We start from the raw sequence: 72,089 nt of genomic DNA, 5'->3' as shown, positions 1-72,089 counted from the left end.
CTGTAAGATTCACTACGTGAACCACTGGTGTTTTGTGGAAAAGCACATGTACACTGTGTTCCAAATTATTATGCAAAAAGTGTTTAGGAGTGATAAGGGAAGAATTTGTTTGTTTGTCAGTTAAACTCATTGATGGTGATGTGTGTCAGGGCTCTTTATATCACTGTAAGCAATTGCAGACACCTGTGCTAATTAGTTTGGCAGGTGTGTCCAATGAAAGGCAAGACTACTTAAGAAGGCTGTCTCACATTATTAAGCAGCCTACATTTTCTGCCAAAATGGGAAAGAAAAAGGATGTGTCGGCTGCTGAGAAGCAACAAATTGTGGAGTGTTTAGGTCAAGGCATGACTACAATCAACATTGTGCGAAGATCAGAATGAAGTGTCTTGGCAATCAAGAAGTATGTAGCTGATTCAGAGTACACACGTGTGCGTGCTGATAAGGGCAAATTGAGGACTCTTTCCTACAGGCAATTACGTCAGGTTGAAAGAGCAGCGGCAAAAAAGCCTTGTCATAGCAGCAGACAAGTTTTTGAAGCTGCTGGTGCCTCCAACGTCCCCCGAACAACAAGATGCAGGGTCCTTCAGAGGTTTGCAGCTGTGCATACGCCATCCTGTCGACCTCCTCTATCCACTTCACACAAGCAGAAACGGCTCCAGTGGGCCAAACATTACATGAAGACTGATTTCAAAACTGTTTTGTTCACGGATGAGTGCCGTGCAGCGCTTGATGGTCCAGATGGATGGAGTGGAGGATGGCTGGTTGATGGACACCCCACGCAAACACGGCTACAGCGCCAACAAGGAGGAGGTGGAGTAATGTTTTGGGCTGGAATCATGGGGAGAGAGATTGTCGGCCCCTTTAGGATCCCTGAAGGCGCTAAAGATGAACTCCATAATGTATGTGGATTTTTTCAAACAGCACTTCCTGCCATGGTTCAAGAAGAAGAACCGTGTATTTCACAGCAAGATCATTTTTTTGCATGATAATGCACCATCTCATGCTGCACATAAAACATCTGCATCTCTGGCTGATATGGGCATAAAAGGTGACAAACTTATGGTGTGACCCCAATGCTCCCCTGACCTCTACCCCATTCAGAACCTTTGGAGCATCATTAAAAGGAGTGTCTATGATGGCGGGAGGCAGTTCACATCTAAGCAACAGCTCTGGGAGGGTATTCTGTCCTCAGGCAAAACAATTGAAGCAGAAACCATCCAAAACCTGACAAATTCAATGGACGAGAGAGTTCAGAAGCTCCTTTCGAACAAGGGGTCCTATGTGAAAATGTAACATCACCTAGAATAAATTTTTGAGTTGAAAACTGTTTGATTTCAGTTTCTAACAACCTGCTAATGCTTATAATTTCAACCATTTTTTTGGTCTTTATTAAAATGAAAAGGTTGATCGAAAAGTTTGGGGGATCTAAGAATGTGGCAACCCAGTAGTCATGATTACTTCGAATTCTGACAATATGAGGGTCATGCTGCAGGTAGTGCAGCAAGAAGGCACTTATGTGTCTTGCGCATCTCGGAGCCCCAAAATTATTTTCCGGGCTAGATGCAGCTAAAAATTATTATTAATTTTAAATCTGGTGAAGCTTTAGTATAGATGGCCTAATAGGATCAGTGCTGCACACTGTTACAAAGCCCAAATTATTTTCCAGTCAAGATACAGATAAACATGATTAGTAATTTTAAATCTGGTGGAGCTTATTATAGATGGCCTAATAGAATCAGTGCTGCACACTGCTACAAAGCCCAAATTATTTTCCAGCCAAGATACAGATAAACATGATTAGTAATTTGAAAGCTTAAAACGGTTGGTAGAGTGATTTTAACCAATCATCAAGCTTTTACTCTCCCCAGGATGACACAGGGGTAGAAAAGTCGTTTCGGATCCATGATTTGTTCATCTTTATGAACGTGAGTCTGTCTACATTATCAGTGGAGAGCCGCGTGCGCTTATCTGTCAGCACACCACCAGCAGCGCTGAACACACGTTCAGACAGACCGCTGGCTGCGGGGCATGACAAGATCTCCAAGGCGTAAGTGGCTAACTCCGGCCATTTATCCAGATTGGAAGCCCAAAAAGAGCAAGGGTCCAGTGACACAGTCATGGCTTCAATGTTTACTTGGAGATACTCCTGTACCATCGTCTCTAGGCGTTGACTATGTGTCAGACTTCTTGTCTCCTGTGGCCTTGCAAAGGATGGGCTAAAAAAGTGGTGAAATGATTCCGCAAAATTGATGTTACCAGCAGATACTGTGGTTCTGTTACGGTTTGAGTGCTGAACACTTGAAAGTCCCACGGTTGGCAAGTTGGAACTGTGAGATTCACTACGTGCACCACTGGTATTTTGTGGAAAAGCACATGTAAGATTCTGCAACAGTCTCTGCTGATACTCCTGCATGCGTGCATCCCTTTCTATGGCAGGAATAATTTCTGCAAATTTACTTTTGTACCGGGGATCTAAGAGTGTGGCAACCCAGTAGTCAGGATTATTTCTAATTCACACAATTCGAGGGTCATGTTGCAGGTAGTGCAGCAAGAAGGCACTCATGTGTGTTGCGCATCCAGGAGCACCAAGTCCCTGTTGTGTTGGTGGCGAGGTAACAATCATGCTTCCTTCCTCTGTCCTCTCCCCCCAACCTCGCACAACAGAAATGTGATCAAGGTCTCCCTCATCTGATGAGTCTTCCATCAGTTCGTCCTCCACTTCTTCCTGGGCTCCTGCACCTTCCTCACTAGTTTGGCTGCTACCATGCGCCCTGGTAAAACCATCTCCCCCACCCTCACATGCCTGCCGCCTTGGTGCTGCCGACCGTCTGGACCTTTCAGATGTTAGCCCTTCCGCATACAACTCCTCCTCCTCTACTTCCTCCACCTCCTCATGTGCCACCACCTGACTCCGAATTCTGTTTAACATGTGCTCCAGCATGTAAATCACCGGAATAGTCATGCTGATAATGGCATCGTCAGCACTAAACATCTTCGTCGCCATTTCAAAACTGTGCAGAAGGGTGCATAGGTCCCTGATCTGAGACCACTTCTCCAGCGTGATTTGCCCCACCTCTGGATCTCGTTGGCCCAGGCTATACATCAGAACGTATTGCACCAGGGCTTGTCGGTGCTGCCACAGTCGCTGCAACATGTGCAGAGTTGAATTCCACCGGGTAGGCACATCGCATTTTAGCCGGTGAAGTGGCAGGCCCAACGACTTCTGTAGAGATGTAAGTCGCTGAGCTGCGGGATGCGAACGGCGGAAGTGAGCACACAGCGACCGTGCCCTCTGCAGAAGGCCATCTAGTCTGGGATAGTGGGCTAAAAATTGCTGGACAACCAGGTTCAACACGTGAGCCATACAAGGCACGTGTGTGACATTGCCCCGGCGAAGGGCCGCACCCAGGTTTGCAGCATTGTCGCGCACGGCCTTCCCTGGTTTCAGGTCCAGTGGAGACAACCATTCATGAAAATGGTTCTCCAGAGCTGACCACAATTCCTCAGCTGTGTGACTCACATTTCCCAGACATTTCAATGTAAAAACCGCCTGATGACGTTGAGCCCTACTGCCAGCATAGTAAGGAGGTGTGCAGGATCCCTTCTGCGCAGTTAGAAAGCTTGTGGCATGACCAGACAGGCTTTGGGTGCAGGTGGAAGACCGAGAGGAGGTTGAGGAGGCAGAAGCAGTGGAGGAACTTTGACATAAAGAGGATTGACGCACAACTCGTGGGGACGGCAAGACTTGGACAGCAGCCCCTTGTCCTGCTGTCACCATAGTTACCCAGTGCCCAGTCAGCGACATGTAACGCCCCTGTCCATGCCTACTCGTCCAAGTGTCTGTGGTGAAATGCACCCTGTCACACACAGAGTTTCTCAAAGAAGCGGTGATGTTGTGTGCGACATGCTGGTGGAGCGCAGGCACACCTTTCTTTGAGAAGTAGTGCCGACTGGGCATCTGGTACTGGGGCACTGCGACGGACATAAGGTCTCGAAAATCCTCTGTGTCCACCAGGCGGAAAGGCAGCATTTCTGTAGCCAAGAGCTTGCAGATGGTGAAATTCAACCTCTTAGCTTTCTCATGGCTAGGAGGAAATGGTCTTTTACTTGTTCACATCTGAGGGACCGAGGGCTGGCTATTGTGCTTAGACGGGGTTGATAAGGGTGTCCCCGGCAAACTGCCGGTCTGTGAGGAAGATGCAGGCGGACATGTTAGGTTGCCTTGATCCAAAGGTGGTGCTATCGATGTCGGACAGCGCTCAACACCAGCTGGTGTTACCACCTCCAAAGAAAATGATGACCTGCCAATCACGCTGGCTGTTGCGGGTAAAGAGGTGGCAGGTCTGCGCCCCAAAACAGGTGTGACTGCTGTCCCCCCAGTCACAGAGGATGAAGAGGCCGCGGATGCACAAGATATGGCAGACGGTGGTTGGCCCGGCCGGCTAGGCCGCATTGTAGCACACTGAGCTTCCCACTGCAACTTATGCTTCATGTCCATGTGCCGGTTCATGCATGAAGTACTCAAACTATGTATTTTTTGGCCTCTACTTAGCTTTTGCTGACAAATGTTACAGATAACACGAGTTGGGTCATCTTTATCGATCTGAAAAAATGCCCAGGCTATGCAAGGCTTAGCACCCAAGCGACCTGAAGACCCACCACGACTTGTGGTGAGAGGCAGAGTTGTGTTTGAGGATGCAGTTGTTGACGTGCTTCCAGTACTACGTCTCTGTCCAGGAAGGCGCAACCTGACCTCGTCGTCACTAGCATCTTCCTCCACCTCCTCTGCTGACCTCATCTCTTGGCTGACTGTGGGTTGACAGTAAGTGGGATCTCCAACCTCATCATCATCACCCTGTGCGTTATCACACCCGTCGTCCTCAGAGCCAACCTGTTCCTGCCCTGACAAAAAACTAAAGTTGTCGCTCCAATCAGGTATTTGAGTCTTATCATCGTCTTCCTCATTGTCTCCACCAACAGGAGTTACAGTTTGGGAATGAGGGTCTACATTATGGACAGAACCTTCTGCGTCTGGTCCTGGATCCGACTCATAAAGATTCTGGGCATCAGTGCAGATCATTTCCTCGTCTGGATTCACAGAAGCGCTGGAGTCGACCTCTGATTCCCAGGCTATAGTATGAGTAAACAGCTCTGCAGACTCAACCATCTGTTCTACCTCATACTCAGACGGGCAGCTGGAGATTTGGGAGCTGTGAGGAAGCAAGTGCGATTGGGGTGACACCTTTGAGGAATGGAGTATTTGTGATGTTGAAGTTGATGTGGAGGAGAGCCCACTTAAAGGAGCACTTGATATCCGTTGAAGCACCTGCTGTTTTTGTGCCTCATCTGGAATTTGTAGCGATTGGCGTGGCCGTAAGAAAGGGATCTTATCACATTGTCCGCTAAAAGAAGTAGACATTTTAGTTTGGCTGGAAGATGGTCTTTCTTCTGCAGATGTTACTGTTGCTTTAACACCTACCCCACGGACACAACCTTTTTTCCCCTTCCCAACACGCCTATTCCCCTTTCCACCAGCAGCAGGCCTTTTTCCACTCATTTTTGTGGTTAACTAATTCACAACTCTGGAGTTGTTTGCACAAAAAAACAATGGATGGGAACCGAGCAGAGCTGAGTGGCCAAACTGTGGTATTAGGCCAAAACTATTGGCAGGGTTAGATGCAGAAAAAAATTATATTCAATTTGCAACCTGATGGAGGTCAGTATAGATGGACTAATAGAACAAGTCCCACACACAGCTAGAAGCCCAAATATTTTTTCAGAGGTAGATGCAGAAAAAAATTTTATTCAGTTTGCAACCTGATGGAGGTCTGTATAGATGGATTAATAGAACAAGTCCCACACACAGCTACAAGCCCAATATTTTTTCAGAGGTAGATGCAGAAAAAAAATATATTCAGTTTGCAACCTCATGGAGGTCAGTATAGGTGGACTAATACAACAAGTCCCACACACTGCTAGAAGGCCAAATATTTTTTCAGAGCTAGATGCAGACAAAAAATTATTTTGAATTTGCAACCTGATGGAGGTCAGTATAGGTGGACTAATAGAACAAGTCCCACACACTGCTAGAAGGCCAAATATTTTTTCAGAGCTAGATGCAGAAAAAAATTATATTCAGTTTGCAACCTGATGGAGGTCTGTATAGATGGACTAATAGAACAAGTCCCACACACTGCTAGAAGGCCAAATATTTTTTCAGAGCTAGATGCAGAAAAAAATTATATTCAGTTTGCAACCTGATGGAGGTCTGTATAGATGGATTAATAGAACAAGTCCCACACACAGCTAGAAGCCCAAATATTTTTTCAGAGGTAGATGCAGATAAAAATTCTTTTTAATTTGCAACCTGATGGAGGTCAGTATAGATGGACTAATAGAGAAAGTCCCACACACTGCTAGAAGGCCAAATATTTTTTCAGAGCTAGATGCAGAAAAAAATTATATTCAATTTGCAACCTGATGGAGGTCAGTATAGATGGACTAATAGAACAAGTCCCACACACAGCTAGAAGCCCAAATATTTTTTCAGAGCTAGATGCAGATAAAAATTATATTCAATTTGCAACCTGATGGAGGTCAGTATAGATGGACTAATAGAACAAGTCCCACACACTGCTAGAAGACCAAATATTTTTTCAGAGCTAGATGCAGATAAAAATTATTTTTAATTTGCAACCTGATGGAGGTCAGTATAGATGGACTAATAGAAAAAGTCCCACACACTGCTAGAAGGCCAAATATTTTTTCAGAGCTAGATGCAGATAAAAATTATATTCAATTTGCAACCTGATGGAGGTCAGTATAGATGGACTAATACAACAAGTCCCACACACAGCTAGAAGCCCAAATATTTTTTCAGAGGTACTGTAGATGCAGATAAAAATTATTTTTAATTTGCAACCTGATGGAGGTCAGTATAGATGGACTAATAGAGAAAGTTCCACACACTGCTAGAAGGCCAAATATTTTTTCAGAGCTAGATGCAGAAAAAAATTATATTCAGTTTGCAACCTGATGGAGGTCAGTATAGATGGACTAATAGAGAAAGTCCCACACACTGCTAGAAGGCCACATATTTTTTCAGAGGTAGATGCAGAAAAAAATAAATTCAGTTTGCAACCTGATGGAGGTCAGTATAGATGGATTAATAGAACAAGTCCCACACACAGCTAGAAGCCCAATATTTTTTCAGAGGTAGATTCAGAAAAAAATATATTCAGTTTGCAACCTGATGGAGGTCAGTATAGATGGACTAATACAACAAGTCCCACACACAGCTAGAAGCCCAATATTTTTTCAGAGCTAGATGCAGAAAAAAATTATATTCAATTTGCAACCTGATGGAGGTCAGTATAGATGGACTAATAGAATGATGCTATGCCCAAAAGATTTTACTTCACTAGGTGCAGTAAAAAAATTGGTATTCTATACACAGGTGTTATATCTTGCAACACAGATAGGCTACTCCACTGACTAACACACTCTGCAATAGGCCAAAAAGGATTAGCTTTGCTAGATTCAGCCAAATGCTGTGAAAAAAACTTGCACAGCACTGGCACAGACCTGCCTGGCAAAAACTGATAGGAACTGATGTAACCTAGTCCTGAAAAGGACTCCAATTACAATTAGTCTTTACTCCCACAACCTATCTATTTAAGAGCACAGACCTCCCTGATAAAAGTCATAGGAAATGCTGTAACCTAGTCCTTAAAAGGACTGCAATCACAACTATTCCCTACTCCCAAGCTATCTGTAGATTTGTGCGAAAATTGGCTTGAAATTAACAAGGTATAGCGCACACAGCAACAGCGGTGCCGTCTAACACGCAGCTGCAGCAGTGAGAAAATGGTGACGGCCGGGAAAATGGCTTGGTCTTATAGGGCAAGGACATGTGACATACACTGCCAATGACACATGCCCTTGCTTGTGTGAAAAAAAGCACTTCGCTCCGTGTGTGAGCTGCTGATAGGCTGACAGATTGCACCTCCCCACTGTAAATGCGGGAAAGAGAAAAAAAAATGGAGATCTTCATTGTTCCTGCAGAGATCTATCCCCTGCCCCTCCCCCCACCCCGCTGTACACTCAAACTGCGTATTAACATTAATTTTCATCATTACTGAGAAAAAATCCAGTTATGATTTTGGTGCACGAACAGTTATCGAACATAACCTCGAACAGCCAAATTTTTCTCAAATTGTTCGTGTTCGCCGAACGGCTCGAACACCGCCCAAAACAGCTCGAATTTGAGATTGGCGAACAGTTCGAGTAGAACAACGCTCATCTCTAGTGGTGTTCTCCCTCATTGAACTGTGAAACATCTGGTCCTGGCCAACCAGCAACATCAGTTATATGAGGCCTCACAGCACAACATCACAAGTCCACATACCCAGACAGAACTTCCACCTTGATGTAACATGCCAGGGCGTAAGAGACGAGTACCTTGCCCATGGCTACTGCGCTATGTTACCTTACAACAAAAATGACAGTTTTTCCAATGTTTTATGTCTTTCTCTCTATTTCTGTGGCTAAGCTGTGAGCTGTGATGTTATCTCACTATCCAGATTCACCACAAAATGGCTGCTTCATTCTTTGCCTTTACTTTCAGAAAGAATAAGATAGTTTGTCCTGGTTAACTTGCTGTACCATGTGATATGACAACTGCAAGGAATTATGGTGAAGCTCAGCAAGCTAAACCTGGGGTTGTGTAAGCCTCAAATTAAAGGGTTATTCTCAAGTTCTTTAATTGGTAACATTCCAAAATGCTTGAAAAACAATTTACTTTCTTAAGAAAGGAGGGGATTTTTACATATACTGTTCACCCTGCAGTCTGTCATCTGTGGCCAGTCTTCTAGGCACAGAGTCCAGAACCGTGCTGCCTCTGCTTGCAGCTTCGGAGAGTTCACAATGTGATCAGTGTGATAATGCAGCTGGAAATTCAATCAATATGTATCAGCCCCCTGCAGGCAGGAAGCCAGAAGTCTGGGCATAGTCCCCTGCTGACAACCTAGAATAAAACAACCCCTTTAAGAAAATCTAAAGTGGCAAAAATAAAGTGCAAACAGATAGAGTTGCATCATAGATCTAAGGTTCTTCCAGTCTAAAGTTGCTTTCCCTTCGCAGTTTTGATGAAGATAATACCTTAATGCAGTGCTACTGTATCTATGTTAATGCAGGACCAGCTGGAATGTCAGTTATTTTTTGTGTTTATATTTATTGTTTTTGTTTCAAATAAATGTAATATAAAGCCACAAAGCCAGGAAGCACTGAAAAAAAACACTATTGTTTAGCAAACGCCCAACACGCGATCCAACGTCTCCCAGACCCAAGACACGACCTGATGCCCCACAGTACGAGTACAAAACACTCAGTGTGCAAAGGATTTGGGAGTACTCTACACTTACTGAGATTTTCATCAATGAATTCATGTTTTGTTGGGGGGTTAAAATTACTGTACCCCGCCTGGTGTAAAAAATCAAGAGACCAAACTTCAGGGGAAGTTTATCACACAAACGCAAAAAAGTCACTACTGTGGCAAAGGACTAAGGCTGTGTGCCCACGTAGCGTTTTTCAAGCGTATATGCTGCGGAATTTCCGCAGCGTAAACGCTTGAAAAACGCATGTATATCCGCACCCCATGGTCCCCAATGGGATTCCGCAATGTCAATGCCCATGCTGCGGATTTTTCCGTAGCGTATATGCTGCGGTCAAAAATCCGCAGCATGTTCATTAATTTTGCGGAAGCGCTGCGGAATCAATGTGCGGATGGTACCCAAGTCTGGATGAGAGGAGACTCTCATCCAGACCTGGGTACCAAAGAACCTGTAAAAAAAAGAATAAAATAAAGTTTATACTTATCTTCTGATGTTTTCCCTCCGTCGCGCTGTTGTCTGAAGGACCTGCCACGTCATTGAGTCATGTGACCCACCACATGACTCAATGACGTCACAGCAGGTCCTGCACACAACAGCGTGAGCCGCTCAAGCCTCCGGACGGGGCAGAGAATGCATCAGAAGGTGAGTATAAAGTTTATTTTTTTATTTTTTACCATTCTGAACAAGTTGTCAAGCACTTTTCCAAGTGATGCTTGGAGAAGTGCTTGATAACCCGCATGCGGAAATGCATGCAAAGACGCCTCACAAACGCTTCTACCTGGCGGGAAAACCGCATGTAATATCCGCATGCGATTTTCCCGCCAGGGAGAAGCGTAAAAAATATGCTTCAGGTCCGCAACGTGGGCACATAGCCTAAGAGATGTGAGCTGTAAAGAATGCAGAATTCTAAGTGCAGCTCTGGGGTAAATGTTGTAACTTACAGTTCGTACAGGATAAGAAATATCAAGTGCAGCTCTGGAGGATAATACAGGACGTAACTTAGGATCAGTAAAGTAATGTATGTACACAGTGACTGCACCAGCAGAATAGTGAGTGCAGCTCTGGAGTATAATACAGGATGTAACGCAGGATCAGTACAGGATCAGTAATGTAATGTATGTACACAGTGACTGCACCCGCAGAATAGTGAGTTCAGCTCTGGAGTATAATACAGAATGTAACTCAGGATCAGTAATGCAATGTATGTACACAGTGACTGCACCAGCAGAATAGTGAGTGCAGCTCTGGAGGATAATACAGGACGTAACTTAGGATCAGTAAAGTAATGTATGTACACAGTGACTGCACCAGCAGAATAGTGAGAGCAGCTCTGGAGTATAATACAGGATGTAACTCAGGATCAGTAATGTATGTACACAGTGACTGCACCAGCAGAATAGTGAGTGCAGCTCTGGAGTATAATACAGGATGTAACTCAGGATCAGTAATGTAATGTATGTACACAGTGACTGCACCAGCAGAATAGTGAGTGCAGCTCTGGAGGATAATACAGGATGTAACTCAGGATCAGTAATGTAATGTATGTACACAGTGACTGCACCAGCAGAATAGTGAGTGCAGCTCTGGAGGATAATACAGGATGTAACTCAGGATCAGTAATGTAATGTATGTACACAGTGACTGCACCAGCAGAATAGTGAGAGCAGCTCTGGAGTATAATACAGGATGTAACTCAGGATCAGTAATGTATGTACACAGTGACTGCACCAGCAGAATAGTGAGTGCAGCTCTGGAGTATAATACAGGATGTAACTCAGGATCAGTACAGGATCAGTAATGTAATGTATGTACACAGTGACTGCACCAGCAGAATAGTGAGTGCAGCTCTGGAGTATAATACAGGATGTAACTCAGGATCAGTACAGGATCAGTAATGTAATGTATGTACACAGTGACTGCACCAGCAGAATAGTGAGTGCAGATCTGGAGTATAATACAAGATGTAACTCAGGATCAGTAATGTAATGTATGTACACAGTGACTGCACCAGCAGAATAGTGAGTGCAGCTCTGGAGTATAATACAGGAGGTAACTCAGGATCAGTAATGTAATGTATGTACACAGTGACTGCACCAGCAGAATAGTGAGTGCAGCTCTGGAGTATAATACAGGATGTAACTCAGGATCAGTAATGTAATGTATGTACACAGTGACTGCACCAGCAGAATAGTGAGTGCAGATCTGGAGTATAATACAGGATGTAACTCAGGATCAGTAATGTAATGTATGTACACAGTGACTGCACCAGCAGAATAGTGAGTGCAGCTCTGGAGGATAATACAGGATGTAACTCAGGATCAGTAATGTAATGTATGTACACAGTGACTGCACCAGCAGAATAGTGAGTGCAGCTCTGGAGGATAATACAGGATGTAACTTAGGATCAGTAATGTAATGTATGTACACAGTGACTGCACCAGCAGAATAGTGAGTGCAGCTCTGGTGTATAATACAGGATGTAACTCAGGATCAGTAATGTAATGTATGTGCACAGTGACTGCACCAGCAGAATAGTGAGTGCAGCTCTGGAGTATAATACAGGATGTAACTCAGGATCAGTAATGTAATGTATGTACACAGTGAGTGCACCAGAAGATTAGTAAGTGCAGCTCTGGAGTATAATACAGGATGTAACTCAGGATCAGTACAGGATTAGTAATGTAATGTATGTACACAGTGACTGCATCAGCAGAATAGTGAGTGCAGCTCTGGAGTATAATACAGGATGTAACTCAGGATCAGTACAGGATCAGTAATGTAATGTATTTACACAGTGACTGCACCAGCAGAATAGTGAGTGCAGCTCTGGAGTATGATACAGGAAGTAACTCAGGATCAGTAGAGGATCAGTAATGTAAAGTATGGCCCGGACTGCATCCCCCCATAGGGGGCTTAAGGGGAGGGCCGCATGACTCAGGAGGTCTGCTAGGCCGGAATTTTGTGTGGTAAGGGGTTAATGTAAGGAATAGAGTTTGGGTATATAACGTGAGGGGTGGTGGGGGTAGTCCCGCCCACCCGCCCTATTTGCTTAGCAATTTTGCGTATTGTTCCTTATTAAATTGTCACAGCGGTTGGCAGAAAAGGAGGGGGGTTTTGAAGGCGGTTGCTTACATCGAAGGAGGACGGGGGAGCCCACTGCAGGGATGGGTGACTCCCATCGGTGTTAAGCGGGTGTTAAAATTTAAAACAGGACTCTACTGAGCGAGGTCTCAGCGGGACATTTCTGGATGGGCAACAGTCAGCTGGGTCCCCTTGGGTCGGTTGTGGTGCGGCTGGGGGTGGCATGGTGGAGCTGTTTGTTGCAGTTTTTCTCCAAAAAATGGTGGAGCCTTCAATTCCCCTCCTCCTTTTTCAGAGGTAATTTAATGTTAATTAATGTTATTTATGTTTACATGCTGTTATATAATAAATGAGGCTGCTGTGGCCATTATATCCAATGTCACAGTGTGGTGGATTTTATTTATAGTAAGTGGGGGGTTTTCAGTGGGCTGCGTATAGTAGGCCGTGTAGCCATACATTACGAAGTCATGTATGTACGCAGTGACTGCACCAGCAAAATAGTGAGTGCAGCTCTGGGGTATAATACAGGATAAAACTCAGGATCAGTAGAGGATCAGTAATGTAATGTATGTATGCCGTGACTGCACCACCAGAATAGTGAGTGCAGCTCTAGGATATGATACAGGAGGTAACTCAGTATCAGTACAGGATCAGTAATTTAATTTATGTATGCAGTGACTGCACCAGCAGAATAGTGAGTGCAGCTCTCGAGAATAATACAGGAGGTAACTCAGTATCAGTACCGGATCAGTAATGTAATGTATGTACGCAGTGACTGCACGAGCAAAATAGTGAGTGCAGCTCTGGGGTATAATACAGGATGTAACAGAGGATCAGTAATGTAATGTATGTACGCAGTGACTGCACCAGCAGAATAGTGAATGCAGCTCTGGGGTATAATACAGGAGGTAACTGAGGATCAGTACAGGATCAGTAATGTAATGTATGTACACAGTGAGTGCACCAGCAGAATAGCGAGTGCAGCTCTGGAGTATACTAGAGGATGTAACTCAGGATCAGTAGAGGATCAGTAATGTAATGCATGTACACAGTGACAGCACCAGCAGAATAGTGAGTGCAGCTCTGGGGTATAATACAGAATGTAACTCAGGATCATTAGAGGATCAGTAATGTAATGTATGTACACAGTGACTGCACCAGCAGAATAGTGAGTGCAGCTCTGGAGTATAATACAGGATGTAACGCAGGATCAGTACAAGATCAGTAATGTAATGTATGTACACAGTGACTGCACCAGCAGAATAGTGAGTGCTGCTCTGGAGTATAAAACAGGATGTAACTCAGGATCAGTAATGTAATGTATGTACACAGTGACTGCACCAGCAGAATAGTGGGCGCAGCTCTAGAGTATAATTCAGAATTTAATTGTAAGGATCTGAACCACATACCTGTTCTGCCTGGTTTTGCCCTTTTCCAAGATGGAGTTGATAGCTTAACGGGGGCCATCTTATTTTGTGTCTGACATTTCCTGCTTCCTGTTTGCTGGATATATAAAGGGACTCTGTCCACTATACCTTAGCTTGTGTATCTCGTGCTTCACCTGTTGCCAAGTTGGTGGACTTATATTGTACTTGCTTGTTCTCATCGGGGTTCCCCGTCTGCTACTTATCTACCGTTCGTCTGAAGATTCAACTCATCCGGATCTGCCCTGCATCTATCTACATTGCGGCTTGCTCTCCGCTAGGAGCCCAGTCCAGGCTCCGGATCTTTGGACTTTGCATTTCTGGACCTTGAATACTTATTGGTTCGTACAAGACATCGGATCTGTTTCTAGACACTGTATTTGCTTATCATGTATTACTAAATCCTGATTGCTACAATATACTTATTGAAGACGTGATATACTATGTCTGTTTTCACTCTGACCCATGCCATCCATCTCCATACCCTCAGGAGTATATATTTGACAGTAATTCAGGATCAATACAGAATAAGTAATGTAATGTATGTACACAGTTACTGCACCAGCAGAATAGTGAGTGCAGCTCTGATCAGCTGTTGCTCACTGTGGTGATTGCGGGTGTGGTGGTTGCAGATCCTGCTGTGTGCTCCTGAGCTCTGAGAACCAACACTTCTCCACCTGGAGATCTGCTCTCTTTCCTACCCAGGGAGGGAGTGGGTTTCCTGGGATGAGTGATGGAGCCAAGTCCCAGGCTTCTGCTTCCCGAACCAGGCCAGCGGGGGGCAGAAGAAACCAGCAACCGGCCTGCACATTGGAGGACTCGGAGGTGAGACGCTCCACCAGGAGTCGCAGCAATGTGGCTCCTACTGCCCCCGGGTCTGTGGAGACCCTGAGAAGCCACAAGGATTCCAACATGGAGGAAAAACCTGACAGCATGCATGAAGACGCTCCTTCCAAAGGAAAGCTGAGTGCTCACGGAGCTGAGGCAGACCTCACTGAGGAAGGTTGGGGGCTGCAGAGACCCCGGGAGTCTGTGTCCTCCTTTGCCTCCCAGGACATGAGCCACCTCCATGAGTATGAAGATGCAAGTAAGCTCGTCAGGAAGCTCCGGGAGGAGCTGCGCTGCACAAGCGCCAAAGCTGCAGGTGCCTCCAAATCGAGAAAGACAAAACTCCAAGCAGAGGTAAAGCAACTCAAGCTTGATATTAATGAACTGGAAGTCAGAAAGGAGAGCAGAGTGGTCCATTCAAGAAATAACTAATTAATGAAAATCGATTCAGAGAAATGGCTGATAACAGAGAGCAAAGGCCGATGGGGCTGCAGCCTGAGAGCCAGGTGGATGATGAAGTGAATGATGAGAGTGATGATGACTAGTGTTGAGCGAACATGCTCGACACTGCTCGGTACTCGCCCGAGCATCACGCTACTCGGGATGTTCGGCGAGCACTGAGCATTTCCGGGTTACTCGGGCGGGAGCTCGGGTCTCCGCCCTGCATGTTTGGCGCTCTTTACAGAGCCAATGAACATGCAGGGATTGCCAGCCAGTCACTGTAATGCCGCAGCCATGTTGTTTGTGGGCATTACAGTGATTGGCTGGCCGCACAGCGTCACCTCGAGTATTTAAAACCGGGCGCCGCCATCTTGGACACAGTTGCTCCGGATGAGACAGTGTAGGGACAGCGCTGCTGATTAAGGGAGAGATATATCCTGCAAAATAGTTAGTATAGGGTCTGTAAAGGCTGCCAGATCAAACAAACAGTCCTTCTCAGGACTAATATCCATCCCAGGTATATCAGGCAGGCAGGCAGGCAGGCTATATAGGAGACGCAGTGGTTATACCAGCAAACGCTGCATTACAGTGCTGTGTGCTGCTTCTGTTGCTGAAATTGCTGGACTTAGCTCCAGGTCCCGGGGGCCAGGAAAAATCCTTTTTTTTATCCAAATCCTCTTTTTTTTTTCCTCCTTCACAATGTACAAATACCCATCTTATTAACCTTTTGGTGTCCCCTCCCCCCCCCCCCCCCAAAAAAAAAGTGTGCCTCTGATTTTTCAGACACAAATATATCTGTTGAAAATAGTCTGGTGTAGGCCAGAGAAATAGAAGTGTGGTTTTGTAGTTCTATGGGCCATTTGTATCTAAAAATAACAGTTTGAGTGTGTCGCTCACTGTTCAGCCGCAAATATATATATTTAAAAAAGTCTGGTATACACCAGTAAATTATTACTGTGGTTTTGATGTTCCACGGTAAAGCATCTCTATTATCCTGTTTTTGGCATTTTTTGCTGTACAAAAATAATAATAGTGTCTCCCTGATTTTTCAGACACAAATAGATCTGTTGAAAATAGTCTGGTGTAGGCCAGAGAGACAGAAGTGTGCTTTTGCTGTTCCACGGTAAAAAATCTCTATTATCCTGCTTTTTGCATTTTTTGCTGTAAAAAAAAAAAATAATAGTGTCTCCCTGATTTTTCACACACAAATATATCTGTTGAAAATAGTCTGGTGTAGGCCCGAGAAATACAAGTGTGACTGTGCAGTTTGACGGTTCAAACCTCTGTATTATCCACTTTTGGGCCATTTGTATCTAAAAAAAACAGTTTGAGTGTGTCGCTCACTGTTCAGCCGCAAATATATATATATTCAAAAAAGTCTGGTATACACCAGTAAATTATAACTGTGGTTTTGCTGTTCCACTGTAAAACATCTCTATTATCCTGCTTTTGGCATTTTTTGCCGTAAAAAATAAATAGTGTCTCCTGATTGTTCAGACACAAATATATCTGTTGAAAATAGTCTGGTGTAGGCCCGAGAAATACTAGTGTGGCTTTGCAGTTTCACGTTTCAAACCTCTGTATTATCCACTTTTGGGCCATTTGTATCTAAAAAAAACAGTTTGAGTGTGTCGCTCACTGTTCAGCCGCAAATATATATATATTTTAAAAAGCCTGGTATACACCAGTAAATTATAACTGTGGTTTTGCTGTTCCACAGTAAAAAATCTCTATTATCCTGCTTTTGGCATTTTTTGCCGTAAAAAATAAATAGTGTCTCCTGATTGTTCAGACACAAATATATCTGTTGAAAATAGTCTGGTGTAGGCCCGAGAAATACAAGTGTGGTTTTGCAGTTCCATGGTTCAAACCTCTGTATTATCCACTTTTGGGCCATTTGTATCTAAAAAAAACAGTTTGAGTGTGTCGCTCACTGTTCAGCCGCAAATATATATATATTCAAAAAAGTCTGGTATACACCAGTAAATTATAACTGTGGTTTTGCTGTTCCACGGTAAAACATCTCTATTATCCTGCTTTTGGCATTTTTTGCCGTAAAAAATAAATAGTGTCTGCTGATTGTTCAGACACAAATATATCTGTTGAAAATAGTCTGGTGTAGGCCCGAGAAATACAAGTGTGGTTTTGCAGTTCCACGGTTCAAACCTCTGTATTATCCACTTTTGGGCCATTTGTATCTAAAAAAAACAGTTTGAGTGTGTCGCTCACTGTTCAGCCGCAAATATATATATATTCAAAAAAGTCTGGTATACACCAGTAAATTATAACTGTGGTTTTGCTGTTCCACGGTAAAACATCTCTATTAACCTGCTTTTGGCATTTTTTGCCGTAAAAAATAAATAGTGTCTCCTGATTGTTCAGACACAAATATATCTGTTGAAAATAGTCTGGTGTAGGCCCGAGAAATACAAGTGTGGCTTTGCAGTTTCACGGTTCAAACCTCTGCATTATCCACTTTTGGGCCATTTGTATCTAAAAGAAAACAGTTTGAGTGTGTCGCTCACTGTTCAGCCGCAAATATATATATATTCAAAAAAGTCTGGTATACACCAGTAAATTATAACTGTGGTTTTGCTGTTCCACGGTAAAACATCTCTATTATCCTGCTTTTGGCATTTTTTGCCGTAAAAAATAAATAGTGTCTCCTGATTGTTCAGACACAAATATATCTGTTGAAAATAGTCTGGTGTAGGCCAGGGAGACAGAAGTGTGCTTTTGCTGTCCGATGGTAAAAAAAATCTCTATTATCCTGCTTTTTGCATTTTTTGCTGTAAAAAAAAAAATAATAGTGTCTCCTGATTGTTCAGACACAAATATATCTGTTGAAAATAGTCTGGTGTGGGCCCGAGAAATACAAGTGTGGCTTTGCAGTTTCACGGTTCAAACCTCTGTATTATCCACTTTTGGGCCATTTATATCTAAAAAAAACAGTTTGAGTGTGTCACTCACTGTTCAGTCGCAAATATATATATATTCAAAAAAGTCTGGTATACACCAGTAAATTATAACTGTGGTTTTGCTGTTCCACGGTAAAACATCTCTATTATCCTGCTTTTGGCATTTTTCGCCGTAAAAAATAAATAGTGTCTCCTGATTGTTCAGACACAAATATATCTGTTGAAAATAGTCTGGTGTAGGCCCGAGAAATACAAGTGTGGCTTTGCAGTTTCACGGTTCAAACCTCTGCATTATCCACTTTTGGGCCATTTGTATCTAAAAGAAAACAGTTTGAGTGTGTCGCTCACTGTTCAGCCGCAAATATATATATATTCAAAAAAGTCTGGTATACACCAGTAAATTATAACTGTGGTTTTGCTGTTCCACGGTAAAACATCTCTATTATCCTGCTTTTGGCATTTTTTGCCGTAAAAAATAAATAGTGTCTCCTGATTGTTCAGACACAAATATATCTGTTGAAAATAGTCTGGTGTAGGCCAGGGAGACAGAAGTGTGCTTTTGCTGTCCCATGGTAAAAAAAATCTCTATTATCCTGCTTTTTGCATTTTTTGCTGTAAAAAAAAAAATAATAGTGTCTCCCTGATTTTTCACACACAAATATATCTGTTGAAAATAGTCTGGTGTAGGCCCGAGAAATACAAGTGTGGCTGTGCAGTTTCACGGTTCAAACCTCTGTATTATCCACTTTTGGGCCATTTGTATCTAAAAAAAACAGTTTGAGTGTGTCGCTCACTGTTCAGCCGCAAATATATATATATTCAAAAAAGTCTGGTATACACCAGTAAATTGTAACTGTGGTTTTGCTGTTCCACGGTAAAACATCTCTATTATCCTGCTTTTGGCATTTTTTGCCGTAAAAAATAAATAGTGTCTCCTGATTGTTCAGACACAAATATATCTGTTGAAAATAGTCTGGTGTAGGCCCGAGAAATACAAGTGTGGCTTTGCAGTTTCACGTTTCAAACCTCTGTATTATCCACTTTTGGGCCATTTGTATCTAAAATAAACAGTTTGAGTGTGTCGCTCACTGTTCAGCCGCAAATATATATATATTTTAAAAAGCCTGGTATACACCAGTAAATTATAACTGTGGTTTTGCTGTTCCACAGTAAAAAAAATCTCTATTATCCTGTTTTTGGCATTTTTGGCCGTAAAAAATAAATAGTGTCTCCTGATTGTTCAGACACAAATATATCTGTCTAAAATAGTCTGGTGTAGGCCCGAGAAATACAAGTGTGGTTTTGCAGTTCCACGGTTCAAACCTCTGTATTATCCACTTTTGGGCCATTTGTATCTAAAAAAAACAGTTTGAGTGTGTCGCTCACTGTTCAGCCGCAAATATATATATATTCAAAAAAGTCTGGTATACACCAGTAAATTATAACTGTGGTTTTGCTGTTCCACGGTAAAACATCTCTATTATCCTACTTTTGGCATTTTTTGCCGTAAAAAATAAATAGTGTCTCCTGATTGTTCAGACACAAATATATCTGTTGAAAATAGTCTGGTGTAGCCCCGAGAAATACAAGTGTGGCTTTGCAGTTTCACGGTTCAAACCTCTGTATTATCCACTTTTGGGCCATTTGTATCTAAAAAAAACAGTTTGAGTGTGTCACTCACTGTTCAGTCGCAAATATATATATATTCAAAAAAGTCTGGTATACACCAGTAAATTATAACTGTGGTTTTGCTGTTCCACGGTAAAACATCTCTATTATCCTGCTTTTGGCATTTTTCGCCGTAAAAAATAAATAGTGTCTCCTGATTGTTCAGACACAAATATATCTGTTGAAAATAGTCTGGTGTAGGCCCGAGAAATGCAAGTGTGGCTTTGCAGTTTCACGGTTCAAACCTCTGAATTATCCACTTTTGGGCCATTTGTATCTAAAAAAAACAGTTTGAGTGTGTCGCTCACTGTTCAGCTGCAAATATCTCTATTTAAAAAAGTGTGGTATACCCCAGTAAACAATAACTGTGGTTTTGCCACCCTACGGTAAAAAATCTCTATTATTCAGGTTTTGGTAGTTTTTTCCGTAAAGAAAAACAGTAGTGTCTCCTGACTGTTGTGACACAAAAATATATCTGTTGAAAATAGTCTTGTGTAGGCCCGACATCCCAGTGTGGTTTCGCAGTTCCATGGGTCAAATCGCTGTAATATCTAGATTTGGGCCTTTGGTATCTAAAAAAAAAGCAGTTTGAGTGTGTAGCTCACTGTTCAGCTTCAAATATCTCTATTTAAAAAAGTGTGGTATACCCCAGTAAACAAAAACTGTGGTTTTCCTCTTCCACTGTTCTAATCTACTCTTTATTACCCTTTTTCCATTGATAGTGCAAGTGTAAGCTATTTTACTTCATTTACAATGGGCAAGGCGCGTGGCAAGGGACGTGGAAGTGGACGTTCTGGTGATGGTTCGTGCAGAGGATTGGGCCGTGGCCAAGGTGAAAATGTGCCACAACCAACAGCCACATCTTCTCCCTCCCACTTCTTGACCGAATTACTAGGGAAGCACAGAACAACACCAGTATTGAGAACTGATTAGTATGAACAGGTTATTAATTGGATAGCAGACAATACTTCCAGTTACCTGGGCACCACCACCTCCGGTCTGTCTTCCACACGGTCAACTCTTAGCAGCCGTGAGTCTCGACCGCATACTCCTCCTCACCCTGATGCTCCTTCCTCCCACCATGCCGAGTGTCGTCAGACAGCAAGTGATCCCACACTTGGACACTCTGAAGAGCTGTTCACTGGTCCATTTCCATATTTGGGCCCCTCGCCTGATTCGCTTGAAGTGGTGGAAGAGGAGATCCCATGTTGCGATGCCCAAATATTTGAACAGCCACGGCCACAGGAAGTCGACGTTGGTAAACTGTCACAAGAGGTGGACGATGACGAGACATAATTGCCAGGAAGTGAGGAGGAGGATTGTGGTGCGCAAGTGGAAGAGGAGGAGGTGGTGGATGATCTAGTAACTGACCCAACGTGGAAGGAGGAGATGCAGAGTGAGGCCAGCAGCACACAGGGGGAGGGAGGCAGAGTACCCCAACAGGCAGGAAGAAGCAGTGTGGTGGCCGCAGACAGAAGGCAGGCAACCGTTCCCCGTAACACCAACACGAGGGACGTTGCCAGTACAAGCGGTAGGTCTTCCAGAGTCTGGAATTTTTTTAAAGACTCTGCTGATAACCCCAAAAAGGCCATATGTTCCACCTGCCATGCCAGCATCAGCAGGGGTGAAAAAACTACCAGCCTGACCACCACCAGCATGATCAGGCACATGGCAGCAAAGCACCCGACTTTGTGGGGCGAAACCCAGGGTCCACGACCAGTGTCAGCGGGTGTCACCACTGCTTCTTCCACTGTTGTGCGTGCAATAGAGCCCACTGTTGTGTGTGCAAGGCAATCCCCTGTCCATACTGCATGTAAAGATGCCCCCTCCTCTCAGTCTTCACTTGTTATGGCAGTTTCTCAAGAAACAGCATCAACGTCCACGTCCCACCGCAGCGTTCAATTGTCCATATCCCAGACCTTTGAACGAAAGGGGAAATTTGCAGCTAACGCCCCACAGGCCACAGTCCTAAATTCGCACATTTCACGACTGCTTGCATTGGAAATGCTGCCTTTTAGGCTGGTGGAGACGGAATCCTTCCGCAATCTTATGGCGGTGGCAGTCCCTCGGTACTCGGTCCCCAGCCGACACTATTTTGCCCGGTGTGCCATCCCCGCACTACACAAGCACGTGTCCCAAAGCATCTGCCGTGCCCTCAACAACGCAGTTACTGGGAGAGTCCACCTGACAACGGACACGTGGACAAGTGCTTGTGGCCAGGGACGGTACATCTCTCTGACGGCACACTGGGTAAACATAGTGGAAGCCAGGACCCAGTCGGACCTTGGGACGGAACACATCCTCCCCACACCGAGGATTGCAGGCCCTATGTCAGTCAGAGTTGCCCCCACAGTGTACAGCTCCTGCGCATCCTCCTCCTCCTCCTCCTCCTCATGTTCAGCCTCCATCTCAGATATCACCACATCAGTTACAAGCTGGAAGCATTGCAGTACTGCCTCCGCCAAGCGGCAACAGGCTGTGCTGAAACTCATAAGCTTAGGTGATAAACCTTACACTGCTTGTGAGTTGTGGACAGCTGTGAAAGAGCAGGCAGATCTGTGGCTGAGACCGCTGAACCTACATCCCGGCATGGTCGTGTGAGACAATGGCCGTAACCTGGTGGCGGCTCTGAGGCGAGGTGAGATCACACACGTACCATGCCTGGCTCATGTGCTTAACCTCGTGGTTCAGCGGTTTCTTAAATCGTACCCCGAGTTGCCAGATCTGCTCGTGAAAGTACGCCGCCTGTCAGCTCATTTTCGCAAGTCGGCTACAGCTTCCGCCGCCCTTGCTGTGTTGCAGCAGCGTTTGCAGCTTCCGGCACACCGACTGGTGTGTGATGTCCCCACACATTGAAACTCTACCCTCCACATGTTGCAAAGGATTTGTGAGCAGAAGAGAGCAGTTGTGGAGTACCAGCTGCAACAAGGCCGTCGATATTCAGGTAAGACTCCACACATAATACCTCAGGAGTGGACCTGGATGTCTGACATATGTACCATCCTGACAAACTTTGAGGAGGCCACCAAGATGGTGAGTGGCGATGACGCCATCATTAGTGTCAGCATCCCACTTGTCTGTCTTTTGCAATGCTCTCTGCAGAGAATTAAAGAGGAGGCATTGCAGCCAGAGTATGATGAGATGGATCAAGAAGCCGTAGCGGGCGATTACACACAGCCCAGCCTCATCTCATCCCAACGTGCATTGGGGGACAATGAGGGAGAGGAGGAGGAGGAGGAAGAACAGGAGCTGCTATCATGAGTTGTAGACGGTAGTACCTGTACAAGTGTCATACCGTCGGTTCAGCGTGGGTGGCCTGAGGACAGGGGGGAGGAGGAAGAGGAGGAGGAGGAGAGCATGGTCAGTCGTCATCTTGGTGAGGACACGGAAATCTTGCCCGTTACCAGTCTGGCACGCATGGCTGACTTTATGTTACGCTGCCTTAACCGTGACCCTCGCGTTATCAAAATGTTGGGTGACAGTCATTACTGGTTGGTGACACTTGTAGACCCCCGCTACAAGGAGAACTTTCACTCTCTTATTCCTGAGGTGGAGAGGTCTACAAAAATGGGGCAATACCAGAAGGCCCTTGCTGCAGAACTCTTAAAAAAATTCCCATCTGAACACGCTAGCGGCAGAGGTCACAGTTCGTTGCCCAACCAAGGCGTACAGGCGAGAGAGATGCAACTACAATCCAGCAGAGGCAGGGGAACACTGTCAACGTTCTGGGACAGTTTTCTGACACCCGCCCAGCTTACAGGCCCTGAGGCGCGGGGTACTCTCACAAGGAGTGGAAAGTTTCAAAAGATGGAGAGGGAGTACCTTGCCGATCGTACCAGCATCCTCCGTGATTCCTCTGTGCCTTTTAATTATTGGGTATCCAAGCTGGACACTTGGAATGAACTCACTCTGTATGCCTTGGAGGTCCTGGCCTGCCCTGCCGCTAGCGTGTTATCGGAGCGTGTTTTTAGTGCCGCTGGGGGAATTATAACTGATAAGCGCACTCGCCTGTCAACTGACAATGCTGACAAGCTGACCCTTATCAAAATGAACAAGGGCTGGATTGGGCCAGACTTCTCATCACCACCAAATGACAACAGAGTAACATAAAGTCAAATCCACTGTGTTATTTCGGGAGGTGTATTCCCATGCATCGCTTCACACCCACACATGGGTATACTCTTCCTCATTTCGGCTGTTTTTTGCTCTTCTCCTTATCCTCACCTCCACGACCACTATACCACCAGGGTGACCGTGGTCCATGTTGCCAGCATTGCAAGTTCCTCTGTCCTAATTTTTGGCAGCTTTTGCTTGGAAGGCATAGGCAAAGACTATGGGAGACCCACTACCCCAATAATGGGAATAATGTTTTTAATATGCTGTACTGCATGGCTCTTGTAAGGGGCATTAAAATCGTCTTGTTAAGCTACTTTGACCTCCACGTCTCTTCCAAGGGTCGTTAATATTGTCTTTTTATTCCACTGCGACCTCCACCACTCTTCCAAGGGGCATTAAAAGCGTCTTGTTAAGCTACTGTGACCTCCACATCTCTTCCACAGGGCGTTGATATTGTCTTTTTATTCCACTGTAACCTCCACCACTCTTCCAAGGGGCATTGATATTGTCTTTTTATTCCACTACGACCTCCACCACTCTTCCAAGGGGCATTAAAACCGTCTTGTTAAGTTACTGCGACCTCCACATCTCTTCCAAGGGGCATTAAAACTGTCTTGTTAAACCACTCTGAACTCCACGTCTCTTCTAAGGGGCATTAAAACCGTCTTGTTAAACCACTCTGAACTCCACAGCTCTTCCAAGGGGTATTGACATGTTGTTTTTAATTACCTCTATCCTCCACGACTCTTGCAACGGGCATTGCATTTCCTCCTAATTTTTGTCAGCTTTTGCTTTTCAATGCATAGGCGAACACTAAGGGAGACCCACTCCCCAATAATGGGTAGAAGGTTTTTAATACGCTGTAATCCACGTCTGTTTCAAGGGGCATTGCAGTGCCTAATAATTTTTGGAAAGCCTTCCATTCCCTGCTTAGGCCAACAGTGTACAGGAGACCCAGTTGCTATAAATGGAAAAAATGGTTTAGTTAAGGCCCTCTGACCTCCATGTCACTTCCAAGGGGCATTGGAGTGCCTCGAAATTTTTGGTAGGCATTGCATTCACTGTATGCCTTATAACTGTGTAGCTGAACCGCTCCTTTTGGTACAGAAACATATCCTACAAGACATGTGTGGTTGGCTGGCCTGATGTTGATGTGAATGGTCCCTGTTCCTACTGCTCTTTCTCCTTTGCCACCACCTCATCCATCATTCATCACTTGAAGCTTTGTTTTAACGGGAGTCATAGAACTGGGATAGTAGCAGGAAAACATCCAGCAATCCTCGAAGGAGGTAGAATATGCGCCAAAACGCTGACCACCTCAGGCCTAGCTGCTACTACATACATGCGCTAGCATTCCTAGGAACAGAAAGCTAAGGAGGTGGATGGCCTCATGATCATGAATAATTTACTCGTTGTGTAGGAGGCCGACCACTGCTGCTGTCTACCTTCTGAACTTTGTGTTGAAGCCTGATTGACCCAGGACCCGCAATCCTCTATGTCTGGAGGACGTGTTGCATCCCAGTGTCCAACTGTGTCCCGGCTTCCACAATATTAACCCAGTGTGAAGGCGTCAGTGAGATGGACCATTCCTGGCCACATTCACTTGTCCACGTGTTTGTGGTTAGGCTGTCCTTCCCACTAAATGCACTGGGGAGGGCACAGGTAATGTTTTGGTATGCGCGCTTGTGTATATGGCGCACCGGGACAAATACGGGTGGCTGGGGACCATTTATGGACACCCGGCCACCCCCACGCGGCTGGGGATCAAGCGTGGACACCCGGCCGCCGGGCGGCTGGGGACTGAGTATGAATACCAGGCTACCGACGCAGCCATGACGTGGTGGCCAGATTCCACCTCCCCATGCCTAAAAGGCCCAATTTCAAGTGCAATCAAGCTAGCAGTATGGTATTGCAGCCTGGGGGTGGGTGGGTGGCAGGCTGCATACTTGCGCTTGTATTGCAAGTTATGGGGGAGGTACAATTGAACACTGCCCTGGGATAAGGACTTGCACGGGGATAGATGCAAGTCTGCATCTTCTGATGCGGCAAGGATCACTTCTGATGGGCACACTTTTAGGCAGTGACCTGGGTGTCAGAGATGCTTCCAGGGGTCTTCCCCATGCTGTTCCCATATCTTTTTAGCACTGTATGCATGTGTCACACAGCACATGGCCAGATAAGGTTGTAAAATGTTAAAATGACATTTCCCGGTGAATGCATTTGTCACGGTTGAAAGCAATACAAACGTGCAAAAACGCATAAAAAATGCTACTTGTGAACATAGCCCAAGGTGTGGAGGAGTATTTTTGTTTTTGGTTATTTATTTTACCTTATACACAAGTCTTTACCCTGGAAAGGATGTTCCTTAACCCCTTTCCGACCTGGTCAGTAATAGTACGCACCAGGTCGGGAAGGCCGGTTCAGCGGGGGCTCCGGCGGTGAGCCCGCACTGAAGCGAGCACATGAAAAAATAGGAGAAAAAGAAAAGCGACAACAAAGCCCCAGATAAGCATAGAACAAATATAATTTTATTGGAAACACATGTCAAGAGTACACAAAAATAGTACATTAAAGAGCTTAAAGGCACAGAGTGCCACATATGTAGTTAAAAAACCAAGGACACCAAAGAGCCCCCACAGTAACCCAATGTAGACAGTAATTCAAGGGTGTATAATAATAACACCACAAATATATGCATCAGTAATAGTGTTGAGCCACCCCCGTAGTGTTCGAGTTCGGTTCGGTTCGTCGAACACCCGTGTGTTCGCCGAACTGTTCGTCGAACTGTTCGTCGAACACCTTCGAACACCGTTAAAACCAATGGCAGGCAAACAAAAACACATAGAAACACATAGAAAACACCTTCAAAGGTGTCCAAAAGCTGACAAACTGCTCAGAAGACACAACTAACACATGGAAAAGTGACAAGTACATATAGTCATGCGAAAAGAAAAGAGGTGGAGGAGTAAAAGGAGGGGGAGACACAGATATAGGCATGTCATGCCCTTCTAAAATCCAAAAAGTGAGAAGCCGAGACGGCCAGTCCGCTCCTGCCCGTGCCACCTCCGTGTCGCCGGGTTTGTGCCAGAGCCGCGGTGAACCCTGACGGCCAGCCCCCCTCTCCCAATACTGGTGCCTGTCCGCTGGTGGGTCGAGAGAGCCCCCCTGTGGTGGAGGCAGCTCTAAGCTTTTTAATTTAAATTGTCCCTCTAATTTGAATGAATACACTTTAAATCCATTTACAAGGATCTATTGGAGGGCAAGTCTCATGCCAGCAGCCGCGTAATTCCAGCTCCAGTAGCGTCCACTAAAGCTGCTGCAGTTAAAAAGCTTTTATAAGGATCGAGCTCGGCTGTCCACCGCAAGGCATCCTAGTGCCAGTCCCAGCCCCTATGCCTTGGGGTGCTTCCTGATGCTCTTCACTAAGTATCCCGTGGTCCCGAAGCATTTCCTTTGAAAAAATTAAGTGTCCAAACTACAGGTGGTGTAGCTTGCTTAACAGCCGGGATAATCCGCTGACTAGCAGACACTGCTACTAGGCACAAAGTATTTCCTGGGCTAGATGCAGTTAAAAATTTGTAAGTAGATACTCTCGTTGGATGCTGAGAAAGCATTCCATAGAGTCTCCTGGCACGCCATATATGATTCTCTTAAAAAGCTTGGGGTAGGGGTCTAGGGGACCCTTTTATAGCCAAAATCACGGCCCTGTATCACAATACGTCACCTAGGCTGAAGATAAATGGAACTGTAGCACCGAGGGCTCGGTTGCTACAGACGTATTGCACCTCACCCAGAGGTGTGATATCTCACTCTCAGATAAGGATGGAGTGTGGATCAGGACCCGACACCTGCATGCATTACACCACATTGCCGTGGGGCAGGGCGACCAATATGCCCCTGAGATGGGCACGACAGTCCCTGTCCCTGGCTGGAGTGGGGGGAGGGAACACTGAGGAAGGGGAACCCTGCAGTGCAGGAGCAGGGAGGAAGCAGTTCCTGGGTGCATTGAGAAGGGAGTATAAAAGGTGGGCACCATCTTAGTTCAGTGCAGAGAAGTCTGAGCAGAAGTGGCAGGGAGCAGGGGCTCTGCATGAGCTCTGCTCCGGAGGCGGGCCTAGTAACAGAGGCCCAGGCCTGCAAGAGGGAGAAGGAAGGAAGAGGAGCGGAGAAGGCTCCAGGAACGAGGAATGAAGGGATCCCAGGGGTGCGGACGGGCGAGTCGCCACCGCACGCCCGAATCCACCTGCGTGGAGGGGTCAGGCCAAAGGGGGAGACCGGTCCCCGAACTAGTGGAGGCAGGAAACGACCCTCAGCTAGAAACCGGAGGCTCTGACATTTTATGTGGCGCAGCCCCTTGCTCCACCCGCTAGGAAGGCACCACATAGGGTCAGGGAAACTGGCGCCAACTTTACCAAGAGGAGGCCCGAGGCAGCCGGACAGAAGTGTTGGTAAGAAAGGCCAGACAAAGGACACACAAAGGGGGTCCTGTGAAGCGCTCCAAAGTTATCTGGGAGTTGTCTGAGCCCCTCACCTGGTGAGCACAGTACGACGTGGGCAGCCGTTACCTGCAGACGTGGTCTGGATAATAAGAACTGTGAGTAAAGGCCCTGAACTGCATCACTGACTCCGTGTCGTTACTGCTGCTGCCCTGCACCATCACCCCCATCCTCCGCATACACTGCCCTGAGGCTATACTCCTCCCGTGGGGAGTTATGCTACGCTCTGCTGCACCCACAACACCAGCCTTAGCGGTCTGCCCTGTAGCGGCGGTTCACTCTGACCGCAATCCACGGGTGGCGTAGTCGGACATTTAAACATCAAAACCACATAAATAGTTCCGACACTGGTTTGACCGCCCTGAGCCACGGAACCGGATCGCCGCCACGAAGACTACAACCTCCAGCATCCACCAAAAAGGGTCCGGCTCCAGGTGTCCCAAGGCCCAGGGGGTGCATCAGAACATTTTCATCACCTTTCACAATCACCAATGGGACAAGGCAGGGATGTTCTCTGTCCCCTCTCTTATACATCCTAGTGACGGAGCACCTGCTCTCATCAATTCGCCATAACCCCAATATTAGGTGGATTGAGGTGGGAGGCACCGAGTACAAGTGCTCTCTATTTGCTGATGATGTCCTAGTATATATCACTCAATCACATATATCCATCCATGCTGTTATGGCTGAAATAGATCACTTTGTTACATGGTCAAATTTTAAAATCAATGCAGCGAAGTCTGAGGCCCTCGATGTCTCCCTCCCCAAATCCATATAGGATTCCATCCAGTCCAACTTTCCCTTTGCCTGGCCCTCACAGGGTATCAAATACTTAGGAATTCCTATTCATAGAGACCTCTCCCATCTATGTTATCTTAATTTTGGGCCCTTTATTGAACAACTCCATACAGACCACGGTTGGCAAGTTAGAACTGTAAGATTCACTACGTGAACCACTGGTGTTTTGTGGAAAAGCACATGTACACTGTGTTCCAAATTATTATGCAAAAAGTGTTTAGGAGTGATAAGGGAAGAATTTGTTTGTTTGTCAGTTAAACTCATTGATGGTGATGTGTGTCAGGGCTCTTTATATCACTGTAAGCAATTGCAGACACCAGTGCTAATTAGTTTGTCAGGTGTGTCCAATGAAAGGCAAGACTACTTAAGAAGGCTCTCTCACATTATTCAGCAGCCTACATTTTCTGCCAAAATGGGAAAGAAAAAGGATGTGTCGGCTGCTGAGAAGCAACAAATTGTGGAGTGTTTAGGTCAAGGCATGACTACAATCAACATTGTGCGATGATCAGGATGAAGTGTCTTGGCAATCAAGAAGTATGTAGCTGATTCACAGTACACACGTGTGCGTGCTGATAAGGGCAAATTGAGGACTCTTTCCTACAGGCAATTACGTCAGGTTGAAAGAGCAGCGGCAAAAAAGCCTTGTCATAGCAGGAAACAAGTTTTTGAAGCTGCTTGTGCCTCCAACGTCCCCCGAACAACAAGATGCAGGGTCCTTCAGAGGTTTGCAGCTGTGCATACGCCATCCTGTCGACCTCCTCTATCCACTTCACACAAGCAGAAACGGCTCCAGTGGGCCAAACATTACATGAAGACTGATTTCAAAACTGTTTTGTTCACGGATGAGTGCCGTGCAGCGCTCGATGGTCCAGATGGATGGAGTGGAGGATGGCTGGTTGATGGACACCCCACGCAAACACGGCTACAGCGCCAACAAGGAGGAGGTGGAGTAATGTTTTGGGCTGGAATCATGGGGAGAGAGATTGTCGGCCCCTTTAGGATCCCTGAAGGCGCTAAAGATGAACTCCATAATGTATGTGGATTTTCTCAAACAGCACTTCCTGCCATGGTTCAAGAAGAAGAACCGTGTATTTCACAGCTAGATCATTTTTCTGCATGATAATGCACCATCTCATGTTGCACATAAAACATCTGCATCTCTGGCTGATATGGGCATAAAAGGGGACAAACTTATGGTGCGACCCCCATGCTCCCCTGACCTCTACCCCATTCAGAACCTTTGGAGCATCATTAAAAGGAGTGTCTATGATGGCGGGAGGCAGTTCACATCTAAGCAACAGCTCTGGGAGGGTATTCTGTCCTCATGCAAAACAATTGAAGCAGAAACCATCCAAAACCTGACAAATTCAATGGACGAGAGAGTTCAGAAGCTCCTTTCGAACAAGGGGTCCTATGTGAAAATGTAACATCACCTAGAATAAAGTTTTGAGTTGAAAACTGTTTGATTTCAGTTTCTAACAACCTGCTAATGCTTATAATTTCAAAAATGACCATTTTTTTGGTCTTTATTAAAATGAAAAGGTTGATCGAAAAGTTTGGGGGATCTAAGAGTGTGGCAACCCAGTAGTCATGATTACTTCGAATTCTGACAATATGAGGGTCATGCTGCAGGTAGTGCAGCAAGAAGGCACTTATGTGTCTTGCGCATCTCGGAGCCCCAAAATTATTTTCCGGGCTAGATGCAGCTAAAAATTATTTTTAATTTTAAATCTGGTGGAGCTTATTATAGATGGCCTAATAGGATCAGTGCTGCACACTGCTACAAAGCCCAAATTATTTTCCAGTCAAGATACAGATAAACATGATTAGTAATTTGAAAGCTTAAAATGGTTGGTAGGGTGATTTTAAACAATCATCAAGCTTTTACTCTCCCCAGGATGACACAGGGGTAGAAAAGTCGTTTCGGATCCATGATTTGTTCATCTTTATGAACGTGAGTCTGTCTACATTATCAGTGGAGAGCCGCGTGCGCTTATCTGTCAGCACACCACCAGCAGCGCTGAACACACGTTCAGACAGAACGCTGGCTGCGGGGCATGACAAGATCTCCAAGGCGTAAGTGGCTAGCTCCGGCCATTTATCCAGATTGGAAGCCCAAAAAGAGCAAGGGTCCAGTGACACAGTCGTGGCTTCAATGTTTACTTGGAGATACTCCTGTACCATCGTCTCTAGGCGTTGACTATGTGTCAGACTTCTTGTCTCCTGTGGCCTTGCAAAGGATGGGCTAAAAAAGTGGTGAAATGATTCCGCAAAATTGATGTTACCACCAGATACTGTGGTTCTGTTACGGTTTGAGTGCTGAACACTTGACGGTCCCACGGTTGGCAAGTTGGAACTGTGAGATTCACTACGTGCACCACTGGTATTTTGTGGAAAAGCACATGTAAGATTCTGCAACAGTCTCTGCTGATACTCCTGCATGCGTGCATCCCTTTCTATGGCAGGAATAATTTCTGCAAATTTACTTTTGTACCGGGGATCTAACAGTGTGGCAACCCAGTAGTCAGGATTATTTCTAATTCTCACAATTCGAGGGTCATGTTGCAGGTAGTGCAGCAAGAAGGCACTCATGTGTGTTGCGCATCCAGGAGCACCAAGTCCCTGTTGTGTTGGTGGCGAGGTAACAATCATGCTTCCTTCCTCTGTCCTCTCCCCCCAACCTCGCACAACAGAAATGTGATCAAGGTCTCCCTCATCTGATGAGTCTTCCATCAGTTCGTCCTCCACTTCTTCCTGGGCTCCTGCACCTTCCTCACTAGTTTGGCTGCTACCATGCGCCCTGGTAAAACCATCTCCCCCACCCTCACATGCTTGCCGCCTTGGTGCTGCCGACCGTCTGGACCTTGCAGATGTTAGCCCTTCCGCATACAACTCCTCCTCCTCTACTTCCTCCACCTCCTCTTGTGCCACCACCTGACTCCGAATTCTGTTTAACATGTGCTCCAGCATGTAAATCACCGGAATAGTCATGCTGACAATGGCATCGTCAGCACTAAACATCTTCGTCACCATTTCAAAACTGTGCAGAAGGGTGCATAGGTCCCTGATCTGAGACCACTCCTCCAGCGTGATTTGCCCCACCTCTGAATCTCGTTGGCCCAGGCTATACATCAGAACGTATTGCACCAGGGCTTGTCGGTGCTGCCACAGTCGCTGCAACATGTGCAGAGTTGAATTCCACCGGGTAGGCACATCGCATTTTAGCCGGTGAAGTGGCAGGCCCAACGACTTCTGTAGAGATGTAAGTCGCTGAGCTGCGGGATGCGAACGGCGGAAGTGAGCACACAGCGACCGTGCCCTCTGCAGAAGGCCATCTAGTCTGGGATAGTGGGCTAAAAATTGCTGGACAACCAGGTTCAACACGTGAGCCATACAAGGCACGTGTGTGACATTGCCCCGGCGAAGGGCCGCACCCAGGTTTGCAGCATTGTCGCACACGGCCTTCCCTGGTTTCAGGTCCAGTGGAGACAACCATTCATGAAATTGGTTCTCCAGAGCTGACCACAACTCCTCAGCTGTGTGACTCACATTTCCCAGACATTTCAATGTAAAAACCGCCTGATGACGTTGAGCCCTACTGCCAGCATAGTAAGGAGGTGTGCAGGATCCCTTCTGCGCAGTTAGAAAGCTTGTGGCATGACCAGACAGGCTTTGGGTGCAGGTGGAAGACCGAGAGGAGGTTGAGGAGGCAGAAGCAGTGGAGGAAAAATGACATAAAGAGGATTGACGCACAACTCGTGGGGACGGCAAGACTTGGACAGCAGCCCCTTGTCCTGCTGTCACCATAGTTACCCAGTGCCCAGTCAGCGACATGTAACGCCCCTGTCCATGCCTACTCGTCCAAGTGTCTGTGGTGAAATGCACCCTGTCACACACAGAGTTTCTCAAAGAAGCGGTGATGTTGTGTGCGACATGCTGGTGGAGCGCAGGCACACCTTTCTTTGAGAAGTAGTGCCGACTGGGCATCTGGTACTGGGGCACTGCGACGGACATAAGGTCTCGAAAATCCTCTGTGTCCACCAGGCGGAAAGGCAGCATTTCTGTAGCCAAGAGCTTGCAGATGGTGAAATTCAACCTCTTAGCTTTTTCATGGCTAGGAGGAAATGGTCTTTTACTTGTCCACATCTGAGGGACCGAGGGCTGGCTATTGTGCTTAGACGGGGTTGATAAGGGTGTCCCCGGCAAACTGCCGGTCTGTGAGGAAGATGCAGGCGGACATGTTAGGTTGCCTTGATCCAAAGGTGGTGCTATCGATGTCGGACAGCGCTCAAGACCAGCTGGTGTTACCACCTCCAAAGAAAATGATGACCTGCCAATCACGCTGGCTGTTGCGGGTAAAGAGGTGGCAGGTCTGCGCCCCAAAACAGGTGTGACTGCTGTCCCCCCAGTCACAGAGGATGAAGAGGCCGCGGATGCACAAGATATGGCAGACGGTGGTTGGCCCGGCCGGCTAGACCGCATTGTAGCACACTGAGCTTCCCACTGCAACTTATGCTTCATTTCCATGTGCCGGTTCATGCATGAAGTACTCAAACTATGTATTTTTTGGCCTCTACTTAGCTTTTGCTGACAAATGTTACAGATAACACGAGTTGGGTCATCTTTATCGATCTGAAAAAATGCCCAGGCTATGCAAGGCTTAGCACCCATGCGACCTGAAGAGCCACCACGACTTGTGGTGAGAGGCAGAGTTGTGTTTGAGGATGCAGTTGTTGACGTGCTTCCAGTACTACGTCTCTGTCCAGGAAGGCGCAACCTGACCTCGTCGTCACTAGCATCTTCCTCCACCTCCTCTGCTGACCTCATCTCTTGGCTGACTGTGGGTTGACAGTAAGTGGGATCTCCGACCTCATCATCATCACCCTGTGCGTTATCACACCCGTCGTCCTCAGAGCCAACCTGTTCCTGCCCTGACAAAAAACTAAAGTTGTCGCTCCAATCAGGTATTTGAGTCTTATCATCGTCTTCCTCATTGTCTCCACCAACAGGAGTTACAGTTTGGGAATGAGGGTCTACATTATGGTCAGAACCTTCTGCGTCTGGTCCTGGATCCGACTCATAAAGATTCTGGGCATCAGTGCAGATCATTTCCTCGTCTGGATTCACAGAAGCGCTGGAGTCGACCTCTGATTCCCAGGCTATAGTATGAGTAAACAGCTCTGCAGACTCAACCATCTGTTCTACCTCATACTCAGACGGGCAGCTGGAGATTTGGGAGCTGTGAGGAAGCAAGTGCGATTTGGGTGACACCTTTGAGGACTGGAGTATTTGTGATGTTGAAGTTGATGTGGAGGAGAGCCCACTTAAAGGAGCACTTGATATCCGTTGAAGCACCTGCTGTTTTTGTGCCTCATCTGGAATTTGTAGCGATTGGCGTGGCCATAAGAAAGGGATCTTATCACATTGTCCGCTAAAAGAAGTAGACATTTTAGTTTGGCTGGAAGATGGTCTTTCTTCTGCACCTACCCCACGGACACAACCTTTTTTCCCCTTCCCAACACGCCTATTCCCCTTTCCACCAGCAGCAGGCCTTTTTCCACTCATTTTGGTGGTTAACTAATTCACAACTCTGGAGTTGTTTGCACAAAAAAACAATGAATGGTAACCGAGCAGAGCTGAGTGGCCAAACTGTGGTATTAGGCCAAAACTATTGGCTGGGTTAGATGCAGAAAAAAATTATTTTTAATTTGCAACCTGATGGAGGTCAGTATAGATGGACTAATAGACCAAGTCCCACACACCGCTAGAAGCCCAAATATTTTTTCAGAGCTAGATGCAGAAATTTTTTTTATTCAATTTGCAACCTGATGGAGGTCAGTATAGATGGACTAATAGACCAAGTCCCACACACTGCTAGAAGCCCAAATATTTTTTCACAGCTAGATGCAGAAAAAAATTATTTTTAATTTGCAACCTGATGGAGGTCAGTATAGATGGACTAATAGACCAAGTCCCACACACCGCTAGAAGCCCAAATATTTTTTCAGAGCTAGATGCAGAAAAAAATTATTTTTAATATGCAACCTGATGGAGGTCAGTATAGATGGACTAATAGACCAAGTCCCACACACCGCTAGAAGCCCAAATATTTTTTCAGAGCTAGATGCAGAAAAAAATTATATTCAATTTGCAACCTGCTGGAGGTCAGTATAGAAGGACTAATAGAACAAGTCCCACACACTGCTAGAAGCCCAAATATTTTTTCAGAGCTAAATGAAGAAAAAAAATATTTTTAATTTGCAACCTGATGGAGGTCAGTATAGATGGACTAATAGACCAAGTCCCACACACCGCTAGAAGCCCAAATATTTTTTCAGAGCTAGATGCAGAAAAAAATTATATTCAATTTGCAACCTGCTGGAGGTCAGTATAGAAGGACTAATAGAACAAGTCCCACACACTGCTAGAAGCCCAAATATTTTTTCAGAGCTAAATGAAGAAAAAAATTATTTTTAATTTGCAACCTGATGGAGGTCAGTATAGATGGACTAATAGACCAAGTCCCACACACTGCTAGAAGCCCAAATATTTTTTCAGAGCTAGATGCAGAAAAAAATTATTTTTAATTTGCAACCTGATGGAGGTCAGTATAGATGGACTAATAGACCAAGTCCCACACACTGCTAGAAGCCCAAATATTTTTTCAGAGCTAGATGCAGAAAAAAAATATTTTTAATTTGCAACCTGATGGAGGTCAGTATAGATGGACTAATAGAACAAGTCCCACACGCTGCTAGAAGCCCAAATATTTTTTCAGAGATAAATGAAGAAAAAAATTATTTTTAATTTGCAACCTGATGGAGGTCAGTATAGATGGACTAATAGACCAAGTCCCACACACTGCTAGAAGCCCAAATATTTTTTCAGAGCTAGATGCAGAAAAAAATTATATTCAGTTTGCAACCTGATGGAGGTCAGTATAGATGGACTAATAGAATGATGCTATGCCCAAAAGATTTTACTTCACTAGGTGCAGTAAAAAAATTGGTATTCTATACACAGGTTGTATATCTTGCAACACAGATAGGCTACTCCACTGACTAACACACTCTGCAATAGGCCAAAAATGATTAGCTTTGCTAGATTCAGCCAAATGCTGTGAAAAAAACTTGCACAGCACTGGCACAGACCTGCCTGGCAAAAACTGATAGGAACTGATGTAACCTAGTCCTGAAAAGGACTCCAATTACAATTAGTCTTTACTCCCACAATCTATCTATTTAAGAGCACAGACCTGCCTGATAAAAGTCGTAGGAAATGCTGTAACCTAGTCCTTAAAAGGACTGCAATCACAACTATTCCCTACTCCCAAGCTATCTGTATATTTGTGCGAAAATTGGCTTGAAATTAACAAGGTATAGCGCACACAGCAACAGCGGTGCCGTCTAACACGCAGCTGCAGCAGTGAGAAAATGGTGGCGACGGGGAAAATGGCTTGGTCTTATAGGGCAAGGACATGTGACATACACTGCCAATCACACATGCCCTTGCTTGTGTGAAAAAAAGCATTTCGCTCCGTGTGTGCGCTGCTGATAGGCTGACAGATTGCACCTCCCCACTGCAAATGCGGGAAAGAGAAAAAAAAATGGAGATCTTCATTGTTCCTGCAGAGATCCATCCCCTGCCCCTCCCCCCACCCCGCTGTACACTCAAACTGCGTATTAACATTAATTTTCATCATTACTGAGAAAAAATCCAGTTATGATTTTGGTGCACGAACAGTTATCGAACATAACCTCGAACAGCCGAATTTTTCTCAAATTGTTCGTGTTCGCCGACCGGCTCGAACACCGCCCAAAACAGCTCGAATTTGAGATTGGCGAACAGTTCGAGTAGAACAACGCTCATCTCTAATCAGTAACAACACCAGAAGGGACAATTCCCAAATGTCTGATAGTATATCGAAAAGGGTAAATGGAGCCTATAGGGAATGAAAAGCAAAATGTATAAGTAAACAGCCAATAGTTACCCAAATTGCAAGTACCGATGATAAGTCAAATAGGGGGAAAGAGGGGGGGCTTTATGGTGTCACCCCTACGCGCGTTTCGGCAGGCCTTCGTCAGGGGGCATGAGGGTATACAGCACTGAGGCCTCCTAAATAGCCAGTCCAATGAGTAACAGATGGTGCACAGCTGCTGGGAACATGTATGTGTGCTCAAGGACCTCAGTGACGCTTCTCGCGTCATAGTGGGCGGGGCGAGCCGCGGCGTCCGCATCATGTGACACCCACTTGACAGTCAGCTGACTGGCCCGCAGGTCCTCACATAGAGATGCAGAGAGCCGCGGCGCGCGCCGCCAGCACGACGCGGAAGCGTTCACGGTCGCTAGGCAACCCAGCAAGGAATAAGTAAGTGTGTGAGATGGCAAAGCCTACACATGATAGGCCACATGTAGAACTAAGCCAATAGATATGCACATAAAATAAGGAACAAGGTAATGAACTAAGAAAGAAGGAGATCAGAAATATGTATAATATCAAGTTCATACCCATTAAATAAGCATGGCAAAAAAAAATTTATATAACAATCAGAAATATAGATATTGTAACAGTAGCCTAGGTATATTATCTCAAGAACCAATGTAAATAACATTATCCAGACAGAATTGTCATGGTTGGGGCAAAATGGCCCACAGAATTACCAAAGATAAATTTACATAGCAGCCATACATTTAATAGGATGATAAAGTCAACATATCCGTAATGTACAAAAACACAACAAAAGTTATGTAACAGCTAACATAGTTGACTAGAGGATGCATCCGCCTAGGAAACATGAATTGAGGAGCAGCAGGTGTAGAGTTTTGCACCAAATAAGGAGGCTAGAATGGAGACCACAGTGCGTTGAACACGTAAATAGATGAGATAAAAATATCTAAAAAATGAATAAAAATGTGGAACAGATTAGTAACACATAGCACATAGATAGCGACACAGGTGAAATTATGAGAGGATGACCACAACCAGGAGACAATCACAAAAAAGGAACAAAGCTAAGGGACTCGTTCAAGCCCTTTGGATGTACAGTATCTAATTGCCATATCCAACGGGCCTCCAATTGGGCCAGCCGTTGGCTCATTTTACCACCACGGATGGTGGAAGGAAGAAGGTCTATACCCCGAACTCTCAACCCAGAACTATCACAATTGTGATAGAGTTTGAAATGACGGGGGATGGTCCTGAGCGTGGAAGCATCCGCGTGACCTGCCGCAGACTGAATGCCCAGAACATGCTCACGAACTCGAATTTTAAGTTGGCGGGAGGTGAGTCCCACATATATAAGGCCACAAGGACAGGTGGCAAAGTAGATCACGTATCTTGACATGCAATTGATCGACTTACGTATGTCATATGTCCTTGTATGAGATGAATTAAAGAATTGGGTAGCATGTTCAATGTTAGGGCAAGCGATGCAGCGGCCACACGGCCTGCATCCAGGCGCAGGACCAGACCCGTCAATAAAAGCCCTCCCCCGAGTGGGTTGATAGTGGCTACGGACCAAAAGGTCTCGAAGATTTCTAGACCTCCTAATGGTAATGTTGGGAGAAGGGGGTATAAATCTGGAAATAATAGGGTCAGTTTGCAAAATGGGCCAGGCCTTAGTAAGGCAAGAACGCATACGGGCAAATTGAGAATGATATTGTGTAATAAATCTCACATGATTCTTCTGATTAGCCTTAGCTATATTTTTGTAAAGTAAATCATGTCGTTTAGATTAGACCATAATGCCCGGTTGAACGCCTTTTTAACAGAGCGCCTACTATAGCCTCTCTTGAGAAACCGTATCTTGAGATCATTAGCTTGTTTAATAAATTCCCGATCGTCGGAACAAATTCGGCGTAATCTGAGAAACTGACCCATAGGTACTGAACGAATCATGTACCTTGGGTGTGCTGAAGAGGCATGTAGTAGGCAGTTGGTAGCCGTGGTTTTCCTGAAGATACTTGTCTGCAGGAATTCACACTCATCTTTCTGAATGGTAACATCTAAGAACGTGATTTTATTTTTGTCGTATTGAAATGTAATAAGTATATTAAGATCATTTAGATTGAGGGACTGTATGAAAAATTGAAGTTGTTCCTCAGTTCCCTGCCAAACGAACAGTATGTCAACAATGTACCGCATCCAAAAGGGGATGCGGTCCATTGATGACAGCTGATCGTGTAGGACAAGGTCCCTCTCCCACAGCCCCAGGAATAAATTGGCGTAAGCCGGTGCAAAGGAGGCCCCCATGGCCGTTCCCTGGAGCTGGAGGTAGAAAGAACCTTTAAAAATAAAAAAATTATGTGTAAGTGAGAACTCGAGGAGCTCAAGAATAAATAGTACAATATCGGCCGGCAAATTGGAATTAGTAAGGAAGAAATGAGTGGCCTTGATACTATCTGTATGTTTAATACTCGTATATAGTGACTCGACGTCACCTGTCACCAACAGCATATCCTCACTAAGGCTAAGACCATCCACCTTTTTAAGCAGATCCCCAGTATCCAGCAGGAACGAGGGCAAAGTCTCCACTAATGGTTGAAGTTTGGATTCGATCCACAAGTTAACATTTTCAAGGAAACCACCCGTGCCAGATATGATAGGGCGTCCAGGTGGTGTCTCCATATTCTTATGTATCTTGGGGAGAAGGTAGAAGGTTGCTATCGAGGGCTCCACGACCTGTAGTGCCAAAGCCAGCTCTTTTGTTATGACCCCATTCTCCATCGCTATATTAATAATTTTAGATAATTTAACAACAAATGACTGTAGCGGATTAAATGTCAGACGTTTGTAACACGATTCGTTAGAAAGTTGACGGTAGGCCTCCTTCTCATAAAGAGTGGTAGGCCATATAACAACATTACCGCCTTTGTCGGCTGGCTTGAGCACCACATCGGGGAGCCCACGAAGCAACCTCAACCTCTCCCTTTCAGGATTAGATAGATTGTCATGTTCCACAAAATGAGGAAGCGAGCACATGTCAGCTGATTATTGGAATCGCAATCCACCCGCGGCTGTTAACATGTTAAATCTCTGACAGTGGCATTTAACTCGCGCTTCCGGGAGTCCTAAGCCCCGCCCATCAGTGACCCCGTCACGTGATCACGGGTCACCAATGGGTGGGCATGACAACTCAGGGTCTGCAGCAGACGCCTGTGGTTGTCATGTCTCAATTGCTATGAGCGCCACCTAGTGGTCAGCGCTCATAGCAAGTGAGCATTTCTCCTGCATACAAGCGATCTGCTCATCGCTTGTATGCAGTAGAAGCAATCAGACAACTGCTGCTTCTAGTCTCCTCTGGAGACTATAGAAGCAAGCAGAAAGTGTAAAAAAAAGTTTTTAAAAAAATAAAAAAAATAAAAAATATATAAAAGTTTAAGTCACCCCCCTTTCGCCCCATTCAAAATAAAATAAATATATATAAAAAAAAAAACACATACACATATTTGGTATCGCCGCGGTCAGAATCGCCCGATCTATCAATATAAAAGAAGAATTAATACAATCAGTAAACGGCGTAACGAGAAAAAAATTTTAAAGGCCAGAATTAAGTTTTTTTGGTCGCTACAACTTTGCAATAAAATGCAATAACGGACGATCAAAACATCAGATCTACCCCAAAATGGTATCAATAAAAACGTCAGCCCGGCACGCAAAAAATAAGCCCTCACCTGGCCCCAGATCCCGAAAAATAGAGAAGCTAAGGGTCTCGGAAAATGGCGTCATTTTTTTTGTTTTTTTTAGCAAGCTTTGGATTTTTTTTTCACCACTTAAATAAAAAAGAACCTATACATGTTTGGTGTCTATGAACTCGTAACGACCTGGAAAATAATGATGGCAGGTCAGTTTTAGCAATCTGTGAACGTGGTAAAAAAAAGGACCCCAAAAACAACTGTGGAATTGCATTTTTTTTGCAGTTTCACTGCACTTGGAATTTTTTTCCCATTTTACAGCACACGATATGGTAAAACCAGTGATGGTGTTTAAAAGTACAACTCGTCCCACAAAAAATAAGCCCTCACATGGCCATATTGAACGAAAATTAAAAAAGTTCTGGCTCTGGGAAAAAGCGGAGCAAAAAAGGAAAACACAAAAACAGAAAGACCCATGGTCGTTAAGGGGTTAACATATTTCACAGGAAAGCACTTTCACTTTCGTTTTTGAACGTTTTATTGTGAGCCTGTAAAAGTGGCTTAATACCTCTGACCATGTTGTTGACAGCAGTGACCTGGGGGTCAGAAATGCTTCCAGGGGCGATCCCCATGCTGTCCCCATGTCATTTGAGCGCTGTCACTATCGTTTTGGGCACTTGTTAGGCTTTCTACAGACTGCCAGGGGAGCCGCCGCAAAAATGTTCGGGTCTCCCATAGACTAAAATTGGGCTCGTTGCTCGGGTCGAGCACCCGAGTATCACAGTGAGCTCGGCCCGAGCTTCGAGCACCCGAGCATTTTAGTGCTCGCTCAACACTAATGATGACCAGCAGAAAGCCCCACCTGGCAGCCTGCAAAGGAACCCGCAGGCCACGTGCAGTGAGCTCCCTTCAGGACAGGCGACAATGACATCCGGTTGCAGTTCTGCCGGCTGTGGGGAGGACAGTGACAGCAGCGGCCAGGGAGGGGCGCTAATGGCAGAGATAAAGCTCCTGGAGTCCCCAGTGTGCCTCCAGAACTTCCATCTTGGTGACGATCTACCAGAAGAGGCACCTGGTGGCCAGATAAAGGCTAAGAAGACCAAGCCAAAGCTGCAGGAAGCGGTAAGCTATGTATATGCCCCCCTCCCTGCACCCCCTGAGTCAACTGCAGTGTCAGTTTGCTGTATAAGGCTATGTGCCCATGATGCAGAAATGCTCCAGATTTTTTCTGAGCGTTTCTGCATCTCCCCTGGCAGAAAAAACGCATGCGGATTGTACATGCGGATTGTACATGCGGATTGTACATGCGTTTTTCCTGCCAGAGACAAGCGGATGTGAAGCGTTCTTCACTTGCATTTCCACATGCGGGTTGACAAGCGCTTTCCAAGCGATTTTAGCATCACTTGGAAAGTGCTTGTCAACTTGGTCACACTATATAAATCCATGCAACCGGCATGGATTTATATAGTGTGACTGTAAAGAATGTTTAAAAATAAAAAAATAAATCTATATTTACCTTCTGATGGCCCCCGGTGTCTTGCTACGCTCCGTTCTCCCTTGCCGGCAGATCACGGTACACTGCAGGACCTGCCGACGTCAGCATCTCGTGACCCGTCACATGACTATGACGTCACCGCAGGTCCTCCAGTCCATTGTGAGCTGCCAGAAAGTAAAGACAAAGAGAGTGGAGGCCGTCAGAAGGTAAATATAACATTTATTTTTTATTTTATTCTTTTTTTCACAGTTTCTATGGTACCCGGGTCCGGAGGAGAGTCTCCTGTCCTCTAGACCCGGGTACAGCACAGCATATGCAGATTATCATTGGGGAACATGGCATGCCTTCTACCATGCGTTGTTTAAGCAATTTTGCCTCTGCAGAAACGCTTAAAAAACGCATCGTGGGCACACAGCCTAAGCCCCTTTGCCCAGCACAGCCCAGGTTCTGCTGTGGATCCGGTGCAAAGGCAGGGGAAGATTACAAAGCGTGGTAGTCATCTCTGCTTGTAGTAGCGGGGACGCAGCAGAAGGTGCATCAACCGAGAGGCTGGACAGTCAGGGCGGCCCGGCGGTGGGTGTTCGGTCAGGCCACGATACTGTGGTGCACTCCTCAGTGGGAGGGGGGTGCAGCCTGGTGTCGGGGGCAGCTCCGGTAGCCTCGGCGCCTCTGAATGATGTTGCCGCTGATCACTTAGTTGAGAAGCGACGGCAGTGTTAGGGGGCTGCTGGAGCTGAGAGTTCCAGCACTCCCACGAAAGTGCTATTTTGTGTTGGCGCCGCTGGTCTGGAAGATCCTGATGCTAGAGATCAGCGGCGCCTCACAGCGGCTAAAGATCAGCGGCGCATTATACCTAATGTCAAACAGAAATTACCGACTGATGACGTGGAGGGCACACATAAGACCAGGGGTGAGGTCGCCTCCAGTTCTATGGAGGTGACTGAGCCCCTTGTGCCTGATGATGCTGAGGTCAAAATGTCATAAACCATTGTTACTGGTCCAGCAGGAATGAATGTGATGGTGGGTGCGAATGAGGCCATTTCATTGTCTAGTGGTGTGGTTGCTGGTTTGGTGGAGGGTGAGATGGAGGTGGGTAATGGTGATGCTGTTGGGGCTGATGTAGTCACTGGTCCAGTTGCCCCCCCCCCCCAGGTGGTGGCAATGCCTGTCCAGAGTTATGCTAGTGTCACCTCCGGGGCAAATGGGGCATTCTCCTCCTCCTCCTCGTCTCCGCGCTTTGGGTATGGCATGTTGCAACGGCGCCTTCTGGAGGCTTCAAAAAAGGGGGAGAGATCACTAATGTTAGAGGGTCTAGAGGTTCACCTATCCTTCTGGATAGAGAGGCATAGCCTCGGGGCCTTCCGAGAGCAAAAAGTGGGGGATACAGTGTGGTCCCTCCCAACAGCCGGGCCAGGCAGTGTGCGTAGGAATGTGGTTCTTCTTCGGTGGAGGGGCAGTGATGCATGTCCTCCAAGGTCTAAAGTTGTGGAGCTCCTGCTGAGGATGGGCTTCAAGGCGATTGACATCTGCGCCTTGATACATTCCAAATCCACGCCTGAGTTTGATGTCAGCTTTGTTTGGTCGGAGGGGCTTGAGCTCTTCTGGACGAATTATGAGTTGGCAAAAAATGAGCCCGGCTGGCGAGACTTTGCCATTCAGGCAGTGTCTCGCCAAAACCAAATCAAGAAAGTGACCATGATGACTCGTAACGAGTCGCTTTCTTGTTATGAAATCATGACGTGGCTTGGACGGTATGGAGAGGTGGTGGAGATGCCAAAGAAAAACCGCAACGAGTTTGGTATCTGGTCAGGGGCCTGGATGTTTATGGTAAGACTTAAGTGTTCAGGTGGTACAGTTGCCCACATTCCATCATCTGCCTTCCTGTGTAGGGATCATATTCTGGTCTTCTACCAGGGGCAACCAAAGCTCTGTCACAGGTGCGGCGACCCCACACACTTCAGTGCAAACTTCACTGTGCATAAATGTGCGTTGTGTGGGGGTGTCGGCCATCTTGCTGCATCTTATGTGGAGATTAGGCGCCACCTGTGGGGAGCTAGGTCACCCATTCAGCCGTTGTCTTCGCTACTTCGCTAATGCAGTCGAGACCCCGGTGTGAGAAAGCCGAGAGGCCGATTCTGCTGGGCAGGGGACTAGCTGGGGTGGGGGAGCTGAGGGGCCAGGGAAGAAAAGCAATAAAAGATGCCTGCCCAGCTGAGTCGTCTAGACAAGCGCAGATAGGAGAGGGAGTGGGGCGAGCCCCAGGCTACTGAGGCAGTAACTGTCCTGGATGCCTGGCTTGCTGCTGAGGCCCCAAGGGATGATGAGTTGGATAAAGAGGTCAGGAGGATCCACAGGGAGTAAACCACCTCTGACATCCTCCCATTATGAAAGTATGGATCAGGATAATAAGCGGTGGCTAGAGGACAAGCGTAAGCTCGGCACCAAAAAGAAGAGAAAGAAGGGAGATAAAACATCTTCTCCCGCTCTGACCAAGGTACTTAAGGAAGGTAAAACTGACTCCCCTCTAGCTGGTCTTTTTAACCGGTTACCAGCCCTTGATAACATCTCTTCCCCTGAAGAGGAGGCTGAGAGTGAGGTTCTGGCTTTGGCGGAGCTTACAGGTGGCGCCGAGTCTCCTTCTCCTGGGGATGCAAGGTCCTTCGGGGGAGGGACTGGCCCAGAGTCCGGAGACAAGGATGAAAAAAGAAGGAAAAATGTGGGAATGGACACCTCTGTCATTAAAGAGGGAGAGGGATTCCTCGTCTGAGGCAGAGGATAAGATGAGTGGGAAGAAAAAAGCCACCCAACTTGATCACCAATGACGGCGGTACCCACTCCGTTGACGCTGGCGTCCATTAATGTCGCCAGCATTAATTCAAATATGGCTAGATTTGCGGCCTTTGATTTTCTCAGCCGGGCTGAAGCTGACATTTTCTTTATGCAAGAGACCAGGCTGTCAAATATGGCTGAGGTGTTTATCGCTAAGAGGGAGTGGAGACTTGGGCCCTCCTATTTGTCTCTTGCGGCCGAGCCGTATAACGGAGTGGCGGTCCTTTTTACTGCACCGGTAGAATGTCGACTGTTCATTGAGTTAGAAATGGGGAGGTGCTTGATATTAGATGTCCCCATGAAGGGACAAGAGCTCCGGCTCATTAACATCTATGGTCCCCAATCTAAGTGGGACCGGAAATGTCTCTCTATGAGGATCAAGCCCTACCTTTTTATAAGTCGGCAGGTCGTCTTTGGAGGGGACTTCACACTGTCACAAGAGCCCGGGATAGAGGAGGTTCCAGAGACAAGCTGACTTAAGATAGCATCGCCCTTAATAGTATAGCTAGTGAGGCTCGTCTGGTGGATGTCCACATCCGGCACACCCCAGGTCACGAGGGGTTGACCTATCATAAAGGTAACTGTAGGTCCAGGATAGACAGGTTTTATTTAAAGGAGGAAGCCGTCTCTTCAGCAGTATCTGTTGATAAGGTGGAGTTCTCCGATCACTGTTTGATTTTGTTTTCTCTGAATGTTACAGAGACCCCCCGGATGGGAAGAGGCTTTTGGAGTCTCAATTCGTCTATCTTGGAAGAAGCGGAGATAAGACAGTCCTTTGAGGATTTTCTTCAGAGACTAGTAACCTTACTGGATCTTTGTAGTAGTAAGTCAGAGTAGTGGGAGATATTCAAGAAAAGGGTGGCGAGATTATTTCACCAGCTCTCGAGCCTCAGGAGCCTGGACAGCTACTGCCTGTATCAGGGCCTGAGGAGGAAACTCGAGCATCTTGTCTCAACTGAAGGTAGCCGCGAGGAGATCTCCAGAGTGAAGTCTTTGCTAATGAGGTGTCAGTATGATAGACACGCATCTTTGGTTTTTGAGAGGGATTATGGGAAATATTGCTCGCCCGACCCTTACAGAAACTGCAAGATGTCAGTGAATAGTAAAGTTGTTACAGGACTGGTTCATACTGCGGGGTCCCGGAAAAGATCCAGATCAGGGATCCTGGAGGTCGTCATATCCTTCTACTCGCACCTCTTGGGGAAGAGGGATCTGGATTGGGATGAGATGTCGGCTTTTCTGGCTGAAGCCGTCCCCGAACAAGGGGTAGACCTCTCTCTTGGCATTTTGACAGAGATGATCAGGGAAGAGGAAGTTAAGTTGGCGATTGAAGGGCTTGCCATAAAGAAATCTCCCGGTCCAGATGGCTTAACATCTGAATTTTATAAGACCTTTAAGGACGATTTGGTTCCTCTCTTGACTGAGGTATTCAATGAGTGTCTTTCCTTGGGCACTCTGCGAAAGTCCATGAGGAGCTCTGCCCTGATCATCTTGTCAAAGAGTAAGAACCCATCTTGCATTGAGAATTGGCATCCCATAGCGCTTCTCGAATGCACAATTAGTGCTGTACTCTGTGTGCGAGAGGCTGTGGAGCAGGGTAGTGCTGGCCACTGGAAGGGATACAGTACATGCTGTCATTGGACTAGGCAAAAGCATTCAATCAGGTTAATCGTGAGTACCTCTGGTCTGTCCTTCTGAGGTATGGCCTGCTGGGGGGGTTTGTTGATTGGCTTAAGACCTTGTATGCTGGGGCAGAGAGTTTCCCGCTTGTGAGCGGTTGGATAGGCACTTCTTTTGGGGTTGGGTGTGGTGATCGCCAGGGATGTCCCTTGAGCCCGCTGCTGTACGTGTTTATGGTTGACCCGCTTCTTAGAAGGGTGGAGCATGGACCTTTGGCTGGGATTGGGATGGACCGGGCAGCACTGGAAGCCACTCTGAGAGTGGTGGCATATGCCGACAACATCACCATTTTTGTTTCCTCTGATGGGGAGGCAGAGTGGCTGATGTCAGAGGTAAATAGCTACTCGGAGGCATCCGGGTCTAAGATCAACCGGGATAAGTGTGAAAGTCTCTGGCTGGGAGGAGGAGATCCTGGTTTTGATCTCCTGGACACCCTTCCAGGACCCAAAGTCTCTGTAAAAGTTCTTGGCATCGAATTTGGCCAGGGGGATTACCTCAAACAAAATTGGGACAGCAGGCTAGAGATTGCCACTCAGAAAGTGAATGAATGGAAGGGTTGGTCCTTGACCCTAAGGGAAAGGGTAAACCTGATCAAAACTTACCTGCTCCCTTTGCTGATCTATCTGGGCAGTGTGCATCTTGCCAGAGCCTCCCTGGACTCGGGTCTACAGTTTGTTCTTCCAACTGTCATGGGGGAATAGACTGAACCTGGTCAAGAGGGAGGTTACTTACCGTACGAGGAGACTCAGAGGGTTGTGTATGGTCAACCCTGTGGTATTCCTTGTGAATACCTTCATTAAGATCAATATTGCAAACCTATGGAAAGAGAGGGCTCCTCCGTGGGTATTCTCCTGTAGGACATGGTTTCAGCTTTTCTTCCAGGAATGGGAGATAGGAGGGAAAGTGAAGGATCTACGCACACCGCATGGACATCTACCGGCTTACGCTACCCTGGTTCTGAAAGTAACTCGCCGGTGGGGTCTGGGAATGTGGGAGGTCAGGACTCTGCCAAGGAAGCTCCTTGAAAAAAGGGTTCTGTTGACCCATTTTCAGAGGCCTCTGGTGCTCAGAGATTGCCCAAGTCGGGATCTTGGGGTGGGTCTGCATCTTTTGAATTCTATCAGTATCTCCTCGACGTTTTGGAACTTGGCTTGGCGCTGCTTCCTTGGGAAACTGTGTGTGTGAGGGACAATCTGAAGTGTAGGAGCTCTGAGGACAGGAACTGTCCTCGGGAGCATTGTGGTACCATGCTTAAAAGCATGGACCACTTCCTGCTTCGCTGTCCCTTTAACACAGAGGTGTACAACAGGGTGGGCGCCTCCATTGTCTGGCCCCGGCTGGCTGGTCTCTCTTATACGGAATTGGCCTATGGAACATTCGGGGACCTGGGTTGTCGGGACCGCTGCACCTTATTTCTAGTTAGCGCAGTGGTTAGATATCACATGTGGAACGCATGGTGCTTAGTATCGACGCAATGGAAAATCCTACCAGTGGACGATGTGTTTAGGACCATACTCGGTGACCTGGTGAAGGTGCATTCTCTGGAGTATGGGAGACTGGGTACACGAAGGGCTGCTCTCCTCTGGAGGGGCTTTTCTTTTAGTGTGCCCTAGTCTGGTCATCTCCTTTCCTGGTGGTGGGCTGCGGCTGACACCATAGATTTTTGTTTTGTTTTGATCAGTAGACAGTGATGTAGGGCTGCAGGCACCGAACTTGGGCTTTGTTAGTTCTGGTTATTGTATTGTTTGTTATTGTATTGTTTGTTTCCGTATATATTGTATATAAGGATATGGATTTGGGTGTAGGTGTGAGGTTGGGTGGTGGGAAAAGGGGGGAGGTGGGTTCATCTTGTGGGACTTTGGGACACTCATTATTTGGGTGAAAAACAGGCACTGCCTGATCTGGCCTATGGACGTTGGACATGGACTGAGGCATGAGATGCAGGAACAGCTCTCAGGTCAGTGCCGGGGTTGGGAATGGTGGGCTTGAGTGTGGGATGTTTTGTTTAGTCTTGTATATATTTCTATAATTAGTATTTATTTTATATTAATTTAAAAAAAAAATAGTAATAAAAAAATATTTAGATGTATATATTAGTTTGTATATTTTTGACGGCTATTGTTTATTTTACTTATTGAATTGTCATTACTTTGTTTGGTAACCGGACCAGATGTCACAGTGTAAGTAGTTGTTACTCTGTATATACTGTAATGCAGCAGCTTGCTAGCATTACTGTAAATGGCCCAGGATGTGTTTTACCTGACCATGTACCTTCCCCTTTAACTGACTGGTCACATGACTGTGACATCACACAGGTCCTGTATGCACAGTAAAGGTCTGTACACATGACTGGGACAGCACACAGGACCTATACACAAAGCTGACTGATCACATGACTGTGACATCAGCAAGGTCCTGTCAGTATGTGGGTGTCTGTGCACAGGATATATAAACCCTGGTGATTTGAGACAGATGTGTTCGGTGTGAGGTGTGAGGCCTGTGCTCCGTGTGTGTGGGACACTGTTTGTGAGAGGTCTAGTGAGGCCGAGTGAAGCCTGGCAGCCTGAAAGGCAAAGACTGGATCCTGTGCGGATGCTAGTGGCCTTGGAAGGCAGCGGCTTTGGAGTGAAGCCTGGTACCTGAAAGGTCGAGCCTGGATCCTGTGTGGATGCTAGTGGCCTTGGAAGGCAGAGGCTTGAGGAAGAGTCCTGAAAGGCAGAGCCTGGATCCTGTGTGGATGTCAGTGGCCTTTGAGGGAACGACGGCTGGAGACCCCTACCTGGGAAGCCACAAAGCCACAGTGGTGGCGGATTAAATGGACTGCAGCAACTAAACCCGGCAAAGGTAATACACTTTGTTACATGGACTGTGTCATGGTCATTGATAATTTATTACCTTGCCGTAGGCTGTAACCTGGAGCAAGTGGGCCTGTGTGCCACTTGGCTCATGAATATTGTAGATATGTGTGTCGGCGTGCCACGGAGTTGGACCCGGTGAACTGTGGCTTATGATGTAATAAACTGCTGTATTGAGAAAAACGTAAAGACATTGCACGTGTGCATTGATTGACGCAGCGAAGCGAGTAACCCCCATTAGGATGACTAGCGCTGCCTTACAATATGTATAATATGTGTGTGAGGAGAGGGAGCGGCTGGACAAGTTTCATTATAGTGATTACTTTCTGGTTAATATTTTTGCTATTATTATTGTCATGTTTTTCATTTTGATAATAAAAAGATCTACAGGATGTAGCTCAGAATCAGTAATGTAATGTATGTACACAGTGACTGGACCAGCAGAATAGTGAGTGCAGCTCTGGAGTATAATACAGGATGTAGCTCAGGATCAGTAATGTAATGTATGTACACAGTGACTGGACCAGCAGAATAGTGAGTGCAGCTCAGGAGTATTGTACAGGATGTAACTCAAGATCAGAACAGGATCAGTAATGTAATGTATGTACACAGTGACTGCACCAGCAGAATAGTGAGTGCAGCTCTGGATTATAATACAGGATGTAACTCAGGATCAGTAATGTAATGTATGTACATAGTGAATGCCACTAGCAGAATAGTGAGCGCAGCTCTGGAGTATAATACAGGATGTAACTCAGGATCAGTAATCTAATGTATGTACACAGTGACTGCACCAGCAGAATAGTGAGTGCAGCTCTGGAGTATAATACAGGATGTAACTCAGTATCAGTACATGATCAGTAATGTATTGTATGTACACAGTGACTGCACCAGCAGAATAGTGAGTGCAGCTCTGGAGTGTAATACAGGATGTAACTCAGGATCAGTAATGTAATATATGTACTCAGTGACTGCACCAGCAGAATAGTGAGTGCAGCTCTGGAGTATAATACAGGATGTAACTCAGGATCAGTAATGTAATGTATGTACACAGTGACTGCACCACCAGAATAGTGAGTGCAGCTCTGTAGTATAATACAGGATGTAACTCAGGATCAGTAATGTAATGTATGTACACAGTGACTACACCAGCAGAATAGTGAGCGCAGCCTCGGAGTATAATACAGGGAATAATTCTATATTACCTTAGCCTGTTTAATGCAATATACATATGTAGATTCCTTCTGCGTATATACTATAACATTTACATTCATTTTAAAAATATTGTTCACTAAAAGCAACTTCAAATGCAGGATTATACTTTTAGCCAATGTACTGTATATGTTTTGTTCTTTATTGTAACATCTGCCTTTCATATTTAAACAAATGAAGCCAAGTATTAGCTGGTGAAGGTTAAATATTGTTGTCTCTTCTGTTTGTTACTTTGTTGCCGGTCATCCTGAGAACATAATTCTCATTTAGGCTAAAACAAAGTCCACTAATTCATATGACACATTGGTGCAATAGTCATCCGCTGTGCCCACCCTGGCAGTATGCCCTGCATCTACATGCCCAAATACCTCACCCTCAAAATCAAACACAGGTGCTGCTTATCTTCAAGTAATCTCGCTTATCTTACTTTCTCTTAGATAAAGCAATAGTGATTAAGGTGTTTGTCCAAGAAGCAAAAAGTAAACTGGCACAATGGGCATTTTTTCAGTGTAATCATGATCCAATACTTTGTTTCCATAAGCAAACTTCTTTATATTTAAAGATCATTGAGATATGGAGGTTGAAAGAAAGTGTCCAACCCAAGTGCCGATGTTCGCGGAGTCCAATGATCACCTGCTTGTCCAGCTTTCCAATAATGTTCAGGAAGTTCACAGAAAAAAAGAAGGAGCCTACAAATCACCAATCAGAGATTACAAGGAGGGATGAGCGGACCCAGGGAAGTTTGGATTCTGGTACCCCTCCCGAACTTTAGTCCAAAGTTTGGTTCAGGTAGCAGAGTTGTACCTGAAATGGAACTAGAACCCAAACCCCATTGAAAACAATGGAGAGCTGAACTTTGGATCTGAGAAAAAAATCTCTCTCTCGTCCCAAGACTTCACCCGGAACTCCAAACATTAACACAAACTTCCAGGAGAAACCGAGTTCGGGGTTTAGCACCAGGCACGAACCCCAAACTTTTAAGTTTGGGTTCGCTCATCTCTAAGAATGAGCGGAACTGTGGAAGTTCGGGTTCTTGTAAACTACCCAAACTTTGTTCTAAAGTTCCATTCTGGTACTAGAACTTTACTAAAACTTCAGCCAGAACCCGAACCTCATTGAAAGCAATGAGGACCCGAACTTTTGAGCCAGAAAATTCTCTCTCTCTCTCTTCCCCTGGAACTTCGAACATTGTAACAAATTTTCAGGAAAAGTCCATGCTTGGCGTTTACCACCAGACACTAACTGTTTGGTACAAACTCCAAACTTTAAAGTTCGGGTTTGCTCATCTCTAGGGATGAGCGGACCCATAAAAGTTCAGGTTTTTAGCACCGGACATTAACTGTTCAGTAGAATGCCAAACTTTTAAGCTTGGTTGGCTCATCTCTACTCATCTCCATTTACAAGTATATTTTTCTTGGCCGGCATCATGGGGAGATGGGATCAAGGTATTAATTGGATAGAAAATAGGCATAGGTTGGGTAGATAATGGCAATGGGGAGTGGCCAAGACCAAAACTTTCTGGTTGTACACTGTATGTGCCAGTAGACTAATTTTCTCCCACAAAAGTAGGAAAGTACAACATGGAAGTGTTAAAGTGGAATCCAGGAAGGACTTAGATATCAATGACCCATCCTTATGATAAGATCTTTGAGGTTCCAACACCTATCAATCAGCTGTTGGCTGTAGTTGTATGGAAGGTACAGAGTCGCAACACCACAGCTCCGTGCATTGTGTAGTGGCCATTCTTGGGTACTGCAGCTCAGCTTCCATTGAAGTGAATGCATCAGAACTGCAGTATCTGAGAAGGTCAACTACGCAGTGTATGAAGAGGCTCCTTAGAATCTCTGACTTATGGTTTTATGGTTTTAGAAAGGTAAATTACAGAATTCCCTTATTGAAGGGGTTTTACAGGAGTTATGCATATCTCTAGGATAGGCTGCCATTATTAGATTGGGGGGGGGGGGGGGTACGGCACCTGACAGCCCATCCAATCCACTAATTGTACAGTACGCCATGTAAACAGCTGATTGATGGGTGTATCACGTGCCAGACCTCTGACAGCCCATCTTGGAGATAGGTCATTTATTCCTTATTCTTGAAAATCTCTTTAATCAGCGAATTCTAAAATTAAACTTTTAGTGTCCGAAATGATAATTTACAAAGAGTCAAAGGAGACAGAGAGGAGCCACCAAGGAGCCACCGCGGAGCCCCTTCATCTCATATTATGCCAGTGGGTCCCATTATAATTATCAGACTCTGAACATTTAATCTGACGCTCAAAGACTTTCTTAAAAGTGTCTGCAGAATCCCGAGGTCTTTCTTCATGTGGTCTGGATGCACAAAACAGGAAATGGATCCACTAATTTCCAGATATTTATAACCGGGAAACAGCCTGTTCCGGATGGAAAGTTCCTCCAAAGTTTCTGTCCAAACCGAAAAAACAACATTTTCTATGCTGGTGAAAGCTCTGCTGGCAAACAAAGTGAAAGTCTGGAGGAGCCTGAGGAACTGAAAGCCAAGCCTTATGTGTGGTACTGTCTGCTGAGCCATATATCTAATCTCATTATGTGTGATCATATCTACATAGCTGTGTATCTAAACCTATCATGCAGCACGGTGGCTCAGTGGTTAGCACTGCAGCCTTTGCAGCTTTGTGGTCCTGGGTTCAAATCCCACCAAGGACAATATTTGCAAGGAGTTTGTATGTTCTCCCTCTGTTTGTGTGGGTTTCCTCCCACACTCCAAAGACATACTGATAGGAAATGTCGATTTTGAGCCTTGTAGTGTTCTACATCGTAAAAGGACATATGTGTTGACCCCCCTCATTATGTAGTAATGTCCCCCATCCAAGGCACCTTCCAGGTATATATGTCCTCCATCCTGGTCTTCTTCCCCCTAAATATGTTCCCCATCCTGGGCCCATCCCTGTATATATGTCCCCTACTTGTATATATGTCTTCCATTCTGGGCCCCTTCATGGTAAAATGTTCCCCATCCAGGTATTTACGTCCCCCATCCTGGGTGCCTTCCTTGTATTTATGTCCCCCTTCCTGGACCTATGCTGGCATGTATGTCGCCCATCATGGTGTAAGGGTGTGACAGGGTCCACTCTTGCGCTTCATTCCTCCTTAATAAAATGAGTATGTTTTCCATTAGTAATGTGTGTATTGATATAGACTGTGTATATTTTTATGTAGGGTTTTCTGATCAGTAACGCTATAAATGATTTAAATGTATAGTGTATAAGGAAAGCATGGGATAAAGTTTTGGTTTACTTAATGATAGATAGAAACTTTAGGGCTGATAGGCAGGGGTCAACCTATTAGAGTATACAATTTAAGGCATTGTCTAGGGCATAGGAGGTTCAGTGCATGCGGTTAGAGGGTAGTGACTGCAGTTAAGTGGTGATGGGTGAAGTTTTCCCAGTAACCAAAGGAGACAGTTGGTGATTGGTCCATTTAAAAAAATCTGAGTGGTTTGGGCGAGAGAAGAGCAACGTTTTTCCTGTCAGTCAGTCAGAGATGTAGAGAGATTAGGAAGATAGATAAGTATGCTATAATGTTTAAGATTGTGCAGGAGGAACAACTGAGAGGAAAGGCAGATTAGGCCAGAGGGCCAAAAACGTACGGAAAGCATGAGATAGCGAGATACAACATGCAGGCGGTCACCACTTCATTCAGCCGTATCTCTTTGAAAATCCAGGGCCTATGGCCTGAATTAGGTACAAAAGGGGTACATCTTTCATCTCCCATAAAACGGGAGCCGGATGGGAGACCGACACAGAAGAGTGGGCCAGGAGGCATGAGAGCTCTGGAGCCAGAAAGGGCATCTCGGGAGCCAGTAGGCCAGAAACGAAAGGGAGAGCTCAGGCTGACAAAATGGATACGTGCCATACTGTAACTGCCATGGAAATGGTGAACTTGTTGAGTAAAGTTAATATGTTAAAAATGGACAAGGAGACTGTCGTTCAATGTGTGGAGGCATCTGGACCGGGATCATTGCACTCGTCGAGACTTCCAGCGCGACAGTGAGTGTGATGCATTTCACCCACACCACACGACAGATAAGACTTGTTCATTTATTTGTGGGGTGCCACGGTGTGGGAGGAGAAAAGCAGCCCCTCGCCACGACTACCATCCTGCGCCTCTCACAATGGTATATAGGTTTCCTATTCTGGGACCATTCTGGTATGTCTCTCATCCTGGGCCTATCCTGGTATATATGTCTTTCATCCTGGGCTCATCCTGGTATATATGTCCCCCATCCTGGGCCCATCCTGGTATATATGTCCCCCTTCCTGGTATATATGTCTCTCATCCTGGGCCCATCCTGTTATATATGTCCTTCATCCTGGGCCCATCCTGGTATATATGTCCCCCCATCCTGGGCCCATCCTGGTATATATGTCTCTCTTCCTGGGCCCATCCTGGTATATATGTCCCCCCATCCTGGGCTCATCCTGATATATATGTCTCTCATCCTGGGCCTATCCTGGTATATATGTCTCTCATCCTGGGCCCATCCAGATATATATGTCCTCCATCCTCAGCTCATCCTGGTATATATGTTCTCCATCCTCGGCCCATTCTGGTATATATGTCCCCCATCCTGGGCCCATCCTGGTATATATGTCTCCCTTCCTGGTATATATGTCCCCCATACTGGGCCCCATCCAGGTATATATTTTCCTCATCCTGATATATATAAACCCCATCCTGGCATATATGTTCCCCATCCTGGTATATATATTCCTACCCTGGGCCCATCTTGGTATATATATGACTCCCATCCTGGGCCCATTCTGGTACTTTCCCCATATGGAAAAACATACCCTCCATTCTGGTATATATGTCCTCCATCTTGGGCACATCCAAGTAAACATGACCCCTATCCTGGGCCCATCTTGGTGTACAGTATATGTCCTCAATCCTGGGCCTATCCTGGTATATATGTCCCCATCCAGGGCCCATCCTGGTATATATATATATATCCTTCGTCTTGGGCCCATCCTGGCATATATGTCCCCAGCCTTGGCCCATCCTGGTATATATATGTATCCTATCCTGGGCCTATCCTGGTATATATGTCCCCCATCCTGGGACCATCCTGGAATATATGTCCTTCATCCTGGACCCATCCTGGCATAAATATCCCCCATTCTTTATTATCCCCAAATCATTATTACTATTATTATCCTGGGCCTATCCTGTCATATATGTCCCCCATCCTTTATTATCCCAAATCCATTATTATTATTATTATTATCCTAGGCCCATCCTGTTATAATATGTCCTCCATCGTGGGCCCATCCTGACATATATGTCCCCCATCCTAGTATATATGTCTCTCATCCTGGGCTCATCCTGGTATATATGTCCCCCATCATGGGCTCAACCTGGTATACATGTCTCCCATCATGGGCTCATCCTGGTATACATGTCTCTCATCCTGGGCCCATCCTGGTATATATGTCCCCCATCATGGGTTCAACCTGGTATACATGTCCCCCATCATGGGCTCATCCTGGTATACATGTCTCTCATCCTGGGCCTATCCTGGTATATATGTCTCTCATCCTGGGCCTATCCGGGTATATATGTTCTCCATCCTGGGCCCATCCTTGTATATATGTCCTTCATCCTGGGCTCATCCTGGTATATATGTCCACAATCCTGGGCCCATCCTAGTATATAGGTCCCCCATCCTGGGCCTATCCTGGCATATATGTCCTCATCCTTCGCCCATCCTGGTATATATGTCCGCCATCATGGGCCCATCCTAGTATATTTGTCCCCCATCCTGGGCTCATCCTGGTATATATGTCTCTCATCCTGGGCCTATCCTGGTATATGTGTCTCTCATCCTGGGCCTATCCAGGTATACATGCCTCTCACCCTGGGCTCATCCTGGTATATATGTCTCTCATCCTGGGCTCATCCTGGTATAAATGTCTCTCATCCTGGGCCTATCCTGGCATATATGTCCCTCATACTGGGCCCATCCTGGTATATATATCGCTCATCCTGGTATATATGTCTCTCATAATGGGCCTATCCTGGCATATATGTCCCCCATCCTGGGCCCATCCTGGTATATATGTCCTTCATCCTGGACCCATCCTGGCATATATGTGCCCCATCCTGGGCCCATTCTGGTATATATGTCTCTCGTCCTGGGCCTATCCTGTCATATATGTCCCCCATCCTTTATTATCCCAAATCCATTATTACTATTATTATTATTATTATTATTATTATTATTATCCTGGGCCCATCCTGGTATAATATGTCCTCCATCCTGGGCCCATCCAGGCATATATGTCCCTCATCCTAGTATATATGTCTTTCATCCTGGGCTCATCCTGGTATATCTGTCCGCCATCCTGGGCCCATCCTGGTATATACGTCCCCCATCATGGGCTCATCCTGGTATACATGTATCTCATCCTGGGCCCATCCTGGTATATATGTCTCTCATACTGGGCCCATCCTGGTATATATGTCTCGCATCCTGGGCCTATCCTGGTATATACAGTATGTCCCCCATCCTGGGCCCATCCTAGTACATAGTTCCTCCATCTTGGGCCCATCCTGGTATATATGTCTCTCATTCTGGGCCCATCCCAGTATATATGTCTCTCATCCTGGTTCCATCCTGGTATATATGTCCCCCATCCTGGGCCTATCCTGGCATATACTGTATGTCCTCATCCTTCGCCCATCCAGGTATATATGTCTCTCATCCTGGGCCCATCCCGGTATATATGTGTCTCATCCTGGGCCTATTATGGTTTATTTGTCTCTAATGCTGGGCGTATCCTGGTATATATGTCCCCCCCATCCTGGGCCCATCCTGGTGTATACTGTATGTCTCTCTTCCTGGGCTCCTTCTGGTATATATGTCTCTCATCCTGGGACCATCCTGTTATATATGTCCTTCATCCTGGGCCCATCCTGGCATATATGTCCCCCATCCTGGGCCCATCCTGGTATATATGTCCTTCATCCTGGACCCATCCTGGCATATATGTGCCCCATCCTGGGCCCATCCTGGTATATATGTCTCTCATCCTGGTATATATGTCCTTCATCCTTGGCCCATTCTGTCATATATGTCCCCCATCTTGGTATATATGTCTCTCATCCTGGGCTCATCCTGGTATATATGTCCACCATCCTGGGCCTATCCTGGTATATATGTCCCCCATCATGGGCTCATCCTGGTATATATGTCTCTCATCCTGGGCCTATCCTGGTATACATGTCTCTCATCCTGGGACCATCCTTGTTTATATGTCTCTCATCCTGGACACCTCCTGGCATATATATCCCCCTTCCTGGTATATATGTCGCTCATCCTGGGCTCATCCTGGTATAAATGTCCACCATCCTTGGCCCATCCTAGCATATATGTCCGCCATCCTGGGCCCATCCTGGTATATATGTCTCCCATCCTGGGCCTATCCTGGCATATATGTTCTCCATCCTGGGTCAATCCTGGTATATATGTCCTTCATCCTGGGCCCATCCTGGCATATATGTCCCCCTATCCTGTTATATATGTCGCTTATCTTGGGCTCATCCTGGTATATATGTCTCTCTCATCTTGGGCCTATCCTGGTATATATGTCTCTCATCCTGGGCCTATCCTGGTATATATGTCTCTCATCCTGGGCCTATCCTGGTTTACATGCCTCTCATCCTGGGCCCATCCTGGTATATATATCTCTCATCCTGGGCTCATCTAGGTATATAGGTATCTCATAATGGGCCTATCCTGGCATATAGGTCCCCCATCCTGGGCCCATCCTGGTATATATGTCCTTCATCCTGGGCCCATCCTGGCATATATGTCCCCCATCCTGGGCCTATTCTGGTATATATGTCTCTCATCCTGGGCCTATCCTGGTATATATGTCCCCCATATATGTCCCCCATCCTGGATCCATTCTGGTATATATATGTCTCTCATCCTGGGCCTATCCTGTCATATATGTCCCCCATCCTTTATTATCCCAAATCCATTATTATTATTATTATTATTATTATTATTATTATTATCCTGGGTCCATCCTGGTATAACATGTCCTCCATCCTGGCATATATGTCCCCCATCCTAGTTCATATGTCTCTCATCCTGGGCTCATCCTGGCATATACTGTATGTCTGCCATCCTGGGCCCATCCTGGTATATATGTCCCCCATCATGGGCTCATCCTGGTAAACATGTCCCCGATCATGGACTCATCCTGGTATACATGTCTCTTATCCTGGGCCCAACCTGGTATATATGTCTCTCATCCTGGGCCTATCCTGGTATATATGTTCTCCATCCTGGGCCCATCCTGGTATATATGTCCTTCATCCTGGGCTCGTCGTTTATATGTCACCCATCCTGGGCCCATCCTAGTATATATGTACCCCACCCTCGTACAATATGTCCTCCATCCTGGGCTTATCCTGGTATATAGTTCCTCCATCCTGGGCCCTTCCTGGTATATATGTCTCTCATTCTGGGCCCATCCCAGTATATATGTCTCTCATCCTGGTTCCATCCTGGTATATATGTCCCCCATCCTGGACCTATCCTGGCATATATGTCCTCATCCTTCGCCCATCCTGGTATATATATCTCTCATCCTGGGCCCATCCCGGTATATATGTGTCTCATCCTGGGCCTATCCTGGTATATTTGTCTCTCATTCTGGGCGTATCCTGGTATATATGTCTCTCATCCTGGGCCTATACTGGTAATTATGTCTCTCATCCTGGGCCCATCCTGGTATATATGTCCTTCATCCTGGGCCCATCCTGGTATATAAGTCTCTCATTCTGGACACAACCTAGTATATATATCTTTCATCCTGTGCTTATCCTGGTATATATGTCCCCCATCTGGAGCTCATCCTGGTATATAGGTTCTCCATCCTGGGCCCATCCTGGTATACTGTACATGTCACCCATCCTGGGCCTATCCTGGTATATATGTCTTTCATCCTGGGCCCATCCTGGTATATATGTCTCTCATCCTGGGCTCATCCTGGGTTATACGTACTTCATCCTGGGCCCATCCTGGCATATATGTCCTCATCCTTCGCCCATCCTGGTATATATGTCTCTCACTCTGGGCCTATCCCGGTATATATGTGTCACATCCTGGGCCTATACTGGTATATTTGTCTCTCATTCTGGGCATATCCTGGTATATATGTCCCCCATCCTGGGCCCATCCTGTTATTTATGTCCTTCATCCTGGGCCCAGCCTGGTATATATGTCTCTCATCCTGGGCTCATCCTGGTATATTTGTCCCCCATCCTGAGCTCATCCTGGTATATAGGTTCTCCATCCTGGGCCCATCCTGGTATACTGTATATGTCCCCCATCCTGGGCCTATCCTGGTATATATGTCCCCCATCCTGGGCTCATCCTGGTATATATGTCTTTCATCCTGGGCCCATCCTGGTATATATGTCTCTCATCCTGGGCTCATCCTGGTGTATACGTACTTCATCCTGGGCCCATCCTGGCATATATGTCCTCATCCTTCGCCCATCCTGGTATATATGTCTCTCATTCTGGGCCTATTCCGGTATATATGTGTCTCATCCTGGGCCTATCCTGGTATATTTGTCTCTCATCCTGGGCCTATCCTGGTGTATATGTCTCTCATCCTGGGCTCATTCTGGTAAATATGTCTCTCATCCTGGGCTCATCCTGGTATATATGTCCCTCATCCTGGGCCCATCCTGTTATTTATGTCCTTCATCCTGGGCCCAGCCTGGTATATATGTCTCTCATCCTGGGCTCATTCTGGTATATATGTCCCCCATCCTGTGCTCATCCTGGTATATAGGTTCTCCATCCTGGGCCCATCCTGGTATACTGCATATGTCCCCCATTCTGGGCTCATCCTGGTATATATGTCCCCCATCCTGGGCTCATTCTGGTATATATGTCTCTCATACTGGGCTCATCCTGGTATATATGTCCCCCATCCTGGGCCCATCCTGTTATTTATGTCCTTCATCCTGGGCCTAACCTGGTATATATGTCTCTCATCCTGGGCCTATCCTGGTATATATGTCGCTCATTCTGGTATATATGTCCTTCATCCTGGGCCCATCCTGGCATATATGTCCTCATCCTTCACCCATCCTGTTTTATATGTCTCTCATCCTGGGCCCATCCCGGTATATTTGTGTCTCATCCTGGTCCTATTCTGGTATATTTGTCTCTAATTCTGGGCGTATCCTGGTATATATGTCCCCCATCCTGGGCCCATCCTGGTGTATATGTCTCTCTTCCTGGGCTCATTCTGGTATATATGTCCTCCATCCTGGGCTCATCCTGGTATATATGTCCTTCATCCTGGGCCTATCCTGGTATATATGTCTCTCATCCTGGTATATATGTTCTTCATCCTGGGCCCATCCTGGCATATATGTCTCGTCCAGGGCCCATCCCGGTATATATGTCTCTCATCCTGGGCACAACCTGGTATATATGTCTCTTATCCTGGGCTCATCCTGGTATATATGTCCTTCATCCTGTGCACATCCTGGCTTATATGTCCCCCATCTTGGTATATATGTCTCTCATCCTGGGCTCATACTGGTATATATGTCTTTCATCCTGGGCTCATCCTGTTATATATGTCCCCCATCCTGGGCCAATCCTGGTATATATGTCCTTCATCCTGGGCCCATCCTGGTATATTTGTCTCTCATCCTGGGCCCAACCTGGTATATATGTCTCTCTTACTGGGCTCCTCCTGGTATATATATCCCTCATCCTGGGCTCCTCCTGGTATATATGTCCCCCATCCTGGGCTCATCCTGGTATATATGTCCCCCATTCTGGGCCTATCCTGGTAAATATGTCCCCCATCCTGGGCTCATCCTGGTATATATGTCCTTCATCCTGGGCCCATCCTGGTATATATGTCTCTCATCCTGGTATATATGTCCTTCATCCTTGGCCCATCCTGTCATATATGTCCCCCATCTTGGTATATATGTCTCTCATCCTGGGCTCATCCTGGTATATATGTCCACCATGCTGGGCCTATCCTGGTATATATGCCCCCAATCATGGACTCATCCTGGTATATATGTCTCTCATCCTGGGCCTATCCTGGTATGCATTTCTCTCATCCTGGGACCATCTTTGTTTATATGTCTCTCATCCTGGGCACATCCTGCCATATATATCCCCCATCCTGGTATATATGTCACTCATCCTGGGCTCATCCTGGTATATATGTCCACCATCCTTGGCCCATCCTAGTATATATGTCCGCCATCCTGGGCCCCTCCTGGTATATATGTCTCTCATCCTGGGCCTATCCTGGCATATACGTTCTCCATCCTGGGCCCATCCTGGTATATATGTCCTTCATCCTGGGCCCATCCTGGCATATATGTCCCCCATCCTGGTATATATGTCGCTTATCCTGGGCTCATCCTGGTATATATGTCTCTCTCATCCTGGGCCTATCCTGGTATATATGTCTCTCACCCTGGGCCTATCCTGGTATACATGCCTCTCATCCTTGGCCTATACTGGTAATTATGTCTCTCATCCTGAGCCGTCACAGGGAGCGCTGAGCGGGAAGACGCCGACAACGCTGGAGTCCCGGACCCGAGCAGTGGACAGCGGGCAGCGGGCGGTTGGTAGCAGGTGAGGAGACGGGAGGTGAGTATTTGATTTTTTTTTTTTAATGTATGGAGGCATGGGGCAGTATAAAGAGAGGGGGGGGCATCCTGCATGGGGCATTATAAAGAGGAGGGGTGACAGCCTGCATGGGGCATTATAAAGAGGAGGGGTGACAGCCTGCATGGGGCATTATAAGGTGGGGAACAGCCTGCATGGGGCATTATAAAGAGGGGGGGGGGCATCCTGCATGGAGCATTATAAAGAGGAGGGGTGACAGCCTGCATGGGGTAATTATAAGGTGGGGAACAGCCTGCATGGGGCATTAGAAAGAGGGGGGGTGACAGCCTGCATGGGGCATTATAAAGAGGGGGGGGGGATTCCTGCATGGGGCATTATAAAGAGGGGAGGTGACAGCCTGCATGGGGCATTATAAGGTGGGGAACAGACTGCATGGGGCATTATAAAGAGGGCGGGGGGCATCCTGCATGGGGCATTATAAAGAGAGGGGGGGACATCCTGCATGGGGCATTATAAAGAGGAGGGGTGACAGCCTGCATGGGGCATTATAAGGGGGGGACAGCCTGTATGGGGCATTATGTGGGGGGTAACAGCCTGCATGCAGCATTATATGGGGGCCAGTATCCTGTATGGAGCGTTATAAGGGGACCGGTATCCTGTATGGAGCGTTATATGGGGGTCAGTATCCTGTATGTAGTTTTATAAGGGGACCAGTATCCTGTATGGAGCCTTATATGGGGGCCAGTATCCTGTATGGAGCTTTATAAGGGGACCAGTATCCTGTATGGAGCGTTATAAGGGGACCGGTATCCTGTATGGAGCGTTATATGGGGGCCAGTATCCTGTATGTAGTTTTATAAGGGGACCAGTATCCTGTATGGAGCGTTATATGGGGGCCAGTATCCTGTATGGAGCTTTATAAGGGGACCAGTATCCTGTATGGAGCGTTATATGGGGGCCAGTATTCTGTATGGAGCCTTATATGGGGGCCAGTATTCCGTATGGAGCCTTATATGGAAGCCAGTATTCCGTATGGAGCCTTATATGGGGGCCAGTATTCCATATGGGGGCCAGTATTCCGTATGAAGCCTTATATGGGGGCCAGTATTCCGTATGGAGCCTTATATGGGGGCCAGTATTCCGTATGGAGCCTTATAGCATTATAAGGGGGGACAGCCTGTATGGGGCATTATGTGGGGGGTAACAGCCTGCATGCAGCATTGTATGGGGGCCAGTATCCTGTATGGAGCGTTATAAGGGGACCGGTATCCTGTATGGAGCGTTATATGGGGGCCAGTATCCTGTATGGAGCTTTATAAGGGGACCAGTATCCTGTATGGAGCGTTATATGGGGGCCAGTATTCTGTATGGAGCCTTATATGGGGGCCAGTATTCCGCATGGAGCCTTATATGGGGGTCAGTATTCCGCATGGAGCCTTATATGGGGGTCAGTATTCCGCATGGAGCCTTATATGGGGGTCAGTATTCCGCATGGAGCCTTATATGGGGGTCAGTATTCCGCATGGAGCCTTATATGGGGGTCAGTATTCCGCATGGAGCCTTATATGGGGGTCAGTATTCCGCATGGGGCCTTATATCGGGGCCAGTATTCCTTATGGGGCCTTATATGGGGGCCAGTATTCCGTATGAAGCGTTATATGGGGGCCAGTATTCCGTATGGAGCCTTATATGGGGGCCAGTATTCTGTGTGGAGCGATTCACCGGTTTCTGAGCTATTGTGGAATTTACAATAGATATCACTCATGTAATGTAAGAAGTGAAATCTTTGCATTGTACTATATATATATATATATATATATATATATATTTCTCCGCCGTATCTTTGCATCATGAATCGTGGTATGTGTTAAAGGGGCCCACTGAGACTCTTTCGCCCGGGGCCCAGAAAAACCTGGAGCCGGCCCTGCTGGTATACATGTCCTTCATCCTGGGCCCATCCTGGCATATATGTCCCCCATCCTGGGCCTAATCTGGTATATATGTCTTTCATCCTTGGCCTATTCTGGTATATATGTCCCCCATCCTGGGCCCATTCTGGTATATATGTCCTTCATCCTGGGCCCATCCTGGTATATATGTCCCCCATCCTTGGCCCATTCTGGTATATATGTCTCTAATCCTGGGCCTATCCTGTCATATATGTCCCCCATCCTTTAGTATCCCAAATCCATTATTATTATTAATATTATTATTATTATCCTGGGCCCATCCTAGTATAACATGTCCTTCATCCTGGCACATATGTCCCCCATCCTAGTATATATGTCTCTCATCCTGGGCTCATCCTCGCATATATGTCCGCCATCCTGGGCCCATCCTGGTATATATGTCCCCCATCATGGGCTCATCCTGGTATACATGTCCCCGATCATGGGCTCATCCTGGTATACATGTCTCTCATCCTGGGCCCATCCTGGTATATATGTCTCTCATCCTGGGCCTATCCTGGTATATATGCTCTCCATCCTGGGCCCAACCTGGTATATATGTCCTTCATCCTGGGCTGATCCTAGTATATATGTCCCCCATCCTGGTATAATATGTCCCCCATCCTGGGCCTATCCTGGTTAATTGTTCCTCCATCCTGGGTCCATCCTGGTCTATATGTCTCACATTCTCGGCCCATCTCAGTATATATGTCTCTTATCCAGGTTCCATCCTGGTATATATGTCCCCTATCTGAGCCTATCCTGGCATATATGTCCTCATCCTTCGCCCATCCTGGTATATATGTCTCTCATCCTGGGCCTATCCTGGTATATTTGTCTCTCATTCTGGGCTCATCCTGGTATATATGTCCCCCATCCTGGGCCTATCCTGGTATATATGCTCTCCATACTGGGCCCATCCTGATATATATGTCCTTCATAATGGGCTGATCCAAGTATATATGTCCCCCACCCTGGTATAATATGTCCCCCATCCTGGGCTTATCCTGGTTAATAGTTCCTCCATCCTGGGTCCATCCTGGTCTACATGTCTCTCATTCTCGGCCCATCTCAGTATATATGTCTCTTATCCAGGTTCCATCCTGGTATATATGTCCCCCATCTGGGCCTATCCTGGCATATATGTCCTCATCCTTCGCCCATCCTGGTATATATGTCTCTCATCCTGGGCCTATCCTGGTCTATATGTCTCTCATCCTGGGCTCATCCTGGTATATATGTCCCCCATCCTGGGCCCATCCTGGTATATATGTCCCCCATCCTGAGCTCATCCTGGTATATAGGTTCTCCATCCTGGGCCCATCCTGGTATACTGTATATGTCCCCCATCCTGGGCTCATCCTGGTATTATTGTCCCCCATCCTTGGCCTATCTTGGTATATATGTCCCCCATCCTGGGCTCATCCTGGTATATATGTCTTTCATCCTGGGCCCATCCTGGTATATATGTCTATCATCCTGGGCTCATCCTGGTATATATGTACTTCATCCTGTTCCCATTCTGTCATATATGTCCTCATCCTTCGCCCATCCTGGTATATATGTTTCTCATTCTGGGCCCATCCCGTAATATATGTGTCTCATCCTGGTCCTATCCTGGTATATTTGTCTCTCATTCTGGGCGTATCCTTGTATATATGTCCCTCATCCTGGGCCTGTCCTGGTGTATATGTCTCTCATCCTGGGCTCATTCTGGTAAATATGTCTCTCATCCTGGGCTCATCCTGATATATATGTCCTTCATCCTGGGCCCAACCTGGTATATATGTCTCTCATCCTGGGCTCATCCTGGTATATATGTCCCCCATCCTGTGCTCATCCTGGTATATAGGTTCTCCATCCTGGGCCCATCCTGGTATAAATGTCCCCCATCATGGGCTCATCCTGGTATATATATCCTTCATCCTGGGCCTATCCTGGTATATATGTCTCTCATCCTGGTATATATGTCCTTCATCCTTGGCCCATCCTGTTATATATGTCCTTTATCCTGGGCCCATTCTGATATATATGTCTCTCATCCTGGGCCCAACCTTGTATATATGTCTCTCATCCTCTGTTGATCCTAGTATATATGTCTCTCATCCTGGGCTCATCCTGGTATATATGTCCCCCATCCTGGGCTCATCCTGGTATATAGGTTCTCCATCCTGGGCCCATCCTGGTATACTTTATATGTCCCCCATCCTGGGCTCATCCTGGTATGTATGTCCCCCATCCTGGGCCCTTCCTGGTATATATGTCCCCCATCCTGGGCTCATCCTGGTATATATGTCCTTCATCCTGGGCCCATCCTGGTATATATGTCTCTCATCCTGGGCTCATCCTGGTATATATGTCCTTCATCCTTGGCCCATCCTGGTATATATGTCCCCTATCTTTGTATATATGTCTCTCATCCTGGGCTCATGCTGGTATATATGTCCACCATCCTGGGCCTATCCTGGTATATATGTCCCCCATCATGGGCGCATCCTGGTATATATGTCTCCCATCCTGGGCCTATCCTGGTATACATGTCTCTCATCCTGGGCTCATCCTGGTTTCTATGTCCGCCGTCCTGGGCCCATCCTAGTATATATGTCCGCCATCCTGGGCCCATCCTGGTATATATGTCCTTCATCCTGGGCCCTTCTTGGCATATATGTCCCCCATCCTGGTATATATGTCGCTCATCCTGGGCTCATCCTGGTATATATGTCCCCCATCCTGGTCTCATCCTGTTATATATGTCTCTCATCCTTGGCCTATCCTGGTATATATGTCTCTCATCCTGGTCCTATCCTGGTATATATGTCTCTCATCCTGGTCCTATCCTGGTATACATGCCTCTCATCCTGGGCCTATCCTGGTATATATGTCTCTCATTCTGGGCTCATCCTGGTATATATGTCTTTCATCCTGGGCCTATCCTGGTATACATGCCTCTCATTCTGGGCCTATCCTGTCATATATGTCCCTCATCCTGGGCCCATCCTGGTATGTATATCTTTCATCCTGGTCTCATTCTGGTATATATGTCTCTCATAATGAGCCTGTCCTGGCATATATGTCCCCCATCCTGGGCCCATCCTGGTACATATGTCCTTCATCCTGGGCCCATCCTGGCATATATGTCCCCCATCCAGGGCCCATTCTGGTATATATGTCTCTCTTCCTTGGCCTATCCTGGTATATATGTCGCCCAACCTGGGCCCATCCTGGTATATATGTCCTTCATCCTGGCATATATGTCCCCCATCCTGGTCCCATTCTGGTATATATGTCTCTCATACTGGTTCTATCCTGTCATATATGTCCCCCATCCTTTATTATCCCAAATACATTGTTATCATTATTATTATTATTTTTAATATTATTATTATCCTGGGCCCATCCTGGTATAATATATCCTCCATCCTGGGCCCATCCAGGCATATATGTCCCCCATCCTAGTATATATGTCTCTCATCCTGGGCTCATCCTTTTATATATGTCCCCCATCCTAGTATATATGTCTCACATCATGGGCTCATCTTTGTATACATGTCCCCCATCATGGGCTCATCCTGGTATACATGTCCCCCATCCAGGGCCAATCCTAGTATATATGTCCCCCATCCTGGTATAATATTACCTCCACCCTGGGCTCATCCTGGTATATATGTCTCTCATCCTGGTTCCATCCTGGTATATATGTCCCCCATCCTGGGCCTATCCTGGTATATTTTTCTCTCATTCTCGGCGCATCTTGGTATATAAGTCCATCATCCTGGGCCCATCCTGGTGTATATGTCTCTCATCCTGGGCTCATTCTGGTATATATGTCTCTCATCCTTGGCTCATCCTGGTATATATGTCCCCCATCCTGGTGTAAATGTCCTTCACCCTCGGCCCATCCTGTTATATATGTCTCTCATCCAGGGATCATCCTGGTATATATGTCCCCCATCCTGGGCGCATCCTGGTATATAGGTTCTCCATCCTGAGCCCATCCTGGTATACGGTATATGTCTCCCATCCTGGGCTCATCCTGGTATATATGTACTTCATCCTGGGCCCATTCTGTCATATATGTCCTCATCCTTCGCCAATCCTGGTATATATGTCTCTCAATCTGGGCCCATCCCGTAATATATGTGTCTCATCCTGGTCCTATCCTGGTATATTTGTCTCTCATTCTGGGCGTATCCTGGTATATATGTCCCTCATTCTGGGCCTGTCCTGGTGTATAGGTCTCTCATCCTGGGCTCATTCTGGTATATATGTCTCTCATCCTGGGCTCATCCTGGTATATATGTCCAACATCCTGGGCCCATCCTGTTATACAGTATATGTCCTTCATCCTGGGCCCAACCTGGTATATATGTCCCCCATCATGGGCTCATCCTGTTATATATGTCCTTCATCCTGGGCCTATCCAGGCATATATGTCTCTCATCCTGGTATATATGTCCTTCATCCTGTGCCCATCCTGGCATATATGTCCTCATCCTTCGCCTATCCTGGTATATATGTCTGTCATCCTGGGCCTATCCTGGTATATATGTCTCTCATCCTCAGCTGATCATAGTATATATGTCTCTCATCCTGGGCTCATCCTGGTATATATATCCCCCATCCTGGGCCCATCCTGTTATATATTTTCTTCATCCTGGGCCCATCCTGTTATATATGTCTCTCATCCTGGGCCCAACCTTGTATATATGTCTCTCATCCTGGGCTCATCCTGGTATATATGTCCCCCATCCTGGGCTCATCCTGGTATATACAGTACAGACCAAAAGTTTGGACACACCTTCTCATTTAAAGATTTTTCTGTATTTTCATGACTTTGAAAATTGTACATTCACACTGAAGGCATAAAAACTATGAATTAACACATGTGGAATTATATACTTAACAAAAAAGTGGGAAACAACTGAAAATATGTCTTATATTCTAGGTTCTTCAAAGTAGCCACCTTTTGCTTTGATGACTGCTTTGCACACTCTTGGCATTCTTTTGATGAGCTTCAAGAGGTAGTCACCAGAAATGGTTTTCACTTCACAGGTGTGCCCTGTCAGGTTTAATAAGTGGGATTTCTTGCCTTATAAATGGGGTTGGGACCATCAGTTGTGTTGTGCAGAAGTCTTGTGGATACACAGCTGATAGTGCTACTGAATAGACTGTTAGAATTTGTATTATGGCAAGAAAAAATCAGCTAAGTAAAGAAAAATGAGTGGCCATCATTACTTTAAGAAATGAAGGTCAGTCAGTCCGAAAAATTGGGAAAACTTTGAAAGTGTCCCCAAGTGCAGTTGCAAAAACCACCAAGCGCTACAAAGAAACTGGCTTTCATGAGGACCGCCCCAGGAAAGGAAGACCAAGAGTCACCTCTGCTTCTGAGGATAAGTTTATCCAAGTCACCAGCCTCAGAAATTGCAGGTTAACAGCAGCTCAGATTAGTGAACAGGTCAATGCCACACAGAGTTCTAGCAGCAGACACATCTCTTCAACAACTGTTAAGAGGAGACTTTGTGCAGCAGGCCTTCATGGTAAAATAGCTGCTAGGAAACCACTGCTAAGGACAGGCAACAAGCAGAAGAGACTTGTTTGGGCTAAAGAAAAAAGAAATGGACATTAGACCAGTGGAAATCTGTGCTTTGGGATCTTTGGTTCCAACCACCGTGTCTTTGTGCGACGCGGAAAAGGTGAACGGATGGACTCTACATGCCTGGTTCCCACCGTGAAGCATGGAGGAGGAGGTGTGATTGTGTGGGGGTGCTTTGCTGGTGACACTGTTGGGGATTTATTCAAAATTGAAGGCATACTGAACTAGCATGGCTACCACAGCATCTTGCAGCGGCATGATATTCCATCCGGTTTGTGTTTAGTTGGACCATCATTTATTTTTCAACAGGACAATGACCCCAAACACACCTCCAGGCTGTGTAAGGGCTATTTGACCAAGAAGCAGAGTGATGGGGTGCTACACCAGATGACCTGGCCTCCACAATCACCATCCCTGAACCCAATCGAGATGGTTTGGGGTGAGCTGGACCGCAGAGTGAAGGCAAAAGGGCCAACAAGTGCTAATCATCTCTGGGAACTCCTTCAAGATTGTTGGAAGACCATTTCCGGTGACTACCTCTTGAAGCTCATCAAGAGAATGCCAAGAGTTTGCAAAGCAGTCATCAAAGAAAAAGGTGGCTACTTTGAAGAACCTAGAATTTAAGACATATTTTCAGTTGTTTCACACTTTTTTGTTAAGTATATAATTGCACATGTGTTAATTCATAGTTTTGATGCCTTCAGTGTGAATGTACAATTTTCATAGTCAAGAAAATACAGAAAAATCTTTAAATGAGAAGGTGTGTCCAAACTTTTGGTCTGTACTGTATGTCCCCAATCCTGGGCCCTTCCTGGTATATATGTCCCCCATCCTGGGCTCATCCTGGTATATATGTCCTTCATCCTGGGCCCATCCTGGTATATATGTCTCTCATCCTGGGCTCATCCTGGTATATATGTCCTTCATCCTTGGCCCATCCTGGCATACATGTCCCCCATCTTCGTATATATGTCTCACATCCTGGGCTCATGCTGGTATATATGTCCACTATCCTGGGCCTATCCTGGTATATTTGTCCCCCATCATGGGCGCATCCTGGTATATATGTCTGCCATCCTAGGCCTATCCTGGTATACATGTCTCTCATCCTGGGCCCATCCTGGCATATATGTCCCCCATCCTGGTATATATGTCGCTCATCCTGGGTTCATCCTGGTTTATATGTCCGCCATCCTGGGCCTATCCTAGTATATATGGCCGCCATCCTGGGCGCATCCTGGTATATATGTCTCTCATCATGGGCCTATCCTGGCATATATGTTCTACATCCTGGGCCCATCCTGGTATATATGTCCTTCATCCTGGGCCCTTCTTGGCATAAATGTCCCCCATCCTGGTATATATGTCGCTCATCCTGGTCTCATCCTGGTATATATGTCCCCCATCCTGGTCTCATCCTGGTATATATGTCTCTCATCCTGGGCCTATCCTGGTATATATGTCTCTCATCCTGGACCTATCCTGATATATATGTCTCTCATCCTGGGCCTATCCCGGTATATATGTCTCTCATTCTGGGCTCATCCTGGTATATATGTCTCTTATCCTGGGGTCATCTTGGTATATATGTCTCTCATCCTGGGCCTATCCTGGTATATATGTCGCTCATCCTGGACCTATCCTGGTATATATGTCTCTCATCCTGGGCCTATCCTGGTATACATGCCTCTCATCCTGGGCCTATTCTGGCATATATGTCCTTCATCCTGGGCCCATCCTGGTATATATATCTTTCATCCTGGTCTCATTCTGGTATATATGTCTCTCATAATGAGCCTGTCCTGGCATATATGTCCCCCATCCTGGGCCCATCCTGGTACATATGTCCTTCATCCTGGGCCCATTCTGGCATATATGTCCCCCATCCAGGGCCCATTCTGGTATATATGTCTCTCATCCTTGGCCTATCCTAGTATATATGTCCCCCATCCTGGTATAATATTACCTCCACCCTGGGCTCATCCTGGTATATATTTCCTCCATCCT

Source organism: Phyllobates terribilis, unplaced genomic scaffold (genome assembly GCF_046119375.1).
Source record: "Phyllobates terribilis strain yellow unplaced genomic scaffold, ASM4611937v1 Scaffold_12__6_contigs__length_324123572, whole genome shotgun sequence".
In the NCBI taxonomy this organism is placed as follows: Eukaryota; Metazoa; Chordata; class Amphibia; order Anura; family Dendrobatidae; genus Phyllobates; species Phyllobates terribilis.
Note: the sequence above shows the minus strand (reverse complement) of the source record.